The following is a 72,089-nucleotide window of genomic DNA, read 5'->3' on the forward strand; positions in this document are numbered from 1 at the left end:
GGCTTTACGTCGCACCGACACAGATATGTCTTATGGCGACGATGGGACAGGAAAGGGCTGGGAGTTGGAAGGAAGCGGCCGTGGCCTTAATTAAGGTACAGCTCCAGCAATTGCCTGGTGTGAAAATGGGAAACCACGGAAAACCATCTTCAGGGCTGCCGACAGTGGGGTTCGAACCCACTATCTACCGAATACTGGATACTGGCCGCACTTAAGCGACTGCAGCTATCGAGCTCGGTCATCCTTGATGGTAATATATCTGGTGAACTGCTGGAAATATACCAATTACGTCAACAACTTATTTTCATTTTAACATGGAAATGTTTAATGGAATAGGGGTCATCACTACTACTACTAAAATGTTTTCGTTCCTCCCCTGAAGGTAGAGGCGGGCCACTTAGACGGTAACGCCGTCTCTCAGGCAGGGAGATCTGTTGCGGTGAAGGAGATGCTCGGTGAAGGCGAAGGCTTGGCGGCCGTGTCCTATACCAGGAACTGTCCCGTCATTCGCCTTAGTTCAGGAGAATGGAAAACCACGGATAACCATTCTCAGTACAGCCGACGGTTGGGGCCAGCCTTAAGGTCAAGCCCTATCGTGTCTCCCGAGTGCAGGGGCGTAGGGCCACTGTAGAGCCGTGGCCACCCCTTCGCTCCTCGGTTGGCCGGTAGGAGTGCAGAGCTATCGGACCACGGACCAGCCATGGCCACGCCTGCGCTGAGACTCTGCATCCACCGACCAAGGATCATCAATTTCGCGACACCATTGTAACCATGGCAGCGGGTGTTCGTCTATGTATACTCGTTCAGTAGCGTCATCTTCTCGCTGTGCGCTTTCTTCCTGTAACTGGGGGCTCGAGAAAGTCCTGTGTCATGTGAGCCAAGTTCTACTCCTTAGTCCAGAATTAAAATCCTGGATCTGGCGGGGAAACAAATCCAGGATCTTAGAGACAGGCACGTTACCTCTACACCATACGTTTGGTTAATAATAATAATAATAATAATAATAATAATAATAATAATAATAATAATAATAATAATAATATATGTACAAGTTGTGACAATGCCTTTCGTTTTCTCACAATTCATGAGCCTTACCGATCTTATGTGGATACTCTCATTTTCCTTCGCTATTATTACTAAAATGTTTTCATTCCACCCCGGAAGGGGGAGGCGGGCCACTTAGACGATAACGCCGTCTCTCAGGCCGGGGATTTGTTACGGTGAGGGAGATGCTCGGAGAAAGGGTGTTGGCGGCCGTGCCTATACTAGGAACTGTCCCGTCATTCGCCTTAGTGAAGGAGAATGGAAAACCACGGAAAACCATTCTCAGGACAGCCGACGGTGGGGGTCAGCCGTGGGGTCCAGCCCTGTCCCGTCTTCTGAATGCAGAGGCGTAGAGCTACGGTAGAGCCGTGGCCACCCCTCCTCTGCTCGGTTGGCCGGTCAGATACAGAACTCTTGGACCACGGACCAGCCGTGGAGGCCGAGACCCACCTGCATCGACCGACCTTTCCTTCGATTAATCGGAACACTTTATGTCCCCTGTGGGTGGATACGAATGAGGCGTTGTTTGTACCTCCTGCGTGCCGTAAGAGCGGAACAACGAAAACATCTGCTATCGCTCTCTTGTTTTCTCAGCCCAAAAGCATATCCTTGATTATATACTTCTCCATGTAGCAGAGAATATTTACGAGTGCGAGATGTTTGTTACCCTTCGTATAATTCAGAATGAAGGGAAATATGAGTACATCAGCTCAGTGAATGTAAATAGCGCCATAGAGATGGCGTTAGTGTAGCTCGTAACATTTCTAGAATTAAGAAGCATGCTTCTTCGTTAATGTTAGTCAGTTTCATCGAGAAATGTCACTTCAACGATATTACAGAAAATGGTGATGAGTTGAAAAGAAAGAAACTCTCATTATTTACATTGCGAGTGTATTAACCGTGATGTAGAAGACAACACGTGTTTGAACGATATTTCACGGTAGACTTATATAAATCAACAGCTCCGGTAACACTTGAAATATAACCATTCCTTCGGTCAGATATGATGTACTTTTGTTTGTTTCCAGCCGCATATGAACTCAAATGCATTATGATTAACTTAAAGGTAGACTGTGTTCCTTATCGTCGCTATAATACCTATCTGTGTCGGTGCGACGTAAAGCAGCTAGCAAATCAAAGAAAATAGACTGTGTTTCTACCCAGCGAGTTGGCCGTGCGGTTAGAGTCGCGCAGCTGCGACCTTGCATCCGGGAGATAGTGGGTTCGAACCCTACTGTCGGCAGCCCTGAAGATGGTTTTCCGTGGTTTTCCATTTTCACACCAGACAAATGCTGGGACTGTGCCTTAGTTAAGGCCACGGCCGCTTCCTTCCCACTCCTAGGCCTTTCCTATCCTATCGTCGCCATAAGACCTATCTGTCTCGGTGCGACGTAAAGCAAAAAAAAAAAAAAAAAGAGAGAGACTGTGTTCCGTTAAAGATAATACGTGGATTCACCGCGCTGTCGATGTTAGTATGCGGACGATGGGGATTTAAACCACATTTTGTTTAAGTGTCGCCTTTATGATGCTTCTCAAAGCCGCTTTCTATCTGAACTATGTTAATTACAAGTTACGTTCCCGTCCAGCGCTGCATTGGTGTTGCAAGGTGAAAACAATCCAGTTCTCAATGCTGTGATGGAATTTTTGAAAACCGCGGATATAAGAATTTGACTCTGTGCTCATCGCATTCTTGCCCGTGTTTTGTGTGTTCTCCCGCTCTTCTCCCGTAAGAGAGATTTTTTTTTTTGCTAGGGGCTTTACGTCGCGCCGACACAGATAGGTCTTATGGCGACGATGGGATAGGAAAGGCCTAGGAGTTGGAAGGAAGCGGCCGTGGCCTTAATTAAGGTACAGCCCCAGCATTTGCATGGTGTGAAAATGGGAAACCACGGAAAACCATTTTCAGGGCTGCCGATAGTGGGATTCGAACCTACTATCTCCCGGATGCAAGCTCACAGCCGCGCGCCTCTACACGCACGACCAACTCGCCCGGTAAGAGAGATTCAGTGTGGTGTTATGTACTGGAAGAATGTGGACGATCTGGTTTTCATTTCTTATATGTACTTTGCACTGACAAATTATATTTTTGTATGTGTGCTGTGAGTGTTCCTTGTACATGGAGGATGACCAAATGTTGTTCCAACAACGGTCAATAAAATAAATAAATAAATAAATAAATAAATAAATAAATAAATAAATAAATAAATAAGTTAATACGCTCATTTCAGTAACATATTAACCTGGGAATATACACCAGTACCATCTTCAGAGTACTGACAGGGGCTAGACAAGGCTGTAATCTTTCACCCATACGGTTCACAGTTTACGTGCATAATTTTCTGAAAGGTATTAATAGCAGGGAGAACTTCAGTTGGATGGAAATGTTGAAAGTAGTTTGGCTATGCCGACGACTAGTCTTAAAGGCAGGCTGAACATAAAACCTGCATCCAAATATCTTGGTGCTCGAAAAGAGGTTTGGTGTGCTTGATATAAAAATGGCATTTTCAAGTTGAAAGTTGTGTTAGCAGGGAAGAAGACTAAGGTGACTCAATGTCAGCTGGGAATAAAAAACTGGAACATATCGATTGTTTCGAGTACTTAGTGTGGTAATTTAATAAATTAAATCGTTCAAGGTGTTGTAAAGCTAATACAGTGAGCTTGCTGTCGTGATCGAGGTTTTTCTGTAGGATGGAAGTGAGCTCTGGGACAAAATCTTCTTTACATCGGTCTGCCATCAGCCGATTTTGATGTACGATAGCGATAGTTGTACCGGCTCGAGATATTTGGATGTATTTTGTTTAACAATTGGCTTTACGTCGCACCGACACAGATAGGTCTTATGGCGTCGATGGAATAGGAAAGGGCTAGGAGTGGGAAGGAAGTGGCTGTGGCCGTAATTAAGGTATAGGCCGCAGCATTTGCCTAGTGCAAAATGGGAAACCACGGAAAACCATCTTCAGGGCTGCAGACAGTGGGGTTCAATCTGGTAGCGTAGCCAGGAGAGACCGATGGGGGCAGGGGGAGCTATACATACAAAATGATGATAGAACTTAATGAAGGTGCTCGCATGCTTGAGTGTCATTATAAAGACACTGATACAAATGAATTATGTTGATATTCAGATGAAGTACCGACACCCTATAAAGTCTTTCATCAACATACAAATTACCGATAGGCCTACACGTCAAAATCTTGCAATAAAATGCAGAACAAGAAGAATATGATCAAGGTCAACAGTTTTATAGCGAATGGTATGTTAAGATTACAGTCTAAAATCCACTTTCGAGACTTCTTAGATTCAAGAAATCTGTTTATTTTTTACAATTATGTATCTGTGAATATTCAAAATAGCCAACCCATTGAGTCGACTTTCAGATGTTTATTGTCAGTTTTGTTTATTTTCTTTTTTACAAATTCCACGATGGGGGTCTAACCACATTACCCCCTCCCCCCCCCCCCATAGCAACGTGCCTTGTCGAACCCACTATCTCCCAAATCATGCTCAGAGCTGAGCTACACTAACCTCACGGCCAATTCGTTCGATAGGGTGTTCCTTGATGGTACGGGTTAAGTCTTTGAATATAAGTTGGAGAACTTGAAATTGGCCCTGTGTTGTACTTTCTTTCTTTAACTGATCTACCGTATCGTTATTTGATGTGCCAACATGACTTTTGATACACATGATGTGCACCTCATTACCGCATTTATTTCAAAACTTCAAGAATACTGCTGTATATCTAAGATGTACTTATGGTATTTGTTCGTTTATTCCAGTGCGGATGTTCTTGTATTTGAAGAACACTTCATCCTGGAAGTTCTGACGGGAAAGACGATAGACATGTGTCTAGCTCAGGTAAGTGGAATGATTACCAGACTCACAAATTGCAACACAAATGGTGATACAGAATACGAGTCTGCCTTCAGATGTAGGGATGATCTAGAAACCATACGCCATTCTCAATGCATCTCTTTGGGCATGAGCCAAACTTCCTTCCTTTTATCGTTCCGCTGCTATTGTCATTAGCATTTGAAGTTCCAATATGACAGACGCAGTCTAGTACAGTTTCCAAGATAGATCTTTCAATCGTGGCTGAGGACAGTGGTATTTGAGGGTGTTTTAATGCAACTTCCTGTCGTTCACTTCTGGCGTTTTAAATAACTTCTTTATCATTTTCAAAGCCATATTCCCAAGTTTATGTGGTATCATTGAAGTACTCTGGCTCAATTAAGGACTTGGCCGGGAATTTGAGATCGAATGCCTTTCCTGACACCATGTGCTAGCTATAATCTCGCCTAAATCGCCGATATCGGAATACGGGAAACTCCAGCCGGGAGTCGAGTAGCTCAAGTACTGTTACAAACTTGTTCTATAGCAGTGGAAACGGATTGCGGTTTTCGCTGCATTTTTTACAATCACATCTACATCCGCTGTAAAAACCTGATTGGAGACGAGTCGTGCTTTTAAATGTTAACTTGTTGACAGTGAGAATATGAATACATTGGTGTATTGTAATATGTATTTTATTGATTTTTTATTTAACCCATTTACCCCCTAGAGTTGGTTTCTCCCCAGGACTCAGCGAGGGATCCCACGTCTACCGCTTCAAGGGCAGTGTACTGGAGCGTGAGACATTTGGTCTCGGTGATACAGCTGGGGAGGAAGACCAGTACTTCGCCCAGGCGACCTACCTGCTATGGGTCCTTGTGGAAGAATGGAGGGAATAGACAAGGGACAGGGAAGGAATTGGCCGTGGCATTAAATGAGGTACCGTTTTGTCCGGAGGAAAAGTGGGAAACTGCGGTAAACAAATGCGAGGATGGCTGAGGAGGAAATGGACCCCCCCCACTCTACTTAGCTGAGTGGACCCCAGACCGGTCCTCTTACCATTTTTCCAATTTCGTGGCAGAGGCGAGAATCGAACCCGGGCCTCCGGGTGTGGCAGCTATTCAGAAAAACTAATATGTTTCAGAAACTATTCAAGACAATAAATCTATATATATAAAATAACTTGTCCTGATTGACTGACTGACTGACTGACTGACTGACTGACTGACTGACTGACTGACTGACTGACTGACTGACTGACTGACTGACTGACAGGTTCATCATCGCCGAGCCAAAACTACTGGACATAAAGAAATGAAATTTTGGGGATACATTCATATTAAGATGTAGGTGTTCGCTAAGGGAGGATTTTTGGATATTCCGTCGTTAAGAGGGTGAAAAGGGGGGTGAAATTTTAAAATGAGTGTATCTATGTCTCAAAACTTTAAAAAAGTGCAGATGTAAAAATTGGTATTTAGAATCTTCTTTAAACATAAGGAAACACGTATTTTTTGTTTTCAGAAAATCCCAATAGGAGGGATGAAAAAGGGTGAAAAAGGGGTTGAATGCCTTTAATCAGGATACCGGTACTTATATCTCAGAAACTGAAGATATTACAGACCTAAAAATTGGCACTTTTGATCTCTTTTAAAAATTAAGAAAAACGAATTTTTAAAATGAGCGTATCTATATCTCAAAACTTTGAAAGTTTGCAGATGCAAAAATTGGTATTTAGAATCTTCATTAAAAATAAAGAAACACGTATTTTTTTATTTCGGAAAATACCAATAGCAGGGGTATGGAATGGAATGGCGTATGGCTTTTAGTGCCGGGTGATCCCAGGACGGGTTCGGCTCGCCAGGTGCAGGGCTTTTGATTTGACTCCCGTAGGTGACCTGTGCGTCGTGATGAGGATGAAATGATGATGAAGACAACACATACACCCAGCCCCCGTGCCAGAGAAATTAACCAATGATGGTTAAAATTCCCGACCCTGCCGGGAATCGAACCCGGGACCCCTGTGACCAAAGGCCAGCACGCTAACCATTTAGCCATGGAGCCGGACATAGGAGGGGTGAAAAGGGGTGAAAAAGGGGTTGAATTCCTTTAATGAGGATACTTATATCTCAGAAACTGAAGCTATTACTGAACTGAAAACTGGTGTTTGGGATCTCCTTTAAAAATAAGGAAACACGTGTTTCTTGTTTTTGGAAAATCCAATTAATGGGGGGGCGAAAAGGGGGGTGAATTTATAAAATGAGTGTATCTATATCTCAAAACCTTTAAAGTTTATAGATGTAAAATTGGTATTTAGAATCTCCTTTAAAAATAAAGAAAAACGTATTTGTTTGTTTTCGGAAAATCCCAGTAGGAAGGGTGGAAAAGGGTGAAAAAAGGGCTGAATGCCTTTAATGAGGCTACTTATATTTCAAAACCTGAAGATACTACAGACCTGAAAATTGGTATTTGGGATCTACTTTAAAAATAAAGAAACATGTATTTTTTTCGTTTTTGGAAAATCCAAATAATGGGGGTGAAAAGGGGGATGAATTCTTAAAATGAGTGTATCTACATCTTATAACTTTAAAAGGTTACAGATGTAAAATTGGTATTTAGAATCTCCTTTAAAAATAAAGAAACGTATTTTTGTTTTCGAAAAATCCCAATAGGAGCGGTGAAACAGGGGTTGAATGCCTTTAATGAGGATACTCAAATCTCAGAAACTGAAGATATTACACTCCCGAAAATTGGTATTTGGGATCTCCTTTAAAAATGAAGAAACTTTCTTTTTGCTTTTCGAAAATCCAAATAGTGGGGGGGGGGTGAAAAGGGGTTGGATTTTTGAAATGAGTGTATCTACGTATCAAAACTTTAAAAGTTTGCACATGTAAAAATTGATATTTAGAATCTGCTTTAAAAATAAAGGAACATTTTTTTTCTGTAAATCCCAATAGGAGGGGTTAAAAGTGTGAATAATGGGTTGATTGCCTTTAATGAGGATACATATATCTCAGAAACTGAAGATATTACAGAACTGAAAATTTGTATATGGGATCTGCTTTAGAAATAAAGAAACACTTATTTTTTGTTTTTGGAAAATCCAATTAATGGCGGTTAAACAGGAGTGACAAATTGGGGTGAATTTTTTGATAGACTACATCTACAGAATATCTGAGAAACTTAGAGTGTTACAGACGTAAAAAGTGGTGTTTGAAATCTGCTGTAAATGTAAAGAAACATAGGTGATTTATTTTTGGAAACTCCTCTTAAGGGGAACTAAAAGGGGGGGGGGGTGAAATTTTAAAATGAGAATTTATACAGTATATCTCAAAAAACTTAACATGTTACAGAAGTGATAAATGGTATTTTTATCTCTATTAAAAATAAGGAAACGTGTATTTTTAATTTTCGGAAATACCACTTGGGTGGAGGGGGGGTGGGGGGTAAAAGTGACTGAAAATGGTGTTGGATTCTTTTAATTAGGCTACTGTTATCTCAAAAATGAAGATGTTACAGACGTGAAATTTGATATTTGGAATCTGCTTTAAAAGCAAAGAAACACCTATTCTCGCGGAAAATCGAATGAATGGGGTAGAATGAATTTAAAATTTATTGACTTAATTGTATGAGAATACTTACATCTAATAAAAACTAAAGTTGTTAAGCCCTACAGACGTGAACATTGGTATTTGGTTCTCCTTTAAAAACAAAGAAAGTCCCGTTTGGAGGGGGGGGGGAATCATCTTGGGGGGCGGGAGTGAAAAGGAATTGAATCCCTTCCATGAGGACACATAAATTTAAAGCTGAAGAAGTTATAGTCGTGATAATTGGTATTTAGAAGATCCTTTACTATTAAAGAAACAAGTATTTTTTGCCGGAAAATTCACTTGGGGGGGGGGGGGGGTGAAAGTGAAAAAAGTGAATTATTTTTATCTCAAAACTGAAGGTAACAGACGTGAACATTTGTGCTCGGAATCGCCTTAAAACATAAAGAAACACGCCTTCTTTTAGTTTTTTTTTTTGGGGGGGGGTAAATAAACTTAACGGCGGTGGGGTGTAAAAGGAGGTGAGACCAATTGATTTTACTGTTCATAATGTATTTATCACGAGCCTCCGTTGCTCAGGCGGCGGCGCGCCGGCCTCTCACAGCTGGGTTCCGTGGTTCAAATCCCGGTCAATCAATCAATCAATCAATCAATCAATACTGATCTGCATTTAGGGCAGTCGCCCAGGTGGCAGATTCCCTATCTGTTGCTTTCCTAGCCTTTTCCTTATTATTCCAAAGAAATTGGAAATTTTTTGAACATCTCCCTTGGTAAGTTATTCCAATCCCTAACTCCCCTTCCTATAAATGAATATTTGCCCCAGTTTGTCCTCTTGAATTCCAACTTTATCTTCATATTGTGATCTTTCCTACTTTTATAAACGCCATTCAAACTTATTCATCTACTAATGTCATTTCACGCCATTTCTCCGCTGACAGCTCGGAACATACCACTTAGTCGAGCAGCTCTTCTTCTTTCTCTCAATTCTTCCCAACCCAAACATTGCAACATTTTTGTAACGCTACTCTTTTGTCAGAAATCCCCCAGAACAAATCGAGCTGCTTTTCTTTGGATTTTTTCCAGTTCTTGAATCAGGTAATCCTGGTGAGGGTCCCATACACTGGAACCATACTCTAGTTGGGGTCTTACCAGAGACTTATATGCACTCTCCTTTACATCCTCACTACAACCCCTAAACACCCTCATAACCATATGCAGAGATCTGTACCCTTTATTTACAATCCCATTTATGTGATTACCCCAATGAAGATCTTTCCGTATATTAACACCCAGATACTTACAATGATCCCCAAAAGGAACTTTCACCCCATCAACGCAGTAATTAAAACTGAGAGGACTTTTCCTATTTGTGAAACTCACAACCTGACTTTTAACCCCGTTTATCAACATACCATTGCCTGCTGTCCATCTCACAACATTTTCGAGGTCACGCTGCAGTTGCTCACAATCTTGTAACTTATTTATCACTCTATAGAGAATAACATCATCCGCAAAAAGCCTTACCTCCGATTCCACTCCTTTACTCATATAATTTATATATATATAAGAAAACATAAAGGTCCGATAATACTGCCTTGAGGAATTCCCCTCTTAATTATTACAGGGTCAGATAAAGCTTCACCTACCCTAATTCTCTGAGATCTATTTTCTAGAAATATAGCAAACCATTCAGTCACTCTTTTGTCTAGTCCAATTGCACTCATTTTTCCCAGTAGTCTCCCACGATCCACCCTATCAAATGCTTTAGACAGGCCAATCGCGATACAGTCCATTTGACCTCCAGAATCCAAGATATCTGCTATATCTTGCTGGAATCCTACAAGTTGAGCTTCAGTGGAATAACCTTTCCTAAAACCGAATTGCCTACTATCGAACCAGTTATTAATTTCACAAACATGTCTAATATAATCAGAAAGAATGCCTTCCCAAAGCTTACATACAATGCATGTCAAACTTACTGGCCTGTAATTTTCTGCTTTATGTCTATCACCCTTTCCTTTATACACCGGGGCATAGCAACTCTCCATTCATCTGGTATAGCTCCTCCGACCAAACAATAATCAAATAAGTACTTCAGATATGGTACTATATCCCAACCCATTGTCTTTAGTATATCCCCAGAAATCTGATCAATTCCAGCCGCTTTTCTAGTTTTCAACTTTTGTATCTTATTGTAAATGCCATTGTTATCATATGTAAATTTTATTACTTCTTTGGCCTTAGTCTCCTCCTCTATCTCGACATTATCCTTGTAACCAACAATCTTTACATACTGCTGACTGAATACTTCTGCCTTTTGAAGATCCTCACATCATGTGACATTCGTGCTGGACAAAACGGAGGCGGGACATGTTTTTCTCCGAATACTCCGGTTTTCCCTGTCATCATTCATTCCAGCAACATTGTCCTATAAAATTTCATTTCATTTGTCATTCATTAATCATTGCCCCAGAGGAGTGCGACAGGTTCCGGCAGCCGGCACAATTCCTATTGTCGCCGCTAGATGAGGGCTTTATTCATTCCATTCCTGACCCTGTCGAATGACTGGAAACAGGCTGTAGAGTTTCAATGTACTTATTCTGATCATAAACCGATCATTTTTAATCTTTCGTAGGTTCGTTTTCAAGAGCCATCTTTCCCTTCTGAGAACGTTCTTAGATTACAGTAGATTCTCCAGGCATATAAATAAAAAGTTAAACACATTTGAAATAAACGATAGGAATGAGATTGACCGTCCAATTGTTCACCTCTATAATAAGGTCAATAATGCACGGAAGTATGTCATTCGTATCGCCAAAAATCCCACACACTTGCCTACGCGCGACAATGGTGCTGGTCACATTCTCAACAATGACAATGGCAGCAGATGTAATTTACCGCCAAGTAGCGGTCTTGCATCTTGCTGTGGGTTCCAGAACATGTATAATAATAATAATAATAATAATAATAATAATAATAATAATAATAATAATAATAATAATAATAATAATAATAATAATGTTCTGGACCGTCGTCAAATGTACGGACCGCGCTGGAAACGGGTCCTGGACGGGTAATGACTAAGAATGCTGTCCGCCCGCGGGTTCAGTATCGCCAAGGCACCCAAGACGACACCACGCTGGATCTCCTGAAGGATTTGATCCAAATTAAAATTGCTTATAGGAAAAGATGGGAAAGATTTAGGGACCCAACTGACCGGGTGGAATACTTGGACCTAGCACGGGAAGTACGAAATCGATTGCTGGAATGAAAGATTGAAAAATGGGAGGAAACTTGCCGTAATCTATTAGAAAACAAATCAGATCGCGAATTTTGGCGGATTCTCTGAGAAAACGAGTCAGATCGCGAATTTCGGCAGATTATATAAAAAAAATAAGCATTCAATTCTAAATTTCAGTATAATATCGTAGCAAAGCACGGGTATCTTGCTAGTCTAAACATAATTACAAAAGGACGTCCCCGATAGGTGCCTGTGTTTATGCGGGCTAATCTCAACATCCAGCGGTTCGTCTTATTGGCTGAATAGTCAATGTCGTGTCCTTCGCTTCCCGACCGGGCTGGGAATTTTAACCATGTGCGGTTAGTTGTTTCAACTCGGGGGCTGGTTGTTTGTGATCGCCTTAACACAGATCTTCATTTAAACGCAACATATCGCATACTAACCTGCCGAGCCGAGTAGCTAAATCGGTGGAGTCTTGGCCTTCTGAGCTCAGGTTGGTACCGTAGTTTCTATCCTGGCTCAGTCCGGTGGTATTTGAAGATGCACAAATACTGTATGTTATCTTCGTGTCGGTGGAGTATGCGGCTCGTTGATGAACACCTGCGGGGTAGAATTCTGGCTCCTCAGCGTCTCCGAATTGTGTAAAAATTGTTAGTAGGACGTAAAGTCAATAACATTACTATTGTTAGGTTCCGTAGTTCATATCCTGGTCACTCCGTGTGAGATTTGTACATGACAAAGCGGAGGCGGGACATGTTTTTCTACGGGTACTCCGGTTTTTCCTGTCACCTTTCATTCCGGGCACTCTCTCCAATATCAATACATTTCATTTCATCTTTCAGTCATTAATCATTGCTTCAGAGAAGTGCGACAGGCTTCGGCAGCCGGTGCAATCCCTATCCTCGCCGCTAGATGGGGTTCATCCATTTCATTCCTGATCCGGTCGAATGACTGGAAACATGCTGTGGGTTTTCATTTTCATTAGTTCAAATGAAACAATGACACTAACAGTAATGTGGTTAAGTGTACGAGAGGGGCATGCGCCCTAACTTCACCACTTGAAACAAGCCAAATAAATAAATAAATAAATAAATAAATAAATAAATAAATAAATAAATAAATAAATAAATAAATAAATAAATAAATAAATAAATAAATAAATAAATTGTTCACTCCTTTTTTTAAGAATTTGCTTTACGTCACACTGACATATATATTTTACGGCGACGATGGGATAGGAAAGGCCTAGGAGTGGGAAGGAAGCGACGGTACAGGTACAGCTCCAGCATTCGCCTGGTGTGAAAATTCGGAATCCACGGAAAACCATCTTCAAGGCTGCCGAAGGTGGGGTTCGAACTCACTATAGGAAAAGTCCTCTCAGTTTTAATTACTGCGTTGATGGGGTGAAAGTTCCTTTTGGGGATCATTGTAAATACCTAGGTATTAACATAAGGAAAAATCTTCATTGGGGTAATCACATAAATATGATTGTAAATAAAGGGTACAGATCTCTGCACATGATTAGGAGGGTATTTAGGGGTTGTAGTAAGGATGTAAAGGAGAGAGCTTATTTGTCTCTGGTGAGACCCCAACTAGAGTATGGTTCCAGTGTATGGGACCCTCACCAGGATTACTTGATTCAGGAACTGGAAAAAATCCAAAGAAAAGCAGCTCGATTTGTTCTGGGCGATTTCCGACAAAAGAGTAGCGTTACAAAAATGTTGCAAAGTTTGGGCTGGGAAGACTTGGGAGAAAGGAGATGAGCTGCAAGACTAAGTGGTATGTTCCGAGCTGTCAGTGGAGAGATGGCGTGGGAGACATCAGTAGACGAATAGGTTTGAGTGGTGTCTTTAAAAGTAGGAAAGATCACAATATGAAGATAAAGTTGGAATTCAAGAGGACAAATTGGGGCAAATATTCGTTTATAGGAAGGGGAGTTAGGGATTGGAATAACTTACCAAGGGTGATGTTCAATAAATTTCCAATTTCTTTGAAATCATTTAAGAAAAGGCTAGGAAACAACAGATAGGGAATCTGCCAACTGGGCGACTGCCCTAAATGCAGATCAGTAGTGATTGATTCATTGATTGGTGATTGATATCTCCCGAATGCATGATGATAGCTACGTAACCCAAGCCGCGCGGCTACTTGTTTACTTCGAAGATATGGCTATGTACGTATGTTTGTTTGTTTGTTTGTTTGTTTGTTTGTTTGTTTGTTTGTTTGTTTGTTTGTTCAGTCTTCAGCCCTAAGGCTGGTTGGATCCTCAACACCTCTGCCATCAGCTGTCAGAGATGGCCTAGGCATCACTGAAGAGGCGTACTAGGGAAATGAGGAGTGAGGTAGTTTCCCGTTGCTTTCCTCACCGAGCCAGAAGATGCTATTACATATCATTCTGCCTAGCCCACTGAAGTGCATGCACCAACCGACCCTATGAGCAATATTTTCACACCATTCATAGCAGGGACTGGCTGTAGAAGGAATGGCATTACTAGCATCTCTCATACCTCAGTCACTTTCATATTGTCAAAGCCAAGGATAAGACAGAGACAGATCAATGAAAGTAACAAAATTGCTCTAGCCGATACCAGAAGACATAGGCACTGTAAACACTAGGTCCTGCCAACAAAGGCATGGTATGGCTATAAGTTAGGATATTTAACGGAAAGCGCCATTCCAGTGTTGTGTAAATTGTAGCAATTTAAAGGGATACATTTTTTTAAAAATAATGCACATTCCATTGTATCATAGCTTAAAGATCTGCGTACTGGAACTCGCTTCCTGCTTGGTAGGTCCCTTTTATGAATCGTCCCAGCCGTTAAAAGGGGCGATGAAGGCCAAAGTCGGGTGATGCAGGAGATATAACTGCCAGTGCGTAGAATCAGGTCGGAGTCCCTCTTACCTTGAGCCTAATCATGTAGCCTGTATATCATATTTGATCATCCATTTCTAGAGTAATGTGAGACTATATCACGTGAAAATATATGAATTTTGTAATCTGTGTTGAATGAAACTGAGAATTATGTTTCTTATAGCCTATAGAGTGACCAGAATTGTTTGAATCTATTAACTTGACAATGGTGGCCACTAATGGTCCGCTTTGACTTAATTATAACAGTTAATTGTGTCCAGGTTCCACCTAGTCAATACAATTCAGAATGTACTATTATTCAAACTATAATTTACTTATATACACACTTATATACAAACACAAGTACAGGTTTGGAGAAAACAAATTCTCTTCTTCAGCTTGTTAATAAAATCACATGTATCAAAGACCTTATTTATAATGAACTATGTGCCGACAGTTTGCGGACAAAATCCTTTCATATTATATCCCATGTCTGAATTTTCTAACATTGTTTACTGTCATTTTGTCCGCAATCTGTCGGCACATAGTTCGTTATAAATAAGGTCTTTGATACATGTGATTTTACCAACAAACTGAAGAAGAAAATTTGTTTTCTCGAAACATGTACTTCTGTTTGTATATAAGTGTGTATATAAGTAAATGATAGTTTAAATAATAATACATTCTGAATTGTATTGACTAGGCGGTACCTGGACACAATTAACTGTTACAGAAATGTTTGTGTCAAGGAGTAAATGCTTCATTTCATTGACATCCTCAAAAAATCTATGTGACCTTGTTGCAAAATATCCGAGCACTTCACAAGAAAATTTGCTAAAGAATATCAATATTCTTCTTTTATATGTCCTTCCTTTTTAAATTTCATTACCAAATATTTTGCTGAAAGATGGGAAAATATACGGTATAAAGTCCTGTCCCTATACTCCTTAGAAATACAGAATATAGAATGAAAACTTCAGTTGCTGTTATGAAATTCCTTTCAATGTGCACTGCCAGATAAATATTGAACATTGCACATAACTAAGGAACATGGCGCGTACATCTAAAAAAGAAACGGATATTGGGCTGAGTTGGGTTGGGACAGAGGGCCTTCTGACACCAACTTGGCAGGTTCGATCCTGGCTCTGTCCAGTGGTATTTGAAGGGGCTTGAATACGTCAGTCTCGTGTCGATAGATTTATTGGCACCACGTAAAAGAACTCCTGATGGACTAAAGTCCGGCACCACGGCGTTCTCCGAAAACCGTAAAAATTTAGTTAGTGGGACGTAGAAAACAATGACATTAAAATATTATTTTTAGACTATTAAGAAAATGACAGTATGATAATTATTGAACAAAACAGTAAACAAAATAATGCAGTTGCAGAAATGTTTTAATGACAAATTCCTTCACTGGTTGTTCTAATGTTCACATTTTGTATCACCTAGTGTCAGCAAATCGGCACAGTGTAAATACTGATTAAAAACAGACAAATAAAAACTATATGTCCGCCTCTGTGGTGTAGTGGTTGGTGTGATTAGCTGCCACCCCGGAGGCTCGGGTTCGATTCCCGGCTCTGCCACGAAATTTGAAAAGTGGTACGAGGGCTGGAACGGGGTCCACTCAGCTTCGGTAGGTCAGCTGAGTAGAGGGGGTTCCGATTCCCTCCTCAGCCATCCTCTAAGTGGTTTTCTGTGGTTTCCCACTTTTCCTCCAGGCAAATGCCGGGATGGTACCTAACTTAAGGCCACGGCCGCTTTCGTCCCTCTTTCTTGTCTCCTCCTTCCAGTCTTCCCATCCCACCACAAGGCCCCTGTTCAGCATAGCAGGTGAGGCCGACTGGGCGAGTTACTGGTCACCCTCCCCAGTTGTATCCCAAAGTCTCACGCTCTCAGGATACTGCCCTTGAGGGGGTAGAGGTGGGATCCTGAGTCCGAGGAACAAACCAACCCTGCAGTGTAACCAGATTAAGAAAGAATAAAAGAAAGTTAAAAACTATAGACTACAAAGTATAAAAACTGTAAACATCATTTGTACCAGTATGTAGATTATGCCATTAATTTATTTTTTTCATTTATCTTATAATGATCCATAGTTTTTATATGCGTACGTGAAACATGAAAATGTTAATCTCATTAGCATTAATGTTATAAATTGGCCTGTGGTAACATTGATACTAACGAATCATGATTTGGTTGAAATATTGATTTGAAGTACTGTATAATATTGTCCTTTGTGAAGATTATCTCTCGTGAGCTTTCATACAGATGAAAAAAAATGAAATGTCGTATGGCTTTTAGTGCCGGGAGATCCCAGGAAGGGTTCGGCTCGCCAGGTGCAGGTCTTTCTATTTGACACCCGTAGGTGACCTGCGCGTCGTGATGAGGATGATGAAGACAACACATACACCCAGCCCCAGTGCCATTGGAATTAACCAATTAAGGTTAGAATCCCCGACCCAGCCGGGAATCGAACCCGGGACCCTCTGAACCGAAGGCCAGTACGCTGACCGTTCAGCCAACGAGTCGGACTTCATACAAATAAGGGAAAGGAAGTCTTGTGTAAGAAGAAGGATGCCTCGATGGTTTTAACTTACTCATACGGGTAGAAATGAAACTACAACGTACGGAAAGTTAGTAATCTTTTCTGCATTTATAAGGAACATTGATGAGTCCGTTTATGAGAAAAAGCCATCATCTGTACGTCAATTTTGCCACTTATTTATTTTTTTCATTTATCGTATGACGATCCATATTTTTATTATACATGAAGCTTGAAAATGTTACTCCAAAAATGAGTTTTAAAGTAAAGTACACAATACACGTTGAAATGCAAATATGTGTTTAAAGTATTGTAGCATAAATAATCTTGCAACGGCATATGTACCTGAAGGCTACGTATTTACAGGGAAAGTGTTAAAATTACTCAACAGACAACATGTAGTAGATTCAGGGACAATAACACCAGTTCTTTACTCATTTTCAAATATATTATTTAGGTAGTTAACTGACGGTGGGGTGGCATTTAATATTTCTTCCCAATTTCCAGTGCAGCATGATCAGCCGGCGGGGTGGGGAGGAACATTCATTAACGATGTGGACCACAGTTCTGAGTCCAAGAATACCGGCTCACTCAGGTATTTGCGCAAACATGCCAGGCTTGTGTCGGTAGATTTACCGCCAAGAAAGAGAACTCCTGCGGTGCAAAATTCTGGCAATTTGGCGTCTCCGAAAAGTGTAAATATGACTAGTGGAATGTAAAACCAATAACATTATTATTATTATTATTATTATTATTCAGCGGCTCTGTCATCACACTTCGGAGATTCGCGGCTTGTGCAGTACACAATTACATCTCCCAGCGCCAGTTCTAATACGATTTACTCGACACCGACACCAATCGTTACTTGGAAGTTGTTTTTTTTTCTTTTTTTTCTACTTGCTTTACGTCGCATCGACACAGATAGGTCTTATGGCGACGATGGGACAGAGAAAGGCTAGGAGTGGGAAGGAAGCGGCCTTGGCCTTAATTAAGGTACAGCCCCAGCATTTGCCTGGTGTGAAAATGGGAAACCACGGAAAACCATCTTCAGGGCTGCCGACAGTGGGGTTCGAACCTACTATCTCCCAAATACTGGACACTGACCGCACTTAAGCGACTGCAGCTATCGAGCTCTGTACTTGGAAGTTGTATTCCGGGTAGAACTTGGGTGGGATCCTTGGGAATCATCTGTCTGACGATGACAGGAAAATCGTTTCTCTTTCCGCGATTTTAGTATGGAAAACATTGCAAGACGTGTTATTATAGGGTCACTATCCTCGTTAAAAACTGTCAGGCCTTTGGTAGAAGCAAGTGACAATGTCAGCGGAGCAGCAAAACCTGTTTCTCCGCACAGCACCAGTCAGCTGCGTTCATCTGTCTGAACAGCAGTGATGTAGCAGCTTCCCGACGTCTCCATGCCTGCTCTTGTTGAGTGAGTGGTGTGATATTTCAGTGTCCCTGAGGAAATTAAAGTGGTGTTCGCAACAATTTCTGTCTGTAGTCCGTCGTGTTCATTTAGAATAAATGTTCACAACCACACGATCACACAAACGTATAAGGAAATATTGCAACAACGCATTCTTCGGAATTGGGTAAGTAATGCAGACCTGGAACGCTTGATATGCTGCTCTTTAACGAGAAAAATGTGCGAGCAATACGATCTCTTGGGTCTAAAAGAGATGTGACTTAAGACAGAGGTGGGCAAGACTTGCACCCCTCGTGCGATAACGCGCTCCAGGTGCTGCTCCGGCTCCCCCCTTCCGCTGCGGTATTTGGCGAAAGAGTGTGAGAGACATGTAGCATGTTGACAGTCGTGGCAGGAGGGTGAAAGCAAAATGTGTATGTGTGGTGAAGCCTGACTGATGAAACAAACCCCACGTCCATAGACTTCGTAATAAACATAATACACTGAGTGGCCAAAAGTCATGGGAAGGGGCGTCCCATTACAAAATGTGCCGTGTATGACCCCTGAGTGCTGCGACTACCTGTGGCGTAGCTGAACAGTCTGTCACAGACACCAGTGTCGTGAAGATGCCAATACGTCGCGAGTTAACCGACTTTGAATGTGGGATGATCATCGGTGCACGGTGAATGTCATCGGATTGCGGAGATAACACGCGAATTCGGGTTTCCGAGGTCAACAGTGTCGGGGGTGAATCTTCAATATGGCAGAGAGAATGTTACCACCCACATAAACCGCCGCACGGGAAGACCACAGGTGTTTAACGAAAGGACATCACATCACCTTCGCAGAACCATACTGGGCGCTTAACGATCTGCTGTGAGTCAGATCACCGCCCAGTTGAACGTTGGGAGTCAGGAACCCATTTCTACCAGACTGTAAGGAGGCAACTGTACCTCATACGCTTCACCAGCCGACGACCAACTCGTGTTCCTTTCTGACTCCTCGACACAGGCTCAACGACGTGCATGGACCCGCGAACATCGGCAATGGACCGTGGAAGAATGGAGGCGTGTGGTATGGTCCGATGAATCCCGGTTCCAGTTGTATCGAGCTGATGGGCTCGTGAGAGAGTGGTGTATGCTCCATGAAGATATAGATCCTGCGTGTCAAGAAGGTTGTGTCCGGACAAGAGGTGGCTCAGTTCTAGTCTGGGCGGCGTTCTCATGGTCGCAATTAGGCCCCATTGTCCGGCTGCAGGGAGCGCTGAAAAGTGCACGTTATGTGGACATTCTTTCAGACCATCTGCATCCCTTTGACTAAAGTACCCTGGTGAAGATGCCATGTTTCATCAGGACAATGCGCCATGTCACCGCTATGTGGTGGCACGCAGGTGGTTGGAAGAGCACTCCAGTGAAGTTATGACCATGGACTGGCCCTCCAGATCCCTCTTTCTTAATCCAATCGAGCATTTACGGGATGCTGTCCGTCTTGGTGTTCGACCGATGAAACCCGCACCAACTGCACAAAACCAATTGTGGGTAGCAGTGCAAGATGCGTGGGTCCAGATTCCTCGAGAACGATTCCAACACCTTGTAGAGACGATGCCTCGCCATTTTGTTGCCGCTTCGCGGGCTCGAGGGGGAACAACTCTCAATTAACATCACATTCAGTGCCTTCCCATGACTTTTGGCCACTCAGTGCTTGATAACTAAGATTTAGCATGCATTTTATATTAACAAGCATTATAATACAGACAAATGCATTCACTCCTTTCAGCAAAATCAAGAACGCTGTGAACTGAGATTGGACGAGTGTAAGTTTATTATTGTGCTTGGACTGTAATGTGCTCTATTCCGTCCAAGCGTTCGCGATATAGTCAATCGCACGGAGTTGCGCATGCTAAGTTCTGTTAAACCCGCACATTTCCGGGACCAGTAGCGGCGATTGAGAATTAGAAATTGGTGGGGGGATATGAACATACGTAAAAAATTACACGGGTTTGTGGGGTATAGCGGCGCGGGGGAGGGGGAAGGAATATCAAAACTGGAAAAGAATGTTACAACATGGTAAACGTCATGATGCTCTCAGCGCGAATTTCGACAGAGAGGTAAAAGTTGGTGGTTTACCAACTTATGTGTTGTAGGCTAATAATAGCTATTTAAGATTTTGATTCAATACCATACAATAAAACTTTCAGTAAAGGAACATACATACATACATACATTATCATTATAGACTGTTATGTCTTTCAGCGTTCAGTCTGCAAGCCTCTGAGAATTTACTAAACGTCGCCACAATCCTCGATTTGCAACTAGTGTTGTGGCTTCATTTAGTTCTATACCTCTTATCTTAAATCGTTAGAAACCGAGTCTAACAATCGTCGTCTTGGTCTCCCTCTACTTCTCTTACCCTCCATAACAGAGTCCATTATTCTCCTAGGTAACCTATCCTCCTCCATTCGCCTCACATGACCCCACCACCGAAGCCGGTTTATGCGTACAGCTTCATCCATCGAGTTCATTACTAAATTAGCCTTTATCTCCTCATTCCGAGTACCCTCCTGCCATTGTTTCCACCTGTTTGTACCAACAATCATTCTTGCTACTTTCATGTCTGTTACTTCTAACTTATGAATAAGATATCCTGAGTCCACCCAGCTGTCGCTCCCGTAAAGCAAAATGGTCTGAAAACAGACCGATGTAAAGATAGTTTCGTTTGGGAGCTGATTTCCATCGTACAGAATACTGCTGATCGCAACTGCGAGCTCACTGCATTAGCTTTACTACACCTTGATTCAATCTCACTTACTATATTACCATCCTGGGAGAACACACAACATAAATACTTGAAATCATCGACCTGTTCTAGCTTTGTATCACCAATCTGACATTCAATTCTGTTGAATTTCTTACCTACTGACATCAATTTAGTCTTCGAGAGGCTAATTTTCATACCATACTCATTGCACCTATTTTCAAGTTCCAAGATATTAGATTGCAGGCTTTCGGCACAGTCTGCCATTAAGACCAAGTCGTCAGCATAGGCCAAACTGCTTACTACATTTCCACCTAACTGAATCCCTCCCTGCCATTTTATACCTTTCAGCAGATGATCCATGTAAATTACGAACAGCAAAGGTGAACGATTACAGCCTTGTCTAACTCCTGTAAGTACCGTGAACCAAGAAGTCATTCTAATTCTACCATCAATTCTCACTGAATCCCAATTGTCAACATAAATGCCTTTGATTGATTTTAATAATCTACCTTTAATTGCGTAGTCCCTCAGTATGGCGAACATCTTTTCCCTCGGTACCCTGTCTTATGCTTTCTCTAGATCTACGAAACATAAACACAACTTCCTATTCCTCTCGTAGCATTTTTCAATTACCTGGCGCATACTGAAAATCTGATCCTGACAGCCTCTCTGTGGTCTGAAACCACACTGGTTTTCATCCAACTTCCTCTCAACGACTGATCACACCCTCCCTTCCAAGATGTCAGTGAATACTTTGCCTGGTATACTAATCAATGAGATACCTCGATAGTTGTTGCAATCCTTCCTGTTCCCTTGCTTATAGGTAGGTGCAATTACTGCTTTTGTCCAATCTGAAGGTACCTTACCAACACTCCACGCTAATTTTACTACTCTATGAAGCCATTTCATCCCTGCCTTCCCACTATACTTAACCATTTCAGGTCTAATTTCATCTATTCCTGCTGTTTTATGAGAATGTTTTTTGTTTACCATCCTTTCCATTTCCTCCTCCTCATGAGCTTGGCTGTTTGCAACACCACCAGGATGATTTTCTTTTACATTGAGAAGATGTTCAAAATATTCCCTCCCCATCTCCAGTGATTCCCTGGGATCTATTATGAGTTCACCTGAATTACTCAGAACACTGCTCATTTCCTTTTTCACTCCCTTCCTAAGATTTTTTATTACTGTCCAGAAAGATTTCCCTGCTGCTTGACCTAGCCTTTCCAGGTTATTACCAAAATCTTCCCATGATTTATTTTTGGATTCTACAACTATTTGTTTCGCTCTGTTTCTTTCATCTACGTACAAATCCCTGTCTACCTCGTCCCTTGTTTGGAGCCATTTCTGATAAGCCTTCTTTTTACGTTTACAGGCTGCTCTCACTTCATCATTCCACCAAGATGTTCGCCTTTTCCCATCTTTACACACAGTTGTTCCTAGGCATTCCCTTGCTGTTTCTACTACAGCATCCCTGTATGCCACCCATTCACTTTCTATATCCTGAACCTGCTTACAGTCTACTGTTCGAAACTTCTCACTTATCATATCCATGTACTTCTGTCTAATTTCCTCGTCCTGGAGATTTTCTACTCTTATTCGTTTGCAGACAGATTTCACTTTCTCTACCCTAGGCCTAGAGATACTTAGTTCACTACAGATCAGATAGTGGTCTGTATCATCCAAAAATCCGCGAAAAACTCGTACATTCCTAACAGATTTCCTGAATTCAAAATCTGTTAAGATATAGTCTATTATGGATCTGGTGCCCCTAGCCTCCCATGTGTAGCGGTGAATAGCCTTATGCTTGAAGAATGTATTCGTAACAGCTAAACCCATACTAGCACAGAAGTCCAGCAAACGCTTCCCATTCCCATTAGCTTCCATATCTTCCCCACATTTACCAATCACCCTTTCGTATCCTTCAGTTCTATTCCCAACTCTCGCATTGAAATCGCCCATTAGCACTATTCTATCCTTGCTGTTCACCCTGACCACGAAGTCAATCAATGCTTCATAAAACTTGTCAACTTCATCCTCATCTGCACCCTCACATGGTGAATACACGGACACAATTCTTGTCCTAATTCCTCCCACTGACAAATCTACCCACATCATTCGCTCATTTACGTGCCTAAAAGAAACTATGTTCCGTGCAATGGTATTCCTGATAAAGAGCCCTACCCCAGGCTCTGCCCTTCCCTTTCTAACACCCGTCAAGTACACTTTATAATCTCCTATCTCTTCCTCATTATCTCCCCTTACCCGAATATCACTTACTCGTAGCACATCCAGATGCATCCTCTTTGCTGACTCAGCCAGTTCTACCTTCTTTCTTCCATAAGCCCCATTAATATTGATAGCTCCCCATCGAATTCCATTTCGTTCGCCAAGTTGTTTCCGAGGAGTCCCTCGCCTGTCAAATGGGAGTGGGACTCCATTACTCCCATAGGTCCGAGGCTTTCTTAAAGTGTTCTGAGCTCGGTTAATTCATGAAGCAGGATGCTGCCCTACTTGCACATAGTCCAAGTGAGGATCTCTCCTCTAACGGGTTATGGACCGCCGGTGAATTGTATAGTCCTAGCCGCCTGAGCACAAGGAGGGCCACGACTCAGAATATGTCCGAGATGCCCACTCCCATTCCATAGCAACTGGTATCCCGACTCTCAGGACCACTTACTAGGCCACTCAGCCGTTGCCCATGGTTCACGAACTAGGACGTGACTACAGTAACCCACAAACATGAACCATACTAAAGGAACAATTACACATATATTACAATTAAATGGAAGTACTGAATATACAATTAAAAACCATTTAGTATTTGACCACACACTAAGAAACTAAAAGAAACTAACAGACACTTAAGAGACTGTCAGACTGACGAATGCGCGCGACAAGCGGTTGAATCATACCGCAGTGTCTATGACCTGGGCAACAAGTTGTACCCCTGCTGCCATTCCTCACAGCACATGAAAAGTCTCCATCACATGCTGTGGCGCAACACAACGACATTTTGTGCGTATGTCAGCATTTTGTTCATTTTGTTGATTCTTTAATTCTTTCTTAATTTGTTCACCCTCCAGGGTCGGTTTTTCCCTCGGACTCAGCGAGGGATCCCACCTCTACCGCCTAAAGAGTAGTGTCCTGGAACGCGAGGTTTTGGGTCGGGACATACAACTGGGGAAGAGGATCAGTACTTCGCCAGGGCAGCCTCACCTGCTATGATGAACAGGGGCGTTGTGGAGGGGCGGGAAAATTGGAAGGGACAGCCAAGGGAGCGGCCGTGGCGTTTAAGTTAGTTACCATCGCGGCATTTGGCTGGAGGAGAAGTGGGAAACCACGGAAACCACTTTGACGATGGGTGAGGTGTGAGTCGAACCCATCTCTACTCGAATGACCTCCCGAGGCTGAGTGGACCCCGTTCCAGCTCTCGTACCAATTTTCAAATATCGTAGCAGAGCCGGGAATCGAACCCGGGCCTCCGGGGGTGGCACATAATCAAGCTAACCACTACACCTCAAAGACGGACTTTATTATTATTATTATTATTATTATTATTATTATTATTATTATTATTATTATTATTATTATTATTATTATTGTACCGTGTGGTACACCCCGACCCCGCAAATTTAAATTATGCGCCTAAAAAGTATCCCCTACAGGAGAAAACTCTGAACTTTAAAATCTGTATTAAATCAAAGGTTTCTTGGAAGATGTCACTACTGTAAATTTTTTAGTGTTCTGGACTCTGTCTATTTCGATTTGTGTTTGTTTGCTCTGTAGCAAGAAGTGTGGACATTCTCTTCTAGATGTCACTACATAAAAACTATAACGGTGCACCCTGGTGCGAAGTGAACGAACTGTTTTTGAAGAAAGTCTGTATCCATAAGTTTGTTCTTTGTTAAATTTCTTTCTTTCATCTTTTGGGTTGGCAATATTGATCTCTGTTTCCGCCAGTTTTGAATTCAGCCAATCCTGAATTTTCTAAATTAATTTTCCACCAATCCTAGATTTCTTCTTTAGTTTTGACATGTAATCTTTAGCCGACCAATAAAAGGTAGTGGGCGGGACTGTTTTATTCACGAAAGGTCTCGAACTTTCCCCGAGCGTATAAAACTGCTTGAGGTTCATTGCTCGTCGCCACTTCAGTAACATCTTTCTCAGTGTGCGAATATATAGCAGGGGGCGGGAAGCGCCTCTTTCTTCAAGCAGCAGTTCATCTACAAGGTAATGGCCTGTTAACATCTTCATTTCTTGCTAGCTCTGCAGTTTACTCTCGGGGAGGGTTCGAAACCTTTAATATGTAACCAATTCCTTTAAAATGTAAATTAACTTTTCTGTGTATGTAAAAACTTCAAATCTCTTTTACTGTAAAGCGGGGATAGAGAGTGCTTCACCCTCTCGAACTCCCCTTCATTTTGAAATTGAGGTGACTACGTTTTCATAACCGTTTCTTCTCTTTCTTATGCATTAAAGTTTTCTCATACGTGTCACCTCCCTAGCTTGGGATTAGCCCCTGTATATCGGCCTAGAGCCACTTAGGTTTGAAAAAAGTGTATTTAGGAGTGCTGTTTCACGCCTCCAGTTCTCTCTGTGCCTTGGGCCAGTAACTTAACCTGTTTTTTTTCTTTCTCCTCGCGAAGGCCCCGGTAGGTTGGGTACTAGTTACCCCTGTTAATTTATAAGGATGGCTTTAGGGCAGTTGAGTGTGAAGTTTGTTGTAGCCTTTGAGAGGCTTGTAAAATTAAGAGCTGGTATGCTCTTTTCCTTAACATTGTAAGTAGGAGCTACGGCTCCTTTGCACGTTGGGATTTTCTACCCCCTTGTACATTTGGTAACTTGATAAAGTTGAGCTAATCGCTCAATGATTGTGAGTGTGGGGCTCGAAGCCCAAAACCTGGAAAAAAAACCTGAAATATTTCACCTAGTGGAAATTGTTGTATATTGTTGTCTGTTATTTGTTGATTTTGAAAAGAAAATATAACCTTTATTAAAGTTTTAAATTAACTTTAATTCTGTAGTTGAGACCTATTCCAGCCCGCACCTTCTTTCACCTCTGCTGTTCCACAGATACCTCGGAACAATTATTATTATTATTATTATTATTATTATTATTATTATTATTATTATTATTATTATTATTATTATTAGGCCCCTGCTGGTGAGATGTAGTGTTTACACTGCACTGTGTCTCTTCTGGTATGGGCTAGAGCAATTTCTTACTTTCATTGACCTGTCTCAGTCTCATCCTTGGATTTGACAATATGAAAGTGACCGAGGTATGAGCGATGCGAATAACAACATTCCTTATGCAGCCAGTTCCTGTTATGAATGGTGTGAAAATATCGCTCATAGGGTCAGTTGGTGCATGCATTTCAGTGGGCTTGGCAGGCTGATATGCAGTAGCAACTACTGGCACGGTGAGGAAAGCAACGGGAAACTACCTCACTCCTCATTTCCCTAGTACGCCTCTTCAGTGACGCCTAGGCTATATGTTGATAGCTTTCAGTTGAACTGTGGAGGATCAAACCAGCCTTCGGGATAAATGCCCAACATACACATTATTATTATTATTATTATTATTATTATTATTATTATTATTTACATGTATTATTATTGTTGTTGTTGTTTACATTTATTATTATTCAGGCTAGAAGTAAGGTGGACTTTTCACCCAAAAGCAAGAGAGGTCTGATAAATAAATCGTTGTCAGTCTGGATAGATGGATTGGCTTCTCGCTTACAAATTACTGTATGCCAGTACTTTGAAATTCATTTCCCTCTCTGTTACACTTGCATTTGTCGGACCTATTACAGACGATAACATTTCAACATCAGACGTATAGCTGATAACTATCTTCCTTTGTTATATCTTTTCCATTTCGCACTAACACGTACATGTTCGACTAAAATTGGGAAGGCAGCGACTATGGTTTTAGTTAAGCTACAACCATATGTGAACGTGAAAAAGAGCCTATAGCCATTTTCAGGGATGCCGACGCTGGGGATCGTACTGAACCCATAATTCTACGGTGATAAATAATTGCAGATATTTATTTCAGCTACAAATAACTTTTTTGAGAGTAGCCATGTTCTATTTCGAGATTCTCACCCTCCGTGGTAACAGAACTCACCGTAACGAGCGAGCCACCCGCTCGTGAAATGCCGGGACACTTCGGTTGATTTCGAGTACTGACTAATTTAACAATTTATAAAAAACCTTCACAACGAGTGATTTTGGCGACATGGCTAATCCAGGAATAAAGGATCGAAGTTATTAATGAACATTAAATGAAAACAGAATCCACAGCGTGAATTTAAATGCAATTAAGCCTGGAGGAAAGTTGGCGTCCGTACTGGCGGATTTGCGGTACGTGCCAAGGCCATATCCTAAGAAAGCCCGCGAAGTTACATGTCAGAAATAAATTTATTACGCCCGTTGCAAGTATGGGAAAAATATAAAAATAACACCATAGTGAATTATAATTCTGTCTGAATTTGTGGAATAAATTTCAGGAAGATTGGTCCAGCGGATGTGGAATTAGAAGATTGCACCACCAAGCTTTATAATCAGGGTAGCGTCCTCTCAGAGGGTATAAAATGAATCCCCTCCACCCACATTTACACATTCTATCTGAAGGTCTGGACGGTGGAACCCACGTCACTCGTCTACAAGAAAGTGCGGGATTTGTTTCTTAAAAATAACTCATGTTCTATATATTCATGGGAATGGTTCAAGTAGAGTATTTCATTGAAGGTGATAGAAATTTTCCTGAGCTTCCGCCGACGGAAACCGTGAAGGCATAGATATCTACTTAAAATACGTAGCTGATTTCATTTGTTACATTGTGTGTTTGAAATTGTCAAAGGAGATTTGGAGGCTAGTCAGAGACAGGTCTGATTTTGTTATCTTTTGAAACACCTGGCCTATTATTAGGGTGAACGAGAACAGAGTCCCCGGAGACAGTTTACAGTCGCCAGCAGAGAGGGAAGTACGTTCGCATGCTAAAAGAGCGAAGAATGTGCGTCATTCGTGCTGTTGTTGATTAATAGCGAGTGTAAAATCTGTGTATTTTTTAGTAATCTATAAGAAGATGATGTATTCTACAGTCATGAGTGGCTGAATCTGAGGTCAGCTGGCTAAAATGTAGCCAGAAACTCCAAGATGATCACGTTACAGGTCTGTCTATATTTTTCATTAATGTTGTATATAGAATTTGTTTGTCCCAATAAAATATTCCAGTGCGTGTGTCGAATTAATATTTTAAAATGATCAGGCGAAAGTGTTATATTTCTGGTCGTCGTGTGGAACTCTTCATGGCAGTAAAAATCATGTTGGGAAACAGTAAAATGAGCAGTTTAAATATTGTGCTAATTGTTTTGAGATATTGTTCAAACTGATTAAAGTTAGGAAGGTGATAACGATAATGTAGTCGTGGTGAATACAATAATTTCGAATATCCTATGAGTTCAGAAAAAATTAAGTGAAATAATAATAATAATAATAATAATAATAATAATAATAATAATAATAATAATAATAATAATAATATTTACAGCAGGATAACATTTTTCTATGTTAAACATGTATTTAACAGAAATGTCGAATAGATTTTCGTTCGTTTCGAAATCCAGTGAAGTCTGATAAAGTTATATTTATTCGTGGGAAGTTAATTTTTGTCAGATCGGGTATTTTGTGATATGGGAAATCACGGTATGTTATTGTGACCTTGAGGTCCGAAAGGCGTAATGAAATGAATGAAAAGATTCTTATAAAATTGTTCGTCATTGGAGTATCAAGATTTGAAAGGTTTTGAAACAGGAAGAAATAGATTGTGTCGGAATGATATGTAGAGAGAATAGTTTTGTATTTCATGAGTAATGCCGCCGTGATGATAGGCGATGGAGAAGAATTTTTGAGACAGGATATATTTGTCGATGGCGAAGAATTTTTGAGACAGGCTGTATATTAAATGTGATATTTCTGAGGCAGGCTGTATATGAGGTTTCGTTAGCAATCGGGAACAGCTGATTGGTTGGATGATAGTCAGATTCGAACTGAGTGCGTTGTAACGCCAATTATGATTTCAAGTCGAGAACTTCCCCATGATAAACAATTTCAGTAGAAGATTGTAGCTCTTGGCGGTTAAGTCCAAATGACGATTTATGTAAAGTCAGCATAGTGCATGTTATAGTAAGCGACCTCAAGAATAGAAGGGCATTCTGAAAACACGGTTGGTGTTATTTAACTGTTGTAACAAATTTCCATTCAGTATTTTTTATTACGAGACGAGATTATCATTGTCTCGGAAACATTGTGGGATGAGATATTGGACGTTGTTAAAGTGATAGTTTGGCTGTGTAGATCCAATGAATTTCGCTTCACCGAATAGTTCGTACATAAGAGATGTTTGGAATAGTGAGATAGTAGGCGAATTTTGGGCCTCACACTAGAATTACAGTGTGGATTTTGCGATGGTGTTGAATATTGTTTTGGAAATATTCACGTAATGTTAAACGTGTGCTGAATTTATTATTATTTTTCCAAATTTCACTGCGTATGTTGAGATCATGTTTGAGTCATGGATTGAATAGCCGCGCGTTATTAAATTTTCAATTTCACGTTTTATTGACGAGATTGGATTTTGTTGCATTTCCAGACTTGCGTTCATTCTGTGGCAAGCTTCGTTTCATTGTGTTGGAGTTTCGACCAGGTTTCAAGCTAAATATCAGAGAGTGTGTTTGAAGTTACGATTTCGCCTGACATTTTAGAGGATGAGTAGACATCCCAGTTTCCGCTCGACGATAGATTTTGGACGTTGCGCGTATCATAGGAGTATACTGATGAGTAGGCGTCCCCATTTACGCGCAACGATAGGTTTAGGGTGCTGCTTGTGTATGTTGATGTTTGTTAGGGTGTGTAAACACTGTAGGCTCGACGACATGATTAGGGTGTCGTCTGTATATAGTCAAGTCTTAGGTTAGGTGTTTTGCGAAGTTACTTGAACGATGGTAGTGTCTGCAGTAGTGTATGTAATGCGAAGAGTATTAGCAAAGTAATATTGAGGCCATGTTTCGGCACAATCCTTACTAGTTGGAAGGTGTTTAGATAAGAGCATGGAACCACTAGAGGCATAAACGTGAGAGTTGTCCGGCATTGGATACTGAGCTAACGGAGATTGATTATTACTGCTGTTTGCCACGCGCGTTCGAGTTCATTGAACTTTAGTATTTTAATTTTATTTCTTGACTTAATTATTTTGTCGTCCAGACGTCCGATTGCTTTGATAGTGCCGTGTGGACACTTAGCTTATTTATGTGAGACTTGAGTTACTAATGCGGTTTCGATTCCTCAGCTGTGAATATATTTTTTTGAATTTTCGTTCTTTCATTTTATAATAGGTATGACTTTGGTCTATCAATAACTTGTAGTTACTTTATTGGAACACACATAAGTAGACGGATTTGTAATGGTAGTCATAATTTGTCGAATGGAGAGTTTTCCTTAGATTGTTTTTTTAATTTTGTATTTTATTTTATCATGTGGACTTGTAAGTTAATTAAACTTAACCGTTTATAACCTGAAAGTTGGTTTATAAGATTATTTTTCGAGTGATTTACCACTTTTTTTTACTTCAGTGTTTAGCATTTCTTCTAAATGCATGATGGGTAAGTGTTTCCTGCATTTCGCAGTTTTGTTCCTTCAGAACGACGTAACGTAAGATCCTCTCGGATCGAGTTGTTGTTGGTTCCTTCTGAACAGCTGTTTGGGTGATGCATGTTTCAGCATCAGTATTATTCCATAACTTAAGGGTGTCACGAGATGACAATACATGGTGACATTTTATTTTTAATTATGACGTCTGCTGTTAACTTGCAGTGAACACCATGCTTTCCAGTAGTATTTCGCAATCTATCCAAAGCAACTGATAGTCAGTTTGGTTCGATTAAGGGTCCATTCGGCGGGTGTCCCCATATCCGACAGGGTATTAAACTGGTGGATAACCTTAATTAAGTGTAAATCTGGAATTCTACTTGTTGAAGGTCAGATTTTCCACGGATCATGTGGATTAATTCTCAGTTATAGTTTGGATCAAAAGGTGCCCGATTTTCGTGGGTTTTTTTTCGTTTTTCTAGTTTTCGCTGTCCACTAATTTGTGATATTTTCTACTTTCCTCCGAAGAAAGTTCTTCGATAAATGTAAAAAGATAACATTCAAGCAATGCAATGTGACTGCGTATAAATTTTAGATAATTAATTTTTTGATGAATGATTTTATAAACACAATTTTTTCATTTTGATAATTTAATACAATCTAGTAAGCAAATATTTGCTCCTCATTTCAAGTAGTTAGGCTCTCTTCTGAACCCCATCGTTTGGTCAAGATCGCGACCGAAATATTGTCGCTACGACCCCAAGATTTAAGAGTTCGATATTGCTCTATTGCAGCAGCTGTGGCCGACCAACGATGGAATGGCAAGTTCAAGGGTTCAGTACCCAATATCTCTCAAATACAAACTCACACGTAACGGACGCTTTCCACGTAGCCAGCTCTCTCGGTATCTTCCTCTCCTTGACTTGGGAAAGTGCCAACCCAATCTTGTGTCCATACAAATTTTTACTCTGGCTTTCAACAACGGTAGTTACATCATTTATCCTATTAAATATAATAACTTTCTGTGGCTCTTGTTAGCCCGGTGCACCCCTTGTAAGGCAGACCCTCCGACGATGGAGGGTAGTATCTGCCGTGTATGGGAAACTGCCTGTTATTGCAGTGCTGGATACTGTTGTGTGTCTTGTGTGAGTTGCAGGGATGTTAGGGACAGTATAAAGGCCGAAGCAATTAACAACTTCAGGTTAAAATCTCCAACCCGGACAAGAATCGAAACGGGAGCCCTCTGAACCGAAGGCGACTACGCAGACCATTCAGCCACGGTGCCTATTGATCCTGTTGATTTTTAATTCTTCCTTACGTTAGTCCTTCCGTGACGAAAATCAGTGTTTTTTAGGGCTAGGAGCGGGATGGAAGCGGCCGTAGCCTTAATTAAGGTACAGCCCCAGCATTTGCCTCGTGTGCAAATGGGAAACCACAGAAAATCATCTTCAGGGCTGCCGACAATGGAGTTTGAACCCACTATCTCCCGAATACTGGATACTGGCTGCACTTAAACGACTGCAGTTATCGATCTCGGTAAAAAAAATCAAAGTATACACCAGACATAACGATTGCATTATATGGCTAATTTTTTCCCTGGCTGAATGCCTTTTCTGACATCGCTCCACGAGAATAGCGACGGCAGCAAAGGATGGGAGAAGTTATGGAAGTAGCCTATCTTGACATACAACATGAAAACGGAAATTTTCGTCAATGTGAGAAATTTCTGAATTGGACATTAAATGGTAAATAACATTAGATTTATCTATATTATTATTATTATTATTATTATTATTATTATTATTATTATTATTATTATTATTATTACCGTAATCCATTATACCTTAATTTTTTCGCAAGTAGCTTATATTATTGTAGGCCTCCTTAGGAAGCAAAATGTTCATTCATATTGAGTATTATAAAATATATTTTATATACAGTAAGATAAGTAAGATAGCATAGTATCACAGTCATTTGCTTCAGTCTCTTTCTATTTTATTTAATATATTTCATCTTATGATTTTTTAAAATGTATTCACTGGTTAAGTGTAAGACAGGGACGCGTGCCACTAACTACATACATACATACATTATCATTATAGACTGTTATGCCTTTCAGCGTTCAGTCTGCAAGCCTCTGAGAATTTAATAAACGTCGCTACAATCCTCGATTTGCAACTAGTGTTGTGGCCTCATTTAGTTCTATATCTCTTATCCTTAAATCGTTAGAAACCGAGTCTAACAATCGTCGTCTTGGTCTCCCTCTACTTCTCTTACCCTCCATAACAGAGTCCATTATTCTCCTAGGTAACCTATCCTTGTCCATTCGCCTTACATGACCCCACCACCGAAGCCGGTTTATGCGTACAGCTTCATCCATCGAGTTCATTCCTAAATTAGCCTTTATCTCCTCATTCCGAGTACCCTCCTGCCATTGTTCCCACCTGTTTGTACCAACAATCATTCTTGCTACTTTCATGTCTGTTACTTCTAACTTATGAATAAGATATCCTGAGTCCACCTAGCTGTCGCTCCCGTAAAGCAACGTTGGTCTGAAAACAGACCGATGTAAAGATAGTTTCGTCTGGGAGCTGACTTCCTTCTTACAGAATACTGCTGATCGCAACTGCGAGCTCACTGCATTAGCTTTACTACACCTTGATTCAATCTCACTTACTATATTACCATCCTGGGAGAACACACAACCTAAATACTTGAAATTATCGACCTGTTCTAGCTTTGTATCACCAATCTGACATTCAATTCTGTGGAATTTCTTACCTACTGACATCAATTTAGTCTTCGGGAGGATAATTTTCATACCATACTCATTGCACCTATTTTCAAGTTCCAAGATCTCAGATTGCAGGCCTTCGGCACAGTCTGCCATTAAAACCAAGTCGTCAGCATAGGCCAAACTGCTTACTTCATTTCCACCTAACTGAATCCCTCCCTGCCATTTTATACCTTTCAGCAGATGATCCATGTAAACTACGAACAGCAAAGGTGAAAGATTACAGCCTTGTCTAACTCCTGTAAGTACCCTGAACCAAGAACTCATTCTACCATCAATTCTCACTGAAGCCCAATTATTGTCAACATAAATGCCTTTGATTGATTTTAATAATCTACCTTTAATTCCATAGTCCCCCAGTATGGCGAACATCTTTTCCCTCGGTACCCTGTCATATGCTTTCTCTAGATCTACGAAACATAAACACAACTGCCCATTCCTCTCGTAGCATTTTTCAGTTACCTGGCGCATACTGAAAATCTGATCCTGACAGCCTCTCTGTGGTCTGAAACCACACTGGTTTTCATCCAATTTCCTCTCAACGACTGATCGCACCCTCCCTTCCAAGATGCCAGTGAATACTTTGCCTGGTTTACTAATCAATGAGATACCTCGGTAGTTGTTACAATCCTTCCTGTTCTCTTGCTTATAGATAGGTGCAATTACTGCTTTTGTCCAATCTGAAGGTACCTTACCAACACTCCACGCTAATTTTACTACTCTATGAAGCCATTTCATTCCTGCCTTCCCACTATACTTCACCATTTCAGGTCTAATTTCATCTATTCCTGCTGCCTTATGAAAACGGAGTTTATTTACTATCCTTTCCACTTCCTCAAGCATAATTTCACCAACATCATTTTCCTCCTCCTCATGAGCTTGGCTGTTTGCAACACCACCAGGATGATTTCCTTTTACATTGAGAAGATGTTCAAAATATTCCCTCCACCTCTCCCGTGATTCCCTGGGATCTATTATGAGTTCACCTGAATTACTCAAAACACTGTTCATTTCCTTTTTCACTCCCTTCCTAAGATTCTTTATTACTGTCCAGAAAGGTTTCCCTGCTGCTTGACCTAGCCTTTCCAGGTTATTACCAAAATCTTCCCACGACTTATTTTTGGATTCAACAACTATTTGTTTCGCTCTGTTCCTTTCATCTACGTACAAATCCCTGTCTGCCTCGGCCGTTGTTTGGAGCCATTTCTGATAAGCCTTCTTTTTACGTTTACAGGCTGCTCTCACTTCATCATTCCATCAAGATGTTCGCCTTTTCCCATCTTTACACACAGTTGTTCCTAGGCATTCCCTTGCTGTTTCTACTACAGCATCCCTGTATGCCACCCATTCACTTTCTATATCCTGAACCTGCTTACTGTCTACTGTTCGAAACTTCTCACTAATCATATCCATGTACTTCTGTCTAATTTCCTCGTCCTGGAGATTTTCTACTCTTATTCGTTTGCAGACAGATTTCACTTTCTCTACCCTAGGCCTAGAGATACTTAGTTCACTACGGATCAGATAGTGGTCTGTATCATCGAAAAATCCGCGAAAAACTGGTACATTCCTAACAGATTTCCTGAATTCAAAATCTGTTAAGATATAGTCTATTATGGATCTGGTACCCCTAGCCTCCCATGTGTAGCGGTGAATAGACTTATGCTTGAAGAATGTATTCGTAACAGCTAAACCCATACTAGCACAGAAGTCCAGCAAACGCTTCCCATTCCCATTAGCTTCCATATCTTCCCCACGTTTACCAATCACCCTTTCGTATCCTTCAGTTCTATTCCCAACTCTCGCATTGAAATCGCCCATTAGCACTATTCTATCCTTGCTGTTGACCCTGACAACGATGTCACTCAATGCTTCATAAAACTTGTCAACTTCATCTTCATCTGCACCCTCACATGGTGAATACACGGACACAATTCTTGTCCTAATTCCTCCCACTGACAAATCTACCCACATCATTCGCTCATTTACGTGCCTAACAGAAACTATGTTCCGTGCAATGGTATTCCTGATAAAGAGCCCTACCCCAGACTCTGCCCTTCCCTTTCTAACATCTGTCAAGTACACTTTATAATCTCCTATCTCTTCCTCATTATCTCCCCTTACCCGAATATCACTTACTCGTAGCACATCCAGATGCATCCTCTTTGCTGACTCAGCCATTTCTACCTTCTTTCTTCCATAAGCCCCATTAATATGGATAGCTCCCCATCGAATTCTATTTCGTTCGCCAAGTTGTTTCCAAGGACTCCATTATTCCCATAGGTCCGAGGCTTGCTTAAAGTGTTCTGAGCTCGGTAAATTCATGAAGCAGGATGCTGCCCTACTTGCACATAGTCCAAGTGAGGATCTCTCCTCTAACGGGTTATGGACCACCGGTGAATTGTATAGTCCTTGTATAGGACGTGACTACAGTAACCCACAAACATCCCTAACTTTGCCAGTTAAAATAAACCATATCTATTTATCTATTTACAACACATCCTTTTTATCCACACCACAACAGACAACTTGTCATCATCATGCCTTGAATCAGGCGTGACCAAACCGCGCTGCGACAGCGCTCCTGATTTTGGGAGTGCGCCGAGGTCAACTTGACGACATCCTCGGCCGTACTGTTTGGTTTTCGTGACCGGGAAACTGCCTCTCAAATCACACATACTCTGTAAGTTGGTATCACGAGGCTGAGAGAACCCTATTGCAGAATTAACCCTCAAATGGTGAGGTATAATAAATTCGTGTGGCTATTTGTAGCCGCGTGCAGCCCTTGTAAGGCAGAACCTCCGATGAGGGTGGGCGGCATCTGCCATGTGTACGTAACTGCGTGTTATTGTGGTGGAGGATAGTGTTATGTGTGGTGTGTGAGTTGCAGGGATGTTGGGGACAGCACAAATACCCAGTCCCCGAGCCAAGTGAATTAACCATTTAAGTTAAAATCTCCGACCCGGCAGGGAATCAAACCCGGGACTCTCTGAACCAAAGGCCGTGGAGCCAGACAATGGTGAGGTGAAAGTTTATGTACGCAAAAGGTGAGCTGGGGTCAAAACTGGTACAAACATAACAATTCTCCTAAGCATTTTTATATTGTAATGTTACGTGAACATACCAAAGAGACATTCACACCGACACTTTCAGATTACACAGGCCAAATGAATGAGTTAACAAATATGCTATGATTCTTGGACAAAATGGTACTCTTCCACCAAAATCGAAAAGAAAGTACAAGATCCTAACAGATATGACTTTTCTTCTTTAAAGAGACAGGCGATTCCAAAATGTATACTGAGAAATCAATACCAGACACTATCAGATTCTAAACATACAGCAATGAGAAACATTTTTTCGACTTTTCTTTGATTTCACTGTCAGGACTGTCGCGGCAACGAACTGAACGGCACTTCCGGCACACTGGACGGCTGCAAACGACACGGTAGAAATAGAAATACATTTGTTTAAAGTTAATTACAAGTAGGACCAGAGGTCCCTTTGGCTGTAATTAACTGCCACTCAGGTCGCCTACAACGTCAAATAGAAAGACCTGCATCTGGCGAGCCGAACTTGTCCTCGGACACTCCCGGCACTAAAAGCCATACGCCATTTCATTTCAACTGCCACTTTAACTTAAATGTATCAGTTCTTCTTATTCTTCTTTATCTGTTTACTCTCCAGGGTCGGTTTTTCGCTCGGACTCAGCGAGGGATTCCACCTCTACCACCTCAAGGGCAGTGTCCTGGAGCTTCAGACGCTGCGTCGGGGACACAACTGGGGAGGATGACCAGTACCTCTCCCAGGCGGCCTCACCTGCTATGCTGAACAGGGGCCGTGCGAGGGGATGGGAAGATGGGAAGGGATAAAGGAAGAGGGAAGGAAGCGGCCGTGACCTTAAGTTAGGTAAAAAAAAACTCGTGTCCTCATCCCGAGGTGGTGCAGCTCTTTTCAGGCACACCCCCATTGGAGGTGAGCTGCATGTACCATTTAAACCACATACCAGCCTTCCTGCCGTTCTTAAATTTCTTGCAGTACCGGGAAACGAACCCGGGCCCCCGAGGACGGCAGCTAATAACACTAACCGTTACGCTACGGAAGCGGACTTTAAGTTAGTTACCATCCCGGCATTTACCTGGAGGAGAAGTGGGAAACCACGGAAAACCACTTCTAGGATGGCTGAGGTTTAGAATCGAACCCAACTCCACTCAGTTGACCTCCCGAGGCTGAGTGGACCCCGTTCCAGCCCTCGTACCACTTTTCAAATTTCGTGGCAGAGCCGGGAATCGAACCCGGGCCTCCGGGGGTGGCAGCTAATCACACTAACCACACCACAGAGGCGGACAAAATGTATCAATTAATATACAAAATCTAATAAGAATAATACACAAAAAGCGTAAGATACATTTTCCCACTGAGGATAAAAAATAAGACTAAAAACTAAACATCTAGGTGATTACAATATTACTTTTACCATTTCATAAACATAGACTATACTAACAAGGAAAAGAAGACATAAGAGAAACCTAAGAATTTCAGTGCCGAGGATGAATTAAGAATGAAACTGAGGATCTAAAATAAATCTAGGATATTACGATATTTCGTACCAATTATTTGGTGAAAATTAACTTACAGTATATGGCTTAATAAGTGGAAAGGTAGCGGCATTTAAGACATTTATTCTGAGTTCCACCACTTCCTAGTATTTCATATAGTTTAAGGCAGGGCCATCCAGCCATTGCGCTCCGAGAGCGCGCCCGCGCTCGGGGAGCACTGGGCAGTCAGACTAGCGCTCCTTCCCCTACCACCACTACAGTGTGGCACCTGAGACGGACGATGTTCGGACCGCGCTGACTAGATACAGTACGTACAGTCGTGCGTCCAACGGCTTTTGTGGGTGTGTTGACATATTGACAGGGATGTTTTGCCATAACTAATATACCGATGTATGGAATATGCAGGAAACGAAATCAAGTGTTAAGTAAAGAATACAGTAATGTGATTTATTCAAAACTGAAATTTGAACATATCTGAGAGGAAAATTCAACAAAATTATACCAATATGAACAGACAGTACAGACCTTGACTGACTTTTGCTCAGTCGTTTTTACGAGCTTTTACTTTTGGAGCAAACAATCTTCTTCAAATTGAGTAGGCCTACAATATTTCTAGACACAGCTATTCTTAAACAATTGCGCAAGTTTCTATCGCTCATCGTTGCATGTTGTTTACTTTTGGTCAGCTTAAGAACCGAAAAGAAACGCTCACAAATGTACGTTGAGCCGAACATTGACAGAACTCCTGGTGTTTCAAGCACTGGATCGCCGCCATTAGGGTACTACCGCTCTCAGCCATTTTTAATTTTACATAGCTGAGGAACCCGTGTGTAGACCACGTAAAGCAGGAGCTCTATCCGTCGTTACACTCGTCAACCGCTCCCATTTTAATCCCATTGACTCAAAAACACCCTCCATTGCTTGGAAAATATCGAAACCGGCAGTGGTGTCTTTGAGGGCTACCAAGTCTAGGAAATCTTCGGTGACTCGAAGATAGTCATCCACCCCTCAAATGAAAATAATGAGCTGAGCTGTGTTCGCAATGTCGGTTGATTCGTCGAGTGCGATGGAAAAGGATACAAAATGTGCTGCCTTCTCCATTAATTGCTGTTCCATATCAACGGCCATATCGTCTATTCTGCGAGCCACAGTTTGAGGAGAAAGACTTTTGTCAAATTTTTCAACTGGCTCCACAGGACAAATACATGCCGCCGCGTCCATTCGGCACTCCTTGATTACATTCCCTTCCGTGAAGTGTTTCGCATCTTTGGCAATTCGCGGCGAACATTTGTAGGTTGCTCGTAAATTGGGTCCACCAACCTCACTCTCCTCAATCTCCTGTCAGACAAAAATACGGCAAGTCACAATTTTTGTGTTCTTCACATACTAATTCAATCATTTCTCATTCCCGTTTGTAAACAGGCATTTTAAAATTAAAACAATAATACTTACAGAACAGTGCTGCTTGAAATTTTCTTTCAATTCTTCCAACTTCGATTGGCGACTGGCGTCTGTCAAATCACCGTAATCGTCCATGTGGTTGGCACTGTAGTGCCGTTCCAAATTGTGTTTTTTAAACACATTAAATCTCGGTGGCACACTATACATTTGGCGTGTCCTTTATAAGCTGTAAAGAAAAATTAAATATCCCATTCTGCTTTAAAGGCTGCTGCTTCACCACTCCTTTTTTTGGTATGAGGTTCAGTCATGACAATTGCGAAACTGATTTAGTTACACGCTGTCAACAAAGCGCTTCCGCGCGGCGGTCAGACCGCTCGCTCAGCCAGCCAAGCTCCTCCCACCATTACCGAAACTACCTTTCCCCAAAGCGCTCGGAGCGCTGGCTTAGAGCGCGGCCAGAGCGCTAGCGCTCGGGGAGCGCTGTTTGGATGGCCCTGGTTTAAGGTCATTGTATAATTGAGTGGGAGTGACAATGAACGACTTACTGCACTTTACGGTACGATGCTGTGGAACCTGAAGGGTGTTAGCTGTAAATCTACTGTCCCGATCATGCACTTGACTCATCTGAACAAATGACTTGATCAAATATGAGGGAGCATTAGATTTTAAAATTCTCAGCAGTAGGCCTAAGCAAGCAGCTGAGTATGATCGTCTGTCCCTGAGTTTCAACCACTCGGTGGCTTTGTAGTAAGATGTTACGTGACAGTCTTTACGAATATTGAAGACGTATCAAACACAGGCATTCTGAATACGCTGGAATTTGGCATTATAGAGGAGAGTCGTATAATATGGAATACCATTTTGGCAGTATAACTTCTTACTGAAATCAGTTATGAAATATAAATAAAAATGGGTTGAAAATTCAAATAATTAGCCAAGATTCTCTACATTTTTAAATTGTAAATTGTTAATGTATTCACGTCAACATTATTTCTTTCAAAAAGTTGCACTTGGTGGGTAATACGGAATAGTCGGCTAATATGGAATAGTCGGCTAATATGGAATAGTAGGGTAAATAATATGTAAATTAAAATACAACTTCAATAAATTCATTCAGTTATATTTAAGGAACGTTCTTACAGGTGGACGTACAGAAATTTTAAAAATCGAAAGAATAAAATTGGTAATTAACTTAAATGATAATCTGTATACACTAATTATTCAGAGTTTTCTTTTTACAGTCACTTGTTCATTCAGTGACAAAAGTCACAGATGCAGAAACTGAGATCTATAGGCAATTAAATGTTATAATATACCAGGATTAATGCAATTAATTTTAATTAATTTTAAACGTCATTTTACTTTGAAACTAAAACAGTATTCCATATATCCCGACACACCATGTTTGAATTAAAGAATTCGTCATGCCCTAAACTTTGCACAAAAGGAAGTTACACTGGTGCAGCAATATAAGCAACTCTTGTACAATATGTAACATTGGATTTCCCAGGACTAAACTCAGTGTTAGTAATTAATACAAGCTTTAAAAGAATTACCTGCAAAAACTTTTCAAATATGAAAAACAAATATTCTTGCTCCACGCACTAACCTCACTCACGAGCATGTTGAAACTGAATACAAAGCATCATGAGAACATTTACTGTAATTCGACGAGTTTCCACGTGAGAGCATTACCTTACAGGCAAGATATTGTGGTATTCCTTATTGCCCGACTATTCCATATTACCCGATTCCCCTCTATTTCTCTGAGATATCGTTGTAAATTACAGCGCCGTAATCTAAAATAGGAAATACCATAGTTTGGATCAACATCTTTCTCACCAAAAAAGGAATATACGGCAAGTTTCATCGAAACTGATGCAGTATACCGGCATTGCTCCCATCAAAATCAGTATTTAGTTCACTGTTCACAAAGTCTGGAAAATCGGGCTCAGTGAGATAAACAATTCCTTTTGAGCTAAGGTGAATAGAAACGAGCGAACTTCAATATTTGCACGAAGACTTGAAGTTTATGTCGTCAAATTATTAAAATAGTTAAAATATTTATACTTGTGCACACGGTGAGCTGGGGTCAATGATGGCACCATTACTGTATCATTTCAAAAGTGAACAGAACGAAGACGGACAAAATTAGGGAATAGCCCTTCATGCAAAATACAAAGAAAAGCAACAGCGAGTGAGTAAAGCGACCAACGTGATCGAGTTGTAAAGTGTGACTGGTGCCATAACGATCCCACCTCACCATCTGGGGGTTAATACCCTTGGACTTCTTTTTTGCTAGTTGTTTTACGTTGCACCGACACAGTTAGGTCTTACGGCGACGATGGGGCAGGAAAGGGCTAGCAGTGGGAAGGAAGCGGCCGTGGATTTTGCCTGGTTTGAAAATGGGAACCGCGAAAAACCTTCTTCAGGGCTGCCGACCTACTATCTCCCGAATACTGGATACTGGCCGCACTTAAGCGACTGCAGCTATCGAGCTCGGTAATATCCTTGGACTGGCCGCGAATTGAACCTGGGAGCCTCCGGGTAAGGAGACAGGCACGTTACCACTACATCACCTTTCTGGCATTCAATAACTGGCTTCCAAAAATAAAGAGCGATTTTCCTAAATCTTGAAAGGTGTATGTGCTTAGTACGTTTTGAGTCTAAAGTACAATAATGGGGAACTGAGCAACAGAAAAATAAGTTTTCCGTACATCACCAATTCCTGACAGCATTCCTCATTGCGACACTGTTTCTACTAAGGACGAGCTCTACAGCTATTAACGTAGAAGCTGTTAAAAGTCACATAAGATTTGACTAATGAGTGTTTAAGTGAGCTGTTAGAAAATAAGAGATTACGTAACGACCTACAACCATTAAATCGGCTGCAGTGAAGAGAAAACAGTGAAAATGAAAATCCACAGCCCGTTTCCAGTCATTCGACCGGCCCAGGAATGGAATGAATGAAGCCCCCATCTAGCAGCGAGGTTAGGAATTGTGCCGGCTGCCGAAGCCTGATGCACTCCTCTGGGCAATGATTAATTAATGACAGATGAAATGAAATGAAATGATATTGGTGAGTGTTGCTGGAATGAATTATAACAGGAAAACCGGAGTACTCGGAGAAAACCCTGTTCCACCTCCGCTTTGTTCAGCACAAATCTCACATGGAGTGACCGGGATTTGAAACACGGAATCCAGCCGTGAGAGGCCGGCGCACTGCCGCCTGAGTCACGGAACCTCTCAGAAAACATAGTCTCTTTATTTTTAATTTTGCTAGGGAATCAACGTCATTAATGCATCGAATGTTTTCAGCGTAGAAAGGATGGGATAGGGGTAGGATTATTATTATTGCTAATTTATTTATTTTCCACAAATTGAAGATATAATTCAGTGATGGTGAATAGAGAAAGGGGGTAGCCCTACATACACGAAGGTGCCTCCATTCCTACTTAAAATTACAGTATTAAAGAATTACAATTATAGACTATAGACTGTTCTTGTATACAAGTACCGTATTTACATAGAAGTATTATTTACATATTATTCACAGGACCTGTTAAACATTCATATAATCCTATTTACATAACACGTGATCGTAAATCTCCACATGTACTCCAGCTAGGCCGACACTTTCATACCATCGGGCGAGTTGGTCATACGGTTAGGGGCGCGCAGCTGTCAGCTTGCATCTGGGAAATAGTTGGTTCGAACCCCAATGTCGGCAGCCTTGAAGAAGGTTTTCCTCGGTTCCCATTTTCAAACCAGGCAAATGCTAGGGCTGTACTTTAATTAAGGTCACGGTCGCTTCCTTCCCACTCTTAGGCCTTTCCTATCTCATCATCGCCATAAGACGTATCTGTGTCAGTACGACATAAAGCCTAGTGTAAGAAAAATCATTCACCGAGCTCGACAGCTGCAGTCGCGTAAGTGCGGCCAGTATCCAGTAATCGGGAGATAGTGGGTTCGAGCCCCACTGTCGGCAGCCCTGAAGATGGTTTTCCGTGGTTTCCCATTTTCACACCAGGCAAATGCCGGGGCTGTATCTTAATTAAGGCCACGGCCGCTTCATTCCAATTCCTAGGCGTTTCCTATCCCATCGTCACCATTAGACATATCTGTGTCGGTGCGACGTAAAACAATTAGCAAAAAAATAAAAAGTCATTCATACCCACCTACAGTCTCACACACTCCGGATCACGTACATTTTCATCCGTCCTCTCACGTATACTGAACATTCACAAAACTAGGAAATGAGGTTATTTACAGAAGGTTTCGTTAAATATACATTCTTTTTAACTCTTCGCAAAAGTTCAGTAAGTACCACAACTTTTCAGTGCACGCAAATAGGCGCGGTTGCTAACGGCACCCATGCCCGGGGGCAAGGGAGCCCCCCACTAGCTCTCAGGGAAAGGCAAAAATCTAATGTAGTTAGGTGTTTTTCTTACAAGAAAACGATTTAAAATTCGGTATTACGTAGAAGTGGTATACCGCCCCCCACCAACAGGCAGAGGATACCGTGGGTGATATTCTACCATGGAATACAAGTCCTCATTCATCTTCTAAAGTATGAAAAATACTACATACCCGCAGGTCTGCCTCACCCCCCCCCCCCCCTACAAACTGTCATATGGGCGCCCATGGTGCTTGCACTGTCATTTGTTTGTCTCTCGCTCACTTCTCGCCATGGTCGTGATCGTGCGGTGGCCAGGGCTGCCAACTGTTCATCTAAGGAACTAGCGGCGCTACTTTTGAATTTACGAATCTCGTACGGTGACAAAGTCATTGGTCTGGATTCGTTAGGGTAGGTTAGTGACAAAGCCATTGGTCTGAATCAAGAGAAGGGAGTCTGGGGGCGTAAGCCCCCAGGTTAGAAGCCACGAAGCGGCCCTTAGGCCTCTAGTATCCCACGTGACACCTCCATTGGTCTGGATACGTTAGGGTAGGTTAGTGACAAAACCATTGGTCTGGATACGTTAGGGTAGGTTAGTGACAAACCAATCGGTCTGGATACGGTAGGGTAGGTCAGTGACAAAGCCATTGGACTACGATCAATTGTGTATTTATTGTGTATGGATTGGTAACGGAATTAATTTTACTTAATTGCTGGGAGTGACGTCATATCCGATTGTGTTTCACCCAATGGAAATGCTGCTACGTAGTTGGCGATGGACAATGGCGCGGGATAATTTGTATTATGTTATAAAAGAAAAGTTACTTCTGGGGGGCGGTGGGTGAGTTCTTGGCTGTCGCAGTGAACACATCTCTTCTGTACAAGATATTCCACTTAAGATTTGTAGCATATTAAATCCTTATCATGCTATAAAACTAATTTAGTGCATACTGAATTTCTACCCACCTCTTTACGAACATTTTCGGTATATAGACTTCTTTTTTTATTCTGTGGTGAGAGTTCATTCCACAGCCGTGCAGAATGAATAAAAAAATCCACTTTGATATGACGCTGTTCTTGCAAACCGAGGATTAGACCTCTTCGAGCGGAACCGTAGTTCAGATGTAAGCGGTAGAAAGGATTGATGTTAATGTTACCTGCAAGGGATTTTCTCAGAAAAGTAATATCTATTCGTTTAAAGAGATGAGAAAAGTGACCTGGCTGTATTTAAATGACCATGTTGAGCAATAAGCCCTTCTACTCGGCGTTGAACTCCTTCTAGTTTCGTCATGTTCTATACCATAGAGGGGTGCAAGGAAGGAGTGGGTATGTGGGAAACTGGGAGTGAGATTTCAAGATCCTAATGAGTGGGTAGGGGATAGGGATCTGCGCTCCGATGGCCTTAAACAGCAGTGCTACGTAGGCCTATAAGTTAGGGAATTTGTTTAGAAGGATTATAGGTAGGTACATTGAGGGGTGGAAAATATGTCTGAACTCATAACCACGAAATTAGATACAGTTTTGGAAGAAAAAGTAAGCGTAGCGATCTCTCAAAGGCGCATTAAAACACCAGAAAAGACCAAGATAAAACATAGAAAAGGACCAACTAGTTCGGCGAATGACAATGGGGAGGAATCTTATGCATAAGTTATGACTCAAGGAATGCAGGATTTTGGTAGCAAAGATCAAAGCAGAAAAGAGAATGTCAATGGAGTAGACGGAGACGAGGATCATGACAACAATGCTTGGCACACTGCAAAAAGCAGAAAAGAAAAACGAGATCGTTCTTTAGATAGACTGGTAATCGGCACTAAGGAGGTAGATAACAGGCAGCGGATATAACGGCCTGGTTTTATATGGGAAAATTAAGGCAAGACACCACACCAGAAAAGATAACAGAATACTTAGTGTAGAATGGAATCCCGGGTACACTAGAATGTGAGGAACTGTCGACGCTAGAGACAAAGAAATCTTTCAAAGTCGGAATTCCTTTCCAACACCTGGATGCTTCAAACAACTCCGCCTTCTGGCCAAGAGGTGTACTTGTGAGGTATTTTCGTTTCTCAAACACGAAAAACGGGGGAGTTTCCGTTAAACAAGAAAGGGCAAGAAATATATTATGGAACTCCGAAGGACTGAAAACGCACTGCCATTTATACCATTTAAGACAATCGAACAAACCGACTTGTTGTTAACCACACAAACTTTAATGTTAGATCCAATAGACATACGCGGGTTCTATGGGATACATGCACCTGCAATATCCACAAGAGGGAGATCAGAGGGAGGTGTATTTTGCTTCCTGAGGGATACAGTTGACAAACTGAGAGATTCGTATAAAGAAGACAATATGGTAATGGTGAGAACTACAGAAATCACAGTCATTTGCATATATATAAATCCAAACTCCTGTACAAAAGGGGCTATAGGAAAACTCGCAGCAGCTGTTGCAAAATTGAACAATAGAGACAGAAACATATTCATAGCAAGGGATTTCAAATGCAGGATAGACAAATTAAATATAAAAACCGAACTAATGCTTGACATAATGATGGATGAAAGTTTCACACTAGTAAACAAGAAGGAGCAGAATATATATTTTGCACCCAACGGATCTAGCAGTATAGATTTAGTTTTCTACAAAGGAGAACGAATAACTATAATTAACCAAGAAACTTTGTGGAACTCGGGAGCAGCAACTATTAGAAAGCATTTGCGCTAACTACAGATTTCACAACTGCGAGACATGAGCAATCCCAGCCTGCAGGGAAGAAGAAGCCAAACCCCTCAAGAATACTTGATTTAGCCAAACTTACAGAAAACGGGGAAACAGAAAAGCCACCTCACCTCATAGAGAAAGGTGACCTAAGTGGGGCAGTGGAAAAACTGACAACAGCTCTACAACAAGCAACAAAGCAACGCAGGCGTAGAAGAGCCCAACCTTGGTCTGACAACGAATTCTACGCAAAAAGGAAAGAAACCCTCATAGCTCTGTATAGAGCGAGAATTATACGATCGGATTCGTATTTACAGATCTATGCAAACCATAGAAAGGGATATAGACAGCTACTATAAGAAAAGCGGTCAGCATATATGGAAGCAGAGGCTATGAAATTGGTGGAAAAACACAGTTAGACCCCTTTATCACACTGCGGGAGAAATCAACATCAAAGGGCAAGGAAATAGCTATGAGTAGGCCTACATGGAAAACTCACTTTGGGAAAATATTGAACAGTCGAAACTTTGATTACGTACAAAATTCATCGAGTCACCCTTCAGGGATAGACATTACAACTACATCACGACCCATAAAGTAAACATAATATACCCTACAGGGCATAAATAACAATGCATAATCCAACTTACCTGCATACCTGTTACTAAATAAATGCACCAGGCTAACTGCAGTCGGCAGACGGTCGATTACTGGGTTCTCGTGACAAGAGTATAGGGTTAGGAAATATACTATACTTTTAGATTACGAAATGAGGAACTTAGTTGCATTTTAAACATATAATTTTGCAAAGCATAAGTTTCTGTGTTCATAATCAGTTTTTCTTTACAGTAGATTGCACTCGTAGTGCAAAAGATAAATGCCATAAAGGCTTGCATCTATAATTTCCAAAGACAACATAAATAGCTTGATGATTCTGTGCGGAGGAGTAGATCAGTGAACCCCAAAAAAGAACGTGTCCCCTACATGGAACAGCAGCAATAGACCTACAAAAAATAAAAAGACATGATGCTAAGATCAGAACTGTCTCGCAGAAATAAAGCCATTGCAAGGGATCCCCGCTCATATCGGAGAGTACACACACAAATAGCAAGTTCGAATCTACCACGACAGCATATCTCTCTCTATCCCGCATAAAATATATATATATATTGATGCGAACTAAGGTCCATTAAGCAATCATTATATTTACAAGACTAGCAAGATACCCGTGCTTCGCTACGGTATTATACTGAAATTTATAATTGAATGCTTATTGTTTTAGATATATAATCCGCCGAAATTCGCGATCTGACTCGCTTTCTGCGAGAATCCACCAAAATTCCCGATCTGACTGGTTTTCTATGATTTTACGGCACGTTTCCTCCCATTTTTAAAATTCCTTTCCAGCAATCGATTTCGTACTTCCCGGGCTAGGCTCAGGTATTCCTCCCGGTCAGTTGGGTTCGTAAATCTTTGCCATCTTTTCCTATAATATTTTTAATATGGATAAAATCCTTCAGGAGATCCGGCGTGGTGTCATATTGGGTGCCTTGGTGGCACTGAACCCGCGGCCGGACTGCATTCTTAGTCATTACCCGTCCAGGAGCCGTTTCCAGCGCGGTCCGCACATTTGACGACGGTCCGGAATATTATTATTATTATTATTATTATTATTATTATTATTATTATTATTATTATTATTATTATTATTATTATTATTATTATTATGTGTTGCTGGAATGGCTGATGACAGGGAAAACCTGAGTATCCGGAGAAAAACCTGTCCCGCCACCGTTTTGTCCAGCACGAATGTCACATGGAGTGACCGGGATTTCAACCCAGCTGTGAGAGGCCGGCGCGCTGCCGCCTGAGCAACGGAGGATCCTTATAAGTACATTAATAACAGCTAAAATCAATTGTTCTCACCTCCTTCTACACCCCACCGCCGTTAAGTTTATTTACCGCCACCCCCCCAAAAAAAATTTAAAAGAATGCTTGTTTCTTTATGTTTAAGGGAGATTCCAAACACCAATGTTCACGTCGATTACCTTCAGTTTTGAGATATAAGTATCCCAATAAAAATAATTTACTTTCTGCACTTCATATCACAATACTCCCCCCCCCCCGCCAAGTGAATTTTCCCGCAAAAAATACTTGTTTCTTTAATAGTAAAGGATCTCCTTAAATACCAATGATCACGACTCTAACATCTTCAGTTTTTGATTTATGTGTCCTCATGAAAGGAATTCAACTCCTTTACACTCCCGCCTTCCAAGATGGTTTCCCCACCAAAACGCGCTTTTCTTTGTTCTTAAAGGAGATCCAAATACGAATTTTCACGTCTGTAACAACTTTAGTTTTTATTAGATGTATGTATTCTCATACAATTAAGCCAATTAATTTTTCAATTCTTCCCCCCACCCCCACCCCTTCATTGGATTTTCCGAGAATACGTGTTTCTTTACTTTTAAAGCAGATTACAAATATCAAATTTCACGTCTGTAACGTCTTCATTTTTGTGATATCAGTAGCCTAATTAAAATAATTCAACACCATTTTCAGTCACTTTTACCACTCCCCTCCACCCAAGTGGTATTTCCGAAAACTAAAAACACACATTTCTTTATGTTTAATAGAGATAAAAAATACCTTCACTTCTGTAACATGTTAAGTTTTTTTAGATATACTGTAAAAATTCTCATTTTTAAATTTCACCCCTTTTGAGTTCCACTTACGTGGAGTTTCCAAACACAAATCACCTATGTTTATTTACATTTACAAGAGATTCCAAACACCCACTTTTTACGTCTGTAACATTTTACGTTTCCAAGATATTCTGTAGATACAGTCTTTCAAAAAATTCACCCCAATTTGTCACTCCTGTTTAACCGCCATTAATTGGATTTCCCAAAAACTAAGAATTACGTGTTTCTTTACTTTTAAAGGAGATCCCATATACACATTTTCAGTTCTGTAATATCTTTCGTTTCTGAGATATATGTATCCCCATTAAAGGCATTCAACCCATTTTTCACCCCTTTTACACCGATCCTATTAGGATTTACAGGAAATAAAAAAATACGTGTTCCTTTATTTTTAGAGGGGATTCTAACTACCAATTTTTACATCTGTAAATTTTAAAGTTTTAAGATGTAGACGCACTCATTTTAAAAAATTCACCCCCCTTATCACCCCCCAATACTTGGATTGTCCAAAAACGAAAAAAATACGTGTTTCTTTACTTTTAAAGTAGATCCAAAATACCAATTTTCAGGTCTGTAATATCTTCAGGTTCTGAAATATAAGTAGCCTCATTAAAGGCATTCAACCCATTTTTCACCCTTTTACACCCTTCCTATTGGGATTTTCCGAAAACAAAAGAATACGTGTTTCTTTATTTTTAAAGGAGATTCTAACTACCAATTTTTACATCTACAAACTTTAAAAGTTTTGAGATATAGATACACTCATTTTAAAAAATCACCCCCTTTTCACCCCCCCCCCTATTAATTGGATTTTCCACAAACAAAAAATACGTGTTTCTTTATTTTTAAAGGAGATCCCAAACACCAATTTTCAGGTCTGTAATATCTTCAGGTTCTGAAATATAAGTAGCCTCATTAAAGGCATTCAACCCATTTTTCACCCCTTTCCAATCCACCTATTGCGATTTTCCGAAAACAAAAAAATAAGTGTTTCTTTATTCCTAAAGGAGATTCTAAATACCAATTTTTATATCTATAACCTTTAAAAGTTTTGAGATATAGATACACTCGTTTTAAATTATTACCCCCCTTTTCACCCCCCTTAATTGGGTTTTCCAGAAACCAAAAAAATAGGTGCTCCTTTATTTTTAAAGGAGATCCCAAACACCAATTTTCAGGTCTGTAATATCTTCAGTTTCTGAGATATAAGTATCCTCATTAAAGGCATTCAACCCATTTTCACCCCTTTTCACTCCTCCTATTGCGATTTTCCGAAAACAAAAAAAATACGTGTTTCTTTATTTTTAATGAAGATTCTAAATACCAATTTTTACATCAGCAAACTTTAAAAGTTTCGAGATATAGATTCACTCATTTTAAACATTCACCCCCTTTTCACCCTCCCATTAATTGGATTTTCCAAAAGCAAAAAAATACGTGTTTCCTTATTTTTTAAAGAAGATTCTAAATACCAATTTTCACATCTATAAACGTTTAAAGTTTTGAGATATAGATACACTCATTTTAAAATTTCACCCCCCCCCTTTTCACCCCCTTACCGAAGGAATATCCAAAAATCCTCTCTTAGCGAGCACCTACATCATAATGTGAATATATCCCCAAAATTTTATTTCTTTATGTCCAGTAGTTTTGGCTCGGCGATGATGAATCAGTCAGTCAGTCAGTCAGTCAGTCAGTCAGGACAAGCTATTTTATATATATAGATATACTAACACAACTAATTCCTTAGTGCCAAGTTCATACGTAAGACACACCTCTACTGACAAGTAAAGAAAAACAAAAGAAAGAATCGCTGTCACAATACACGTCTTGCCTGAAAAAGAAAGAATTCCCCATAACCTTGCCCTTTAAAAATGGCCGCGACCCTCCCGTCGTGCAGGGCTGGGGAAATGACCTCCAAGTCTCGCCAGTGAAACCTCCCCTCACTACAAAAAAATGTAAACACGGCCGGCAATGTCCTCATGGCCTGATTTCCAAGCGCTCAGAGCTCCTTCACAAAAGGGCTTTTATCATCCTCTACTCATGACAAACCAATAGTCACATAATGAGTTAGGAATCACATCACATTCTATATATCCAACACAAGTAACAGACTGCCATGGGCCTCATTTATAACACATGAAGTATTTTGCCCTGTTATACTGTGACCGTTCATCACATCATCAACAATATATTGTGGCATTCCGCCGCTCAAATATGCCGTTTTCCGCGCTTTCATACGTTAATTAGCGCCCAAGTCAGCGCACTTCCACCCTCCACGGGGTGCGAGTGGCGAGCTGTCAGCCCCACACACCAAACTCTCTTTGCGCGTAAGTACTGTACCGAGACATATTTTCGCCTCCGGCCAGAAGCGCTCTCACTCAGGCGCGACAGAGAAAGAAACACTCCCACAGCAAGTAGGTCACGGAGGTCGTGCCCAGCGTTGGCAAATATCACTTTTTCGCTCCTTTTCCCGCGAAAACACCGCTGCCAGAAACCTGTCTTCAATTGTTTTCAGGAGAGAAATTAACATAACTCGCATACTACAAGGCAGATTTTCATGACTCAAGGTTCATTAAAAGCGGCGAATTTTATAGAAAATTTTGACACCAAGAAGTCCTTTACATGATTCTAATGGAATAATCTACGCTGTTTGTGGACATCCCACAGGTGTTCACCATCTGGAGAAAGCTGTTGGGGTGACCGAAGCCACGGAACCGCCAAATTGCAAGCCCCTCCCTCACTGGGATATCAAAGGACGCTTTCGAGATTAAAGCAAAATGCGTGAAGCAATCAAAATGATAAGTGATCAGTAGAAACTCGCGCAATTGAGCTTTAATTTGATGCATTGATCGATCCTGGAAACCACGTGCCACCGGACCGATTTCTCCAGGTAGGAGGAGTCTTACCCTCTCTTTCGAGTCTGACACGTTTCATGATAAAAGGGGGTGCGAACTGAGGCAAGCATCTTGTTCTATTCTGCCAGTGGCATGGTGAGGTGGTACCTAACGTGAGTGACTCTTCAGTATTCTTTGCTTCAGTGCTACAAAGTGTGACCAGTCAATAATCATTTGAATAGTGTTTATGTAGCTGAAATTCTATCAGTGATATGATTATGTAACAGCGGAGTGAAGATTTGTTGATACTAACAGAGTGCGGTATTTAACCCTAACCATGACGGTCATATGATATGCAGAGTGCTTATGTGTACGAATATATGAGTAAAGAGAACGCAAATCAAACGCTAGTAGGCTGTGAAATCGTGTAAGTAAATTCACGAGTGTATTAACTGCCGAAGAAATAACATGGGAGATCCAGTAACCATATAATGATGAATGATCAGGTGTAGGAGAAAGTGCGGCTCAGTGGCGACGCGTAAACTCAGGGCGATATCGGTAAAGAAAAAAATCCCAGACGTAGTAGCTAATCTGTACTCCCATATAAACTAGTGCTGAATTAGGCAAGGTCAAACCACGTTCGTAAGGGTAGCTTTGGGACTTCTAATAACAGTGAAAGTGCGAACGTGATAATTAGGGCCTAAACTGCCGACAGTGGGATAGACAGCCAATAGGGAAAGCAACGGGCTACAAACATTACCGGTGCTTGGTTAGAGGACTCGAGCCTATGAGTCTCTCTGATCATAAAAAATTATAATGTGTTGCCAATTATCACAATTATAATTAAGTCAGATTCCCTCATTGTGGTGTGCCAGTGACATCAGTCTCCGAGAAAGAAGAGAATCAACGGGAGGCCCGCACTTAATCAAGACGCTGTGGAACCTCAAGGACTTCCGACTGTGTACGGCGAATCAAGACATCATGCCATCCACCCAGCGGCAGCCGAACACCGGACTCCAGGTTGCTGATACTGTCGTAATGGACGACTAAACGACTAGATGTGCCTTCTTGGGTGAGCTGTGGGGTGATCCAGGCAGATGAGTACTGTGAAAATATTTGAAAGTCTATTTCCTGTAAAAATGTAAATATTTAATGCATGCAGATTCTTTAGAAATGTAGGGTAGGATTTCGTTGTTTTCAAAGGGATGGCAGTAGTTATTGATAGGGCTAGTGTTTATGTTTCTTCACGGTCGGGGACCGTATTTCTTTATTCAATATGGGAATTCATGCATGATAATTTAAGACCTTAGATTTGATTTACCGTGGAGCACTATGGGAATTAAAAGGGATTATTTAATATTCTTGAAAATCATTCCATGTACCATTGATAAATGATACGACTAATATGAGTCATCTAGAAATTTCAAGGTTTTCTGTAGTAGATGCTTCACGTAATGTGTTAGGTCACCCCCTTGTATAAATTAAGTATGGTGAAGAAGAAACCTCGATATGACAAGTGAAGTGTGATAATGTGTGAATTTATTTAGAACGCGAGTGTTAGCATACTTTGTCCCGAATGCTAGGGCTTTTCTTTCTTCCAAAATATGCGTGTATTGGTTATGCCGAGAAATGAGATCGAGCTACTCTAGCCGATAAGGAATAGATCGAATGCGGTGTTGATGAAATATAAGCAAAGTATGCGCAAGGTTGTTTATCCCGTGCTAATGGTATAAAGTAGGCTAGATGCAAGCCGATGTGTTTAATTGATGCGTGTGGCATCCAATGAATAATGATATTTTAAAGGGAAATGTCGAGGTGGCTAGATAACGGGACTGAGTTCCCTTGTGTTGAAAGTGAAAGCGCAGGGTGAGGACAGTGTAAACAGCTGGCCGGTGAGACTTAAAGTCCGGCCAGGTAAGGAGGGATGTGAAATACTATCACCGCTGTGAGAGGAACTTAGTGTTAGAGGGCTCGTTCTCTTTCTCTCCGGCATCGATATTACATGCAACCAGTCAGAAATAAACACCGTTGGTTAGACCTACAATTCCAATAAATGAGAGAATTCCCCCATTTCTCTATGTTAATTATAACGACTAGGGATTTTCAGGGTGGAAGTCACACTTCACAATTGTCATGGGACATGAGTTCATGTCTCATCAGCACCAGAGGCAGTTATGCTGATGCCACCAGATACGGGCGGATGCCCCGGTCCGTGATTTATATTGTAAATGTCGAGTGTATTTATTGTCTTCTATCCACAGGTGTGATATGTATTTGAATACTGTATTGTTTCTGTTTCGCTAAATATGATTCATTTAGGGGCCACCGTTGTCCAGATGTCTAATTCGTGTATGTATATATATATATATATTTAAATGACATCCCCTTGGAACACACGATGTGCATTATTTGTTTATTTCATGAGATAGCGAGATAGGTGTTTTTCTTTCTAATAAGTGAGACGACTTTCAGATATTTTAGACAAGCTCATATATCAAATACGTCTCACCTGGTTCATTCGATAGCTAAGGTTAATTCTCGCCAATAGGACTACGACTTGGTATTTGAATATATAGTGTAATAATGTAAATAAGGCGAGTAATACAAGATACGCCATCATCCAATTATTTCTGTGTACAACGGTACTAGTGCATAATGTGTTTGAATATCTTCAGAGTGAATTGCAATTCTAGGGAAAGGACTAGAGAGGACAGTTACACACTCAAGAAAATTTACGGTGTCTAATTTATATGTTTAATATGGTGGCATATCCATGTATAAATTATCTACGTGTTTTCTCAGGCATTAAATTTTTTTTAAAAAAAGAAACTTAATTCATTCTTCTCATTTCATAGGTAAATAGTATTCCTCTTATTATTATGATTCCCCTACTGTAAATTATTAGATTACTGCCCAGTAAGGACAGACTGCGACCCGTATGTCTCTACCGGCTCAGCTAGTGCCTTGTAACGCTAGTAGGGGAGAAGGGGTCTTCGGCGCCGCGCCCGGTCGAAGGCCTCATCCAAGGTGTTCCATTTTTAACGTCATGTTGCGGGAATATTGTGGTCTATTGATGTACTGATACCACGAAAGGTTACATCAAGTGTGGCGCCCGACACGTGGTGCAGTGTTATTTATGGGCAGATTTACACCTAGGTTGCGATATCGAGTTTGACACCTCGCACGTGTTGTATTTTTTTTGTTTTTCTTGGCAAATCCTGTAATGCCCTTATGGCGATAGAAAATATGACATAGCCAAATATTAGGCACAAGTTCGAATACCGCTACTATTGAAGGAGAACCTAGTAAAGTAGTATTGCCAAACTGGCACGGTCAGAACTGAACGAATGGAACACTGAATTTATTCCGTATATTCGATTTTGTTAGGACAGAGGAATACATGTTATTTAAATGAGTGATAAGTTAAATTAAATTTAAATAATAACTGTAGGGAGAAGAATGAAATATCGCGCGTCCAGGTTAAGTGGAAATATGCGCGGGAATCACTCAGATTATAGCAGACCCAATAATATTATGGAGTTGTGAAACTTCATGGAAACAGTGAAATGATTTTCCCAACAGTGAGGATAAAATGATTAGACGGAATTCTTCAAATTCCACTGGTCATGGGTCTAGGCTAAAGGTACTGCATGTGCAGCAGGCCTTGGTAGTTTAGGGGATATATCCCACGTAAAGTGATTATATATCGCGTATGAGAGGGGATGCCTCATCCCACGACTCTTGTTTTCTAAATGAACAGTGCGATGTTGTCAGTTTAAGACGGGGAATTGTCTGCAAACGCATCTTGCCTGTCTTGAAGCTGAGAGCATTCAATGTTTATCGATCGTACCATGTTTCAGGTACAGGTAAATTCTCGAGCCCCTGTAGTCGCGAATCTTATTATTATTATTATTTCATGAAGGGCTAACATAGATTGTATTTATTATATATCGGGATGATATCCATGAATTACGTATAGTATACTGAGAAAGCACGGTAATTATTATGAGGTGTTACGCAGCTGTTATGAAGCTAGTTTCGGCATAAATTATCCTGTATTTTTCAAAAGACACACCTTCTTTCGTTAGGGAATAAGTCGAATGAACCAAGGTTTCACGAAGCAGCTCAATCTCAAGGGGGCACTAATTCTCAAGAATACAGTTTAACATGGATTTGGAGGCAGTGAAGGCAATGTTCGCCCAATTGTTGGCTGAACAGAACGAGAAATTGGAGCAGGCAAATACACGGCTTAATGAACGTTTTGATAAAATGGAAGAGATAAACGCGGAAAACCAGGAACGTTCCAGTAAGATAAACGCGGAAAACCAGGAACGTTTCAGTAAGATAAACGCGGAAAACCAGGAACGTTTCAGTAAGATAAACGCGGAAAACCAGGAACGTTTCAGTAAGATGAACGCGGAAAACCAGGAACAATTCAGCAAAATAAATGCAATTTTAGATCAGCACACTAGTAATATGGGACAGATTAATGCACGATTAGAGGGGTATGAAGCATCAGGCAGAGCCCAGGCCGCGGAACTTAAGGACCTTTTTACCTCTAGTATTAGCGATGTTACACATCGTATAGACTCTCTTACATTAAAATTGGATCAGACAAACGTCCGTTTAGACGAAAGAATAAGCGAAGCTAATAATAAATTAATCGCTCAGCAGACTAAGGTGGAAGAGTTAGAGGTCAAATTAAATACTGAAGCGGAGGAAATGATTCATCTACGAACTAAGTTCGAAGACTTATCTCTGAGGTCCCAAGAGATCGAAGAAAATTTGACACAGGTGACGGAACAAGCGGAAACCAAATGCAAGGAATACATCGACGAACAAATGGGTCAGGCAAGGGTCGAACTTAACACTTCCGCCGAGGGAAAACAACGGGAAACTCAAGGCAAAATAAAAGATCTGAGAGAGAAGGTAGAGAATTTTGAGCTGAAAGCTCAAAAGGCAGCCATTAAAATTGATGTGCACGAAAAGTTAATTATGGAGCTACAGGACGAAGTCGAAAACTTAAAGGCACAAGAGGCTCGAAGAGACGACGGTCTCAAGTCAGTCTTGAAAAAGCCGGAAAATGGTAGCCAGGAAATGTTAGGAAACCATGTAGAGTCGGACATGATGGGAGAGTCACCCCATATTAACGAGACGCATCCAACTCGCCTTCCGCTAGGTCAGATCCCCATGCCACAGGACCTTGGTTCGATCCCATTATATAACTTCTTGCGATTAAATCACGATGAACCGAAGAAGTTTGGGTCAAACGTGCACATGACCCCCAAGGGCTTTCTAAGTGAGATGGACCAGTACTTTACAGATCACCACATCCCAGTGGACAAGCGCTTGCGTGTGGTCGAGCGATATCTCGCGGACCAACCGCTCATATGGTTCAAGGCTTTTAAATATTGCTTTGATAGTTATGATGAGTTCAGGCGCCGGTTCCTTGAAAAATATTGGGGGATCGATGCGCAGCAGGGATTGCGCTTAGAATTATATTCAAGGCGGTATTCCGCGACAGGCCAGACGCGTTTCTGTGAGTATTTCGTAAATCAGTTATTACGAATGAAGGAGCTCGATAGTCCGCCATCCGAGTTAGAACTCATCTCGGCCATAGGAAAACAACTGCCGCCTGAAGTTCAGAAGATATTGATCTCCGCAAACGTCCGAACGGCCATAGAAGCGGAACACATCCTACGGCAACTCGATCAAACAACTAACGGGGGACACGTTAGACAGAGGCACCATGAAACGGTCCATACTATAAATGCGAAGCCAGAAGGAGGATCCCCGAAGCGAAGAACCCAGGGCACAAGCACAGAAGAATCTAGAGAGACGTACTCATCACCGAGGACGGAGGACCGGAACCTCTCCAGATGGAACAGGCCGCGAGAACGATATCATGAGGCTTGGGATTCTAGAAATTACGAGTACAGGAGACGACCAGAGAGAAAAAATGGCCCTCGGTATGGTTATACTGAGCGTTTCCGAAGGCCCTATAATAGGTGGAAAGGTGATGGCGGACGGTCGTGGGTAAGACCCCGAGGAAATGAAAGCCAGATTCCAGACCGACAAGCTGAGTCCAGGAGATACGTAGAACAACTGCGCAACCAACCAATTGGAAATGACAAGTGGCAGGGGCCTATCCGAGAGATGGCCTCTTCAGAAGAAATGAGAGGGGCGGAAAGTCTCGAACTCCAGGCCCATCGAGAGCAAAACCGCGAAAATAATCTCAACCCTCACGCAGCCGTATATTCTGCAGGGGGTGGAGCGATAAAAAAAAACCAGAATTAAGAAACGAGGAGATAGTTTTTTCCCGGAGTAGCGATCATCGAAACGAACTAGAATGGACCATAATCACAATAGATACTTGGGTAGTCCAGCCGGAAGACTTGTTAGAAGATCCTAATCCGAGCTGTAAAAGGATGATACGAGAATTACCAGTAATTTATATCCGAGTTCACGGGACACGCGTACGCTGCCTAGTTGACACTGGAGCCAGCGTAAGTGTAGTTTCGAAGGTTTTCTTGAGAGAAGTCCAGTCAAAATTTAATGTTCCAACTCTCCCTGTATCGAGGGTAAAGGTGCGGGGAATTATCCCTGACCGCACCACAATATGCGACACACAAGTATTTCTAGACCTAGAAATAGGTAATGCCATACTCGCGCATCCATTCCTGGTTATGGATAAAATGGAGTACAATATCATCCTAGGAGCCGATCTTCTGCGAGAGTACAGAGCGGTTATCGATATGGACCAGAACCATGTAAAATTCTTCGTAAATATGAATCAGGAAAATATACGGTTGAACGATATGCCAGAAGTCATGGAAGAAGAGAGAATCTGGACCGCTCAGTCATTTCGGAACGAAGAAGATGACCAGGATAAGTTCCCGAATTGGGACCAGGAGAAAAAGGAAGAAATTAGAGAAAGGTTCGAAGCGATGATTGCTAGTTTGGAGAAAGATGAGGAAGAAGGAGAGCCTACGTTCGAGGACGTAGTACAAGTTAAACTAAATGAGGCTAAAATTAATGATGAGGAAAAATTGAAATTAAAGCAAATTATAGAAGCACACCAGAATGTTTTCGGGTCTCACCCAGGGAAAATATTAAACTTCAAATACAATATGGTGGTTACCAGCTGGGAACCGTTTAAGAAAAACCCATATCCAATACCGGAGAAATATCACGCGAAGGTGCGCACGATCATTAAGGAAATGGAAGACCATGGCATTATCTCAAAGGCTCCCACGCCTTTCCTAAACCCTCTGGTTATTGTGGCAAAACCAAATGGCTCCCTGAGGGTGTGCCTCGATGCGAGGTCCATAAATGAGAGACTAGTCCCCGAGTACGATAGAGCCCCGAATATCAAAGATCTCTTAAAGAGGTTTCAGCACATGCAAGTCTTCTCTAGCGTTGACCTACGTGCATCATACCATCATGTGGAACTGTCTAGCGAATCTAAGGTCTTAACGGGATTTTTATTTGACCAACAGACGTATGTTTACAACCGTCTTCCGTTCGGGGTCAAGAATGCCGGATCGGCTTTGATTAGAGCGCTGGACCGAAACCTGAGCGACAAGGTGAAAGAGATCACTGTCCAATATGTGGATGACATATTGATAGCGACGGAAACAATGGAAGAGCATTTTGAACACCTGCGACTTGTGTTAGAGGACTTGGGCCGGAATAATTTCAAAATTAATCTTGAAAAGTCGCATTTCTGCCAACGTAGCATTCTGTTTTTGGGCCATATTATTGACGCAGATGGCATTTCACCTAACCCAGTCAAAATTAAAGCCATTCAAAATTTTCCGAAGCCCACCAGAGTGAAGCATGTCAGGCAATTCCTTGGTTTATGTGGCTTCTTTTCGGACCATTGTCCGTCTTACACTACCACGGTTGCTCCATTACAAGAACTTCTGAAGAAAAACAACCGGTGGAAGTGGGACGCCGCCTGCGAAGATGCGTTTAATAGGACTAAAGAATTACTGAGTAATAGCGTCAAGTTGGGTTATCCAGATTATACTCAACGTTTTATAATTCAGACAGACGCTTCAATGATTGGTGTTGGCGCAGTACTGTACCAAGAGAGAAAGGATGCCGAACCTCGCATAAATTACCTAGCCTTCATGAGTCGTAAGTTGCGCGAACATGAACGGAACTATACTGTCACGGAGCTGGAAATGCTTGCCATTGTCACCGCCCTAAATCACTGGCGTAAATATATTTATGGATTCCCCATATTGCTAAGAACAGATCACCGAGCTCTCACATTCATATTAAAATCCACCATGTCATCTGAGAGAGTAAATCGTTGGACATTGTTTGTACAGCAGTTCGACCTAGAGGTGGAACATTGCGCCGGAAAGGAGAATATTATCGCCGACGCGCTCAGTAGAAATCCGGATCCCGAAAGTGAAGTTCTACACTACGTACAGCTGACTGAAGAAGACCGAGAGATTCTCGATAGGTTGAGGCAGATTCCCGAAGAACAAGAGAATTGGCCAGAGTCACGCCGTATAATTCAATATCTAAGAAAGCAACTACAACCTGGAACACCTGATTATGTAGATGCTGAGAGGCGCGCTCAAAATTATAACCATATTAATGGAATCCTGTACAAATACGTGGACGAGGCGCACACTCGACTTCGAGTTGTTATTCCACCTGCTTTACAAGTTGATCTCATTTGGCTGACACACCATTCCATAGGGCACGCAGGAATAGATAAGGTCATGGCTACTCTTAAAGAAACTTTCACCTGGCCGCGCATGAGAAGGATGACACGCACGGTACTAATGACCTGCGATACTTGCCAACGCATAAAGCCGAACGCATATCTACTAAAGCAACCGCCGAAGCCACTGATCCCAGAAAAACCACGCGAGTTATACTCTATGGATTTTTACGGTCCCCTCCCTAAGGCGACCAGGGGGCTACAGTTCATCTTGGTATGCATGGACGTATTCACGAAATACGTCATGTTGTGCCCAGTACAGAAGGCTAACACACGTACCGTTATTAACCAGATCAAAAATAAAATTATACCTAAAATGGGTAAACCAGATAAACTACTCACTGACCACGGGTCACAATTCACCTCTGCCGCTTTTCGAAGAGATATGGAGCAAATGGAAATACAGCATGTGATGAGTTCGATACGGCATCCGGAATCGAACCCTTCCGAGAGAATCATGCGCGAAATTGGCAAATTTTGTAGGATCTATTGCCCGAGGCAGCACTGGCGATGGGTTGATGTAATCCCAATCATTATGGAGTGCATCAATTCAACAGTACACGAATCGACCCAGCAGATACCCAGCGTGGTACACTTTAATGAACATCCCGAAAGGCCGTGGAAAGATATCGTGCCATGCCCTGAAGATCCCAGACCATCTGTGGAATTAAGAGTGAGAGACACTCTGGAGTCTCTAAAGAGACAAGCTGACAAACGATTACGACGACTCAGGCGTAAGCGGTTTCACCGACCACTGCGTGTAGGCGAATACGTATTAATCAAGCGCCCCGCAATTTCCGACCCTCCCAGGAAGTTCTATCACAAGTTCGCTGAGCTTTACATTGGACCGTACAGGATTATCCAGAATTTAGATAACAACTCATACAAAGTTCAGTCTATGGATGGTACCGTCGAAGCCATTTATAACGCCGCTAATTTGAAGTTATATCATATGCCAGGACAGTTGCCCGCCGAGGATCCAAACAATCACGAGGACAGAGAACTGCCTGAGGAACGAGGTGATGAAGAAATGCCCGATGATGAAGAGGAAGACGACGACGGATCCAACGCCGCAGGAGAGCCTGAACGAGAAGAGGAAGAAGAAGAAGAAGGGGAAGAAGAAGACGAGGTGAACTTCCTGATAGTTGGCGGAGACCGCCGCGACGCGGATGATGGCGACAAGGAATCAAACCAAGATGATTACCGTGAATGCACGGAGGGAAGAAACATGATGACTGAGGAATACCTGCGTATACTCCTGTCCAGATATGAGTTGAGGCGCGAAAATAACAGTCTACGTAACTGTCAAGTGTGACATGGCAGAAACCATGAACTGGAAAGAAAAATCCCTACTCGTGATTTTTCTTTGTCAAAGTGGGGAGAGGATGTGACCGTTCATCACATCATCAACAATATATTGTGGCATTCCGCCGCTCAAATATGCCGTTTTCCGCGCTTTCATACGTTAATTAGCGCCCAAGTCAGCGCACGTCCACCCTCCACGGGGTGCGAGTGGCGAGCTGTCAGCCCCACACACCAAACTCTCTTTGCGCGTAAGTACTGTACCGAGACATATTTTCGCCTCCGGCCAGAAGCGCTCTCACTCAGGCGCGACAGAGAAAGAAACACTCCCACAGCAAGTAGGTCACGGAGGTCGTGCCCAGCGTTGGCAAATATCACTTTTTCGCTCCTTTTCCCGCGAAAACACCGCTGCCAGAAACCTGTCTTCAATTGTTTTCAGGAGAGAAATTAACATAACTCGCATACTACAAGGCAGATTTTCATGACTCAAGGTTCATTAAAAGCGGCGAATTTTATAGAAAATTTTGACACCAAGAAGTCCTTTACATGATTCTAATGGAATAATCTACGCTGTTTGTGGACATCCCACAGGTGTTCACCATCTGGAGAAAGCTGTTGGGGTGACCGAAGCCACGGAACCGCCAAATTGCAAGCCCCTCCCTCACTGGGATATCAAAGGACGCTTTCGAGATTAAAGCAAAATGCGTGAAGCAATCAAAATGATAAGTGATCAGTAGAAACTCGCGCAATTGAGCTTTAATTTGATGCATTGATCGATCCTGGAAACCACGTGCCACCGGACCGATTTCTCCAGGTAGGAGGAGTCTTACCCTCTCTTTCGAGTCTGACACGTTTCATGATAAAAGGGGGTGCGAACTGAGGCAAGCATCTTGTTCTATTCTGCCAGTGGCATGGTGAGGTGGTACCTAACGTGAGTGACTCTTCAGTATTCTTTGCTTCAGTGCTACAAAGTGTGACCAGTCAATAATCATTTGAATAGTGTTTATGTAGCTGAAATTCTATCAGTGATATGATTATGTAACAGCGGAGTGAAGATTTGTTGATACTAACAGAGTGCGGTATTTAACCCTAACCATGACGGTCATATGATATGCAGAGTGCTTATGTGTACGAATATATGAGTAAAGAGAACGCAAATCAAACGCTAGTAGGCTGTGAAATCGTGTAAGTAAATTCACGAGTGTATTAACTGCCGAAGAAATAACATGGGAGATCCAGTAACCATATAATGATGAATGATCAGGTGTAGGAGAAAGTGCGGCTCAGTGGCGACGCGTAAACTCAGGGCGATATCGGTAAAGAAAAAAATCCCAGACGTAGTAGCTAATCTGTACTCCCATATAAACTAGTGCTGAATTAGGCAAGGTCAAACCACGTTCGTAAGGGTAGCTTTGGGACTTCTAATAACAGTGAAAGTGCGAACGTGATAATTAGGGCCTAAACTGCCGACAGTGGGATAGACAGCCAATAGGGAAAGCAACGGGCTACAAACATTACCGGTGCTTGGTTAGAGGACTCGAGCCTATGAGTCTCTCTGATCATAAAAAATTATAATGTGTTGCCAATTATCACGATTATAATTAAGTCAGATTCCCTCATTGTGGTGTGCCAGTGACATCAGTCTCCGAGAAAGAAGAGAATCAACGGCAGGCCCGCACTTAATCAAGACGCTGTGGAACCTCAAGGACTTCCGACTGTGTACGGCGAATCAAGACATCATGCCATCCACCCAGCGGCAGCCGAACACCGGACTCCAGGTTGCTGATACTGTCGTAATGGACGACTAAACGACTAGATGTGCCTTCTTGGGTGAGCTGTGGGGTGATCCAGGCAGATGAGTACTGTGAAAATATTTGAAAGTCTATTTCCTGTAAAAATGTAAATATTTAATGCATGCAGATTCTTTAGAAATGTAGGGTAGGATTTCGTTGTTTTCAAAGGGATGGCAGTAGTTATTGATAGGGCTAGTGTTTATGTTTCTTCACGGTCGGGGACCGTATTTCTTTATTCAATATGGGAATTCATGCATGATAATTTAAGACCTTAGATTTGATTTACCGTGGAGCACTATGGGAATTAAAAGGGATTATTTAATATTCTTGAAAATCATTCCATGTACCATTGATAAATGATACGACTAATATGAGTCATCTAGAAATTTCAAGGTTTTCTGTAGTAGATGCTTCACGTAATGTGTTAGGTCACCCCCTTGTATAAATTAAGTATGGTGAAGAAGAAACCTCGATATGACAAGTGAAGTGTGATAATGTGTGAATTTATTTAGAACGCGAGTGTTAGCATACTTTGTCCCGAATGCTAGGGCTTTTCTTTCTTCCAAAATATGCGTGTATTGGTTATGCCGAGAAATGAGATCGAGCTACTCTAGCCGATAAGGAATAGATCGAATGCGGTGTTGATGAAATATAAGCAAAGTATGCGCAAGGTTGTTTATCCCGTGCTAATGGTATAAAGTAGGCTAGATGCAAGCCGATGTGTTTAATTGATGCGTGTGGCATCCAATGAATAATGATATTTTAAAGGGAAATGTCGAGGTGGCTAGATAACGGGACTGAGTTCCCTTGTGTTGAAAGTGAAAGCGCAGGGTGAGGACAGTGTAAACAGCTGGCCGGTGAGACTTAAAGTCCGGCCAGGTAAGGAGGGATGTGAAATACTATCACCGCTGTGAGAGGAACTTAGTGTTAGAGGGCTCGTTCTCTTTCTCTCCGGCATCGATATTACATGCAACCAGTCAGAAATAAACACCGTTGGTTAGACCTACAATTCCAATAAATGAGAGAATTCCCCCATTTCTCTATGTTAATTATAACGACTAGGGATTTTCAGGGTGGAAGTCACACTTCACAATTGTCATGGGACATGAGTTCATGTCTCATCAGCACCAGAGGCAGTTATGCTGATGCCACCAGATACGGGCGGATGCCCCGGTCCGTGATTTATATTGTAAATGTCGAGTGTATTTATTGTCTTCTATCCACAGGTGTGATATGTATTTGAATACTGTATTGTTTCTGTTTCGCTAAATATGATTCATTTAGGGGCCACCGTTGTCCAGATGTCTAATTCGTGTATGTATATATATATATATATTTAAATGACATCCCCTTGGAACACACGATGTGCATTATTTGTTTATTTCATGAGATAGCGAGATAGGTGTTTTTCTTTCTAATAAGTGAGACGACTTTCAGATATTTTAGACAAGCTCATATATCAAATACGTCTCACCTGGTTCATTCGATAGCTAAGGTTAATTCTCGCCAATAGGACTACGACTTGGTATTTGAATATATAGTGTAATAATGTAAATAAGGCGAGTAATACAAGATACGCCATCATCCAATTATTTCTGTGTACAACGGTACTAGTGCATAATGTGTTTGAATATCTTCAGAGTGAATTGCAATTCTAGGGAAAGGACTAGAGAGGACAGTTACACACTCAAGAAAATTTACGGTGTCTAATTTATATGTTTAATATGGTGGCATATCCATGTATAAATTATCTACGTGTTTTCTCAGGCATTAAATTTTTTTTAAAAAAAGAAACTTAATTCATTCTTCTCATTTCATAGGTAAATAGTATTCCTCTTATTATTATGATTCCCCTACTGTAAATTATTAGATTACTGCCCAGTAAGGACAGACTGCGACCCGTATGTCTCTACCGGCTCAGCTAGTGCCTTGTAACGCTAGTAGGGGAGAAGGGGTCTTCGGCGCCGCGCCCGGTCGAAGGCCTCATCCAAGGTGTTCCATTTTTAACGTCATGTTGCGGGAATATTATGGTCTATTGATGTACTGATACCACGAAAGGTTACATCAACTATAAAACGTCACCGTCAATACATATGACGTGTTCCTGGTAACCTTCGGGTCTAGGGTTCTAGCCCTTGCTTGGCAGAGTAAAAACGGGGTCGCAAATATCAATGCAACAGCCTACGATGTGGTTCCATTCACTCACAGTCGATTAAATGAATACAAGCATTTAAAAAATTCAATTCAGGCAGCATGCAGGCGCTTTGTTACGCATGTCTGACTACCCTTCTCAATGAAAAGAAAATTAGACACTATCCTAAGTAACCCACAGTTAAAAGTAGATTTTATCCGATGCCAGACACTAAGGAATACTGATCTAAGCACACAAACAAGCTCCCGTAATACTAGGTACACTACATCCTATCGCATAACCTAACTTAATCCTTGCTTACTACAATACAAATATATATGCCTTACACTTGAATATATAAAAAAACATCTTAATAAACAGCCTGATGGGCCGTAATCACGTTCCCTACTATTATTTACAAATTTAATCACTGTATTTCTGCGCAACAACCCCTCGATCCTAACACATGCATAATGATTATGGTTCACTTATCTATCATTTTGGAGACTTCTTCCTCTCCTTCCGGGTTGAACCGCGCCAGCTTAACCCATCATGGTGGTGGTATGGTCCTGAATCGAGCCTCTGGGTCCAGTCTCCATGTGCAGCTCGTTCGTGATGTCGTCTTCTGGAAGAATGGCTCGTTCAAGATGCCGTCTTCTTGAAGTTATGGTCGGAGGCTCTCGTAACACACGTCTCTCGAACACGGCACCGGTCTTCACTCTAGTATCAGAAATCAACAACTGAATTAATCGAGGCACTTGTTATTATTTCATGCCGGACTGTTCCAGTCTCATATGCCTAGCAGGGATAATACCGATTGCTTTAGTTTAAATTGGTACTTCTTTTGCACTTCGCAAACTTCTCCCTTTACCGCTTCATAATGAAGTCTATAAATACGGCATTCTTTACCGTCAATTAATTAGGCACTCGCGATCTCACTGCAAAGCGTCTAAATATTATCACACACTTGAATTACTACCGGAAAGTTTATAGATTACCGATCCACTGAAACAAAGTTAGCGCAACTACACTCATTATTCACTGTCTTTGTCCTAAACAAAGGTTTCTGGCGTAAATACAAGCAGACGCGCGACACGCACGGACAGCGGTCTTATCGTCGAATGAATAACCTCCTTCCACATCCTTCAGCTCTTATAGGAGGCAGAAACCCACGCGACGCCCGGGAAAGCCCCTGGAAACAACTTGAGATTGGTATGCAGCCACTAAACAGTTTCCCACGGTGGTCGGCTTACCACGTAGTTATTAATCTAATTATTTGTTAACAGGATTACACGTATCGTTGACTTCGTAAAATTCTGGAGATAATTTCCATCCTTTCATCATCAATTCCCGTGATGTGGCGAACCTGACTGCTCCCGCTTAAAATTGTTGTTAGGGTGGCATGGTGCTTCCCCAAACAAATTCTTATCTCTTTTTCTCCCTTCCACATATTCTGTCTCACTCGTGCATCGCCTAGGGAATCACCTTCTGAGTTTCCGCGTTCTATATGGCATCACGCCCTTACAGTTGGCGTCATGTTGCGCAATATTATTTCTGCTTTAAATATCCTTTGTTAATAATTGAACAGAATGGTACAATAAGTCCTAGAGGCAGTGAAACAAGCAAGAAACGGGAAGGCAGCTGGCCCCGACCAGATTGACTATGAACATCTCAAACAGTGTATTGAAATGCTACTAACACTTTGGGCCAGCATAGTCAACTACTGCCTTAGACCAGAATTAATTCCGGACAGATGGAGACAGTCCACAATAAAAGTTCTGTATAAAGGTAAAGGAGAAACAAACGACCCCAACTTATACAGAGGAGTGGCACTGGAGAACATTCCCTTCAAGATCAATACGAAGATAACAGCAAACAGACTGGAAGGAGAGGCAAATATACCGGACTGTCAGTTTGGATTCACTCGAGGGAGAAGCACTATACAGGCAGTTAGCTGCTTGCTTGGAGAGATAGAAGAGGCCCTGAGAAAGGACAAATACTATGCAGTCTTCATTGACTATAAGAAAGCGTTTGACCTATTAGACAGAGAAATCATAATGGTAAAATTTAAAAACATGACTGGAGTGAATAATCAGTTATCAACATCGGTGGAAAACATTTTGAGGTTCAACACAATTGTTATAGAGGATGGCATCACCACTTCAGAACCCATCACACAGACGAACGGCGTGCTACAGGGTGATCCCCTAAGTCCGCTATTATTCAACACCACCACAGCAGACATTACTGATATCACAAAGACAACTCCAGATGACTGCAGATGACATGGCAATAGGTTCCCAGAGCAGAGAGGAATACAAAAGACACTAAGGCCCGGTTTCACAGTATTCGCTTAAGCCTTGGATCGGGCTTAAGCGGGAGCTTAAACTCTGGACGAGTTTCACAGTGGGGAGTGCAAGTGGTAAGCCGAGCTTATCTGTGACTGGCTTAAGCTGTGTGAAACTGTGGTTTAAGCTAAGGATTCAGTTCAGATGGTAGAGCGCTGGCCTTCTTATAGCCCAACTTGGCAGGTTCGATCCTGTCTCAGTCCTGTGGTGAAGGTGCTCAAATTCATAGTTAGTGGGACCTAAAACCAATAACATTAACATTAAATAACTTATATTTCTGAATATATTTCGAGGCTCGTGAAATAATAGTTTCCGTGTTCCGATATACAGTAAAAGAGACAAAAATGTCGGTCACTTGCTTTCTTGGCTTACGCTGCGTGAACCATCAACGATAGACCTCAAGTGTAAGCGTACGAAATGTAGAGCATAGAAACCTCTACAAAAAAGTCCGCGATGGTATATACCTATTTCCAACCGTTTGCCCTCTAGAAGCGATTTTCTGCTATACTCAGCGGTAAAAAAATGTAACTCCTTAACATTAAATACATATTTCGATATTATCCTCGAATTCCTCATCGAAATAAATTGTTTGACCTCCTCCAGTATTTTATAAGTGTACCGGGTGGTACACCGCCACGTCGCTAATTCAAACTGTGCGCCAGTTGAAACTCCCCTACTGGAGGAAGTCTGAACTTTATCTAATGTGTTAATTTTCAAGTTTCTCAGAAGATGTCACTACTTGGAAATTTTGAAGTTTCTGAACTGGGTCGTTTTCGACGTAGTTTTGTTTTGCCTCTAGTAAGAAGTGTGAACATTCTCTTCTAGAGGACACTACTGAAGAACTACAATTGTGCACCCTGGTGCGAAATGAAAGAACTATGTTTTTGGAGAAAATTTGAATTTATAAGTTTGTTCTTTGTTAAATTTCTTGCAGTCATGGTTTAAGTTGGCAATATTAACCCTTTCTTTCCCCTTGTTTTGAATTTAGCCAATCCCGAATTTCTTTAATTAATTTATGACCAATCAGGTGTATCTTCTCCAAAGGGGATATATTGCTTAACCCTAGCCAATAAAGTTTTTGTGGGATGGTGTTCTCATTCCTGAGACGCCTCGAACTTTCCGCGAGAGTATATAAACTGCTGATTTTTGGGTCCCCGCGCCACTTCAGTAACAGCTTTCAGTGTGTAAAGTACGTAGCAGGGGGCGGGAAGCGCCTCTTTCTTCGGGCAGCAGTTCATCCACAAGGTAATGGCCTTTTAATAACTTCTTTTCTTGCTAGCTCAGCAGTTTAACTCTCGGGGCAGGTCCGAAGCCTTTTCCATGTAACTTTCCTTTAATAATGTAAAGACACTCGGTGTCAATTCTTTCTGTTTTAACTACATATTGGGATAGAGAGTGCTTAACCCTCTCGAGCTCCCACTCAAATTGCATTGAGGTGAACTTATTTTTCACAACCGTTTCTTCCTTAACGTAATGTAAATTGTTTCCTTTTAAAAGTCACCTCTTTCGTATGGGATTAGCCCTAGCAGTAACGGCCTAGTGCCAAGTAGGTTTTATATAAAATGTATTAGGAGCGCAGCTTCGCCTCCTCTCAAATTGGCATTTTAGAGGCCAGTTAATTAACCTGTTTCTTTTCTTAATAGGCCTCAGTAGGTTGGGTATTTTTACTCCTGTGTATAGGTCCTTGGAGGACAGCTTGAACGTGGAGTTTGGTGTGGCCTTTGATAGGCTTAAATTTTGAGAGCACGTTGCTCTTTCTTGAAACTTGTGTTTTCTGCGCGCCTCGAGGAGGCTTTACTGTGTAATTGGGAGCAAGTGCTCCTGGGCATGATTGGGGTCTTCTGCCCCTTTGTTGACTTGTGAATATCGTAAGGTTGGGCTTATAGCTCGAGAATTGGGTGTCTGGCTCTCGGAGCCCAAATCCTGTAATCACTGTTATTGTACTTTTTTCGAATTGTGTTTCGGCTACTGTGTACCTGTTCAATTGTTATTTCTTATTCTTGATTTTGAAAAGAAAATATAACCTTGTTAAATTTTACCTTAACTTTAATTTCGTAGTTTGAGACCCGTTCACCCCCGCACCTTCTTTCACCTCTGCTGTTCCACAGATACCTCGGAACAATAAGGATTACGATAACCTTGTCAGGACATTATTTGCATGAATGGTTCAGAAGTTATGGCCATTTTAGACTGTAGTGGTAATACGTGTCAGGAGGACGGGCGAGTGACCTTTTTTAAACTTTATTTTTGTTACTATTATTGGAATCACATTTTCCGTTAATTTTTCTAAATTATCTTGGCTGATAAACGATGTATAACCTACAATTCAATCAATCATAGGCTACGGATGTAAACAAAGATGAGAATTGAATCATTGCGCATGCGCAAGCATTACCAACTTCGGAGATGTTCATCTTAGTAAAGCTGCACATGGTCCCCCTACTGTGTTTAAGCCAAAGAGTAAGCCTTGCTTAAGCGACGTGCGTGGCTTACTAAAGCTTCGCCTTAAACTCAAACTGTGAAACCGGGCCTAACAGAGCTCGAGAAATGGGTGAAAATTAATCACACTTAAATGAACCTGAATAAGACAGTTCAGATGACTCTTAGAAAGGGAGGAAAAACCCCCAATGAAATACACACTCTAATTACATGGAAAACCACTAGAAACGGTCAATAAATTTAGGTATCTAGGAATAACCCTGCAAACTACAGCGAAATTATTCCGACATCATGTACAGGAGAGAACAGTAGCCGCGATAGGAGCAATTTATAATATCAAGAATATAACGGACCTGTCCCTGGCCACAGCATGGACCCTTTTCAAGACAACCATATCTCCAATTGCAACTTGCGGCTTACAGGTAGTTTAGGAACACTTGTCGATTAAGGACCTGGCATTGATAGTGTAAAGAGTCGATTTTTAAAGCATGTATTGAAAGTGGGGAAATTCGCACCGACAAGGCTGGTTTACGAACTAGCTAAAGAATCCTTCTATGTAGAAGATCTGAGTTTACAAATATCACTGCTATCCACAAGAAGCTATATCGATCATACAGAAGGAAGAATAGCGAAGAGGAGTGAAATCAATTTAGATATCTACACCACAGATGCCATTCTCGATAGGAAGTGGACCAGAGAAAACCAAGAGGAAAGACATAACACGACTTGTCATTCATGGCTTTCACATAAGATTTGTGTGAACAAAACCACTCACGATACTAATGAAAGTTGTGTGTGTATTCTGTGCAGTAAAATGTATGATAGGTATCATTTAACCGTGTGCCGAGCGAGAACAAAGTTGTTGTGTGACTATTGTAAAACCTAGTTTATAATCTATTGCCCATTTGGGCGAACTTTTCATTTTAATTAATTAATTAGGGAGCGGTGTTAAGGGCACAGGGATCTGTAAGTCAATAGGGATGACACAAAAGTGTTAGTGTTGAACTGTAGAAATATTGTCAAGTCAAGAATAGCATTAAGTAATGTAATAAAT

This window comes from Anabrus simplex, chromosome 2, assembly GCF_040414725.1.
Source record: "Anabrus simplex isolate iqAnaSimp1 chromosome 2, ASM4041472v1, whole genome shotgun sequence".
Taxonomy (NCBI): Eukaryota; Metazoa; Arthropoda; class Insecta; order Orthoptera; family Tettigoniidae; genus Anabrus; species Anabrus simplex.